Source organism: Arachis hypogaea, chromosome 5 (assembly GCF_003086295.3).
Source record: "Arachis hypogaea cultivar Tifrunner chromosome 5, arahy.Tifrunner.gnm2.J5K5, whole genome shotgun sequence".
In the NCBI taxonomy this organism is placed as follows: domain Eukaryota; kingdom Viridiplantae; phylum Streptophyta; class Magnoliopsida; order Fabales; family Fabaceae; genus Arachis; species Arachis hypogaea.
The window spans coordinates 15,386,287-15,458,375 of record NC_092040.1 but is presented as its reverse complement, the minus strand read 5'-3'; the positions used below and the strand labels follow the sequence as shown (position 1 = coordinate 15,458,375).

At 36.0% G+C, this 72,089-nt stretch overlaps 1 long non-coding RNA gene and 1 other non-coding gene across 3 annotated transcripts; both read right to left on the bottom strand.

Moving 5' to 3' along the window:
- Positions 1-2,979: 2,979 nt before the first annotated feature.
- Positions 2,980-3,088, bottom strand: LOC112804338 (small nucleolar RNA R71). The gene has a single exon (XR_003202948.1). It is a non-coding gene; the product is annotated as a small nucleolar RNA R71 (small nucleolar RNA).
- A 27,819-nt stretch (positions 3,089-30,907) lies between these two features.
- On the bottom strand, positions 30,908-42,281 carry LOC112800900 (uncharacterized). Of its 2 annotated transcripts, none has more exons than XR_011881829.1 (4): positions 41,923-42,281; positions 37,911-37,989; positions 35,958-36,026; positions 30,908-35,389 (listed from the first exon to the last, which is right to left on the bottom strand). It is a non-coding gene; the product is annotated as an uncharacterized lncRNA (long non-coding RNA). The 2 variants fall into 2 exon arrangements; XR_011881828.1 differs by having other exon boundaries at positions 34,174-35,389; positions 35,958-36,029.
- Positions 42,282-72,089: the final 29,808 nt, after the last annotated feature.

Here is a 72,089-nt window from a genome sequence, read left to right as displayed (position 1 = left end):
GGATCTCAATCAACCTCAGCCCAAATACTCACCAAGTGTGCCCAAGAAGTAGATTTTAGCACTAAAAGACTGTTTTACCCTTTTTATGTAATCCCTAGTCATTAGCTTATTATTTATTTGAGAACTTTTACAAAATTTAGAGCTGCTAGACACTTTACACGTTTATCATTGTATTTCCTATCAGTATGAGTTTCTAAATCTCCTAGGTTAAGGGGAGGAGCTCTGCTGAGTTTTATGGATTAATAAAAGTATTATTGTTTCTCTTCAATCCGTGTTTGATTCAATTCTAAGATGTATCTTCGTTCTTCAACCTGATGAATGGGATGACCCATGATAATCATCTTGGTTCTTCAATCTTAGAACCGTGTGCTTGACAACCATCCGTGTTCTACTTGGGTTCAGAGTGCGTCTTTCATCGGACAATGATGAACCACCAGCTTGATTATACATCTCTTAGACAGCTAATCCACAACTTTGTTGGGTACTTCTTGAGACACCAATTCAGCCAAGGTATGTGGAGATTAGGGTCTTTGTGGTAGAGCCTAGAACCCAAAGGTGCAGCATTCTCTGATCTGGAAGATTCGACCTTGTCTGTGGCATTTTGAGTAGGATCACTAAGGAGAATGAACAGCAGGAGCTTCACCCTTAATTAGAATGGAACCACACTAACCCTGTGGTTTAGATCTGGAGGAGCATTGGCGACCTCTCAATCGGCGTTGATCACATACAGCCTGCCATAGAGGAAATCATTCACAGTTGAAGAAGACAGTAAGACCGGATTAAGCCAGAAGAATAAAGCATCTCCAAGCCTTAACCATCTTCTTATCATTGATAACATATCAACCTAGTTAAGTTTCCTTATAATTTTCCTTTATGCGCTTTAAACAATTCTGACAAATCTTCTATTCACGTGACTAAGATCTAAAAGATAACCATAGCTTGCTTCAGACCACAATCCTCGTGGGATCGACCCTGACTCGCTCAGGTATTACTTGGACGACCCAGTGCACTTGCTGGTTCAGTTGTACGAAGTGTGGAAATTCGTGCACGAAGTTTTTGGCGCCGTTGCTGGGGACTGTTCGAGTTTGGACAACTGATGCATTATCTTGTTGCTTAGATTAGGTATTGTTCTTAATTTTGTTTGGGTTTTTTTATTTTCTTCTTCTTTTTCGAAATTTTTTTTCAAAAACCTTTTCTTTTCTTTGTTTAATCTTTGTTTTTGGTTTGAGTCTTTTGTTTGTGTTCTTGGTTGAATTTTCGAATTTTTTGGAGTCTTTTTCAAAAAAAAATTTCAAAAATAGAGTCTTTTGTTTAAGTCTTGTGTCAAATTTAAGTTTGGAATCTTTTGCATGTTCTTATTTTCTTTGAATTCTTTGAGTTTCGTTCTTGGTGTTCTTCTTGATGTTTAAAGTGTTCTTGTTTTCTTTTTGTTTGGATCTTAAAATTTTTAAGTTTGGCGTCCCTATGTGTTTTTCCTTCTAATTTTCGCACACTAGGTGCTATTTGATCTAAAAATTTTAAGTTTGGTGTCTTTTTGTTGTTTTTCTCTTTCCTCATTAAATTCAAAAATAAAAAAATAAAATATCTTTTCTTATCTTTCTTTAATTTTTGAAAATTTTAGTTAAAATTTCAAATTTTAATTTCAAAATCAAAATCTTATCTTATCTTAGTTTTAAATTTCAAAATTCAAATCTTTTCAAAATCAAATCTTTTCAAAAAAATCATATCTTTTCAAAATCTTACCTTATTTCAAATCCAAAATTTAAAATTCAATTTCAAAATTTAAAATTCAAAATTAAAAATTCAAAATTCAAAATTCAAAATTTAAAATTTAAAATTCAAAATTTCAAATTTCAAAATCAAAACTTTTTCAAAAATCAAAATTTCAAATCTTATCTTCTTTAACTTCTTTTCAAATCTCTTCTTTTAAAAATTGATTCTTTCTTATCTTATCTTTCTTTCAAAATTTAAATTTCAAATATTTTTAAATTAGAAACTAACTTTTTGATTTTGATTTCAAATCTTTTTAATTTAAAACTTATCTTTTCTTAACTTCCTTATCTTATCTTTCTTAAACATCTTTTCAAATCTTTATCTTATTTTCTCTTTCTTCTTTTTCAAAACTTCCTAACTAATTCTTCTCTCTTCTAATTTTCGAAAATTCTCTTCTATCTCTCTCTTCTATTTTTGAAAATTCATCATTTAATTTTCAAATATTTTTAATTAATTAATTTCTATTTTCGAATTTCATAAATAAATAAAACAAAAACAAAAATATGTTAATTCTTGATTATATTTTCTACTTCTAATCCCTCTCCTCTCTTTATTCAAACTCTTCTATCTTCATTCTTCTTTCTTTACATCTCACAGGGAGTCCTCTGCTCTTGAACAAAGAGCTCCCATTCTTCTTCTCTCTTGTTTTCTTTTCTTGTTTATGACCAGGAACAGGGATAAAGAACCTCCCTTTAATCTTGATCCTGAACCTGAGAGGACTTTAAGGAGGAGCTTACAATAAGTTAAAGCATAGCACTCCAGAAGAAACCTTTCGGAAAATTTCGAACAAGAAGTCGAAGACATGGCCGAACCTAATCATGAAGGAGAGTCAAGAAAGATTCTTGGTGCTTACACAAGCTTACCTCTGACTTATATGGCAGAAGTATCTCTATACCTGCCATTGGAGTTAACAACTTTGAGCTGAAACCTTAACTGTGACCTTAGTTCAACTGAACTACCAATACCATGGACTTCTAAAGGAAGATCCAAATTAATTCTTATCTGACTTTTTACAGATATTTGACACAGTCTAGAGTCAAGACCAATAGAGTGAGTCCTGAGGTCTATAAGCCCATGCTCTTTCTTTTTGTGGTAAGAGACAAAGCTAGATTGTGGTTAGATTCTCAACCTAAAGAGAGTCTTGACACATGGGAGAAGGTGGTCAATGCATTCTTGACTAAGTTATTTCCACCTCAAAAGTTGAGCAAACTTAGGATGGAAGTTCAAACCTTCAGACAAAAAGAGGGTGAATCCCTCTATGAAGCTTGGGAGAGATACAAGCAACTTATCAGAATATGTCCTCCCAACATGATCTCAGACTGAACCACACTAGACATCTTCTATGATGGCCTTTCTGAGATATCCAAGATGTCACTGGATGACTCTGCTGGTGGATCACTCCACTGGAAGAAAACGCCTGAAGAGGCAAGAGAACTCATTGACATGGTTGCAAATAACTAGATTATGTACACTTCTAAAAGAAACCCTGTAAGTAATGGGGTAGCTCAGAAGAGATGAGTTCCTGAAGTTGACACTCTGAGTGCCATATTGCTTTGAGTGGTCAATTCAGTTTATGCTGGAAGGAGAAAATGGAGCAATGATAGCTGAGGGTTACTACCTAAACTCTGTAGTGGTGCATTGTAGTAGGGAAGAGTGTTAGGGTTATATTCTATTGGCTGCAAATGCGTTAGGTGATAATCAGAACCTTGATCAAATTCTGATAGTTAGAGACTTTTCGGAGGTGTTCCCGAAAGATATTTCTGAGTTTCCACCTCAAAGGGAGATTGAATTTGCGATTGAATTGGTGCCAGGAGCCGGACCAGTATCGATTGCACCGTACCGAATGGCTTCGATAGAGTTGGCAGAATTAAAGACACAGTTGGAAGAGCTTCTGAATAAGAGGTTCATTCGACCGAGTATATCTCCGTGGGGAGCGCCAGTTTTATTGGTAAAGAAGAAGGATGAAGGAATGCAACTTTGCGTGGATTACTGGCAGTTAAACAAAGTATCCGTTGCCTAGAATCGATGACTTAATGGATCAATTGCAAGGAGCTGGGGTGTTTTCCAAGATTGACTAAAGATCCAATTACCATTAGATAAGGGTGAAAGAGGATAACATTCTGAAAACTGCGTTTAGGACGCGCTGTGGACACTACGAGTTTGCGGTGATGTCCTTTGGATTGACGAAGGGACCTGCTGTGTTCATGGACTACATGAACAGAGTATTTCGTTCCTTTTTGAACAAATTTGTGGTGGTTTTCATAGACGACATCTTAGTTTATTTCTAGACGGTGAAGGAGCATGAGGAGCACTTGAGAATTGCGTTGCAAATCTTAAAGGAGCGGAAATTGTATGCTAAGTTGTCCAAATGCGAGTTCTGAAAGGAGGAAGTGAAGTTCCTAGGTCACGTTGTGAGCAAAGGAGGAATAGCGGTGGATCTTTCGAAGGTAGAGGTGGTGATGGAATGGGAAAGTCCAATGACGGTGACAAAGGTCAGAAGTTTCTTGGGCTTGGCTGGATATTACCGGAGATTTATTGAAAGATTTTCCCAGATTACACTACTGATGACTAAGTTGACAAGAAAGGAGGTGTCGTTTGTGTGGATGTCGGAGTGTGAAGAAAGTTTTCAGACCTTGAAACAACGGCTAACTTCAGTGCCTATTTTAATTTTACCAGAACTGTGTGAACCGTTTAAAGTGTAATGTGATGCATCACTAAAGGGTTTGGGTTGCGTGTTGATGCAGCACCAAAACGTGGTGACTTACGCATCGCGTCAGCTGAGACCGCATGAGGTAAATTACCCAACTCATGACTTGGAATTAGCGGCGATTGTGTTTGCATTGAAGATTTGGAGGCACCACTTGTACGGAGTGAGGTTTAGCGTCTTTTCTTACCAAAAGAGCTCAAGTACATCTTTGATCAGAAAGAGCTTAACATGCATCAGAGGAGGTGGATGGAGTTGCTAAAGGATTATGATTTTGAACTAAGTTATCACCCTGGAAAGGCGAATGTTGTGGCGGACGCGTTGAGTTGGAAATCTTTAAGAATAGCTTGGATGAGGATCAAGAAAGAGGAGTTAGTGGATAAGTTTGTGTATCTTAAGCTAGATATTGGTGAAGTTTCCAGGAGAACTTGTTTGAATCAGTTACATATTTCAAGTACGTTTAAATTAGAGATACAGAGGGCTCAGCAAGATGAGCAAAAGCTTCAGCAATTATTTCAACCAGTTGGTAAGAAGAGACATCGAGAATTCACTAAGGATGATGAAGGATTTTGGATATATAAAGGGAGGATTTGTATACTGGATGTCGGGAGTCTGAGGCAAGACTTGTTATTGGAAGCTCACAACAGTGGGTTTTCCATTGACCCAGGAAGTAAAAAGATGTACTATGATTTAAAGAAGATGTTCTGGTGGCCTGGGATGAAGAATGATGTAGCTACAGTTGTATCCAAGTGTTTGATGTGCTAGAAGGTAAAGATAGAGCATCAAAAACCATTGGGAATGCTACAGCCACTTGAGATTCCTCAGTGGAATTGGGAAAGAATTGCGATGGACTTTGTGACTGGTTTACCAAGGACTAGGTCGGGATTTGATGCAGTTTGGGTGATCGTGGATCGCTTAACCAAATCTGCTCATTTTCTGCCTATGCGAGTTAACTATTCTATGGAGGAGTTGGCAAGATTGTACATCAAGGAGATCGTAAGGTTGCATAGTGTGCCATCAATCATAGTGTCAGACCGTGATCCTAGATTTACATCAAGATTTTGGGGAGCTTTTCAATATGCTTTCGGTACGAAGCAATGTCTCAGTATTGCATATCATCCACAAATAGATGGACTGTTGGTACACGAAATTGTGAGTTCACACTTTTCTCATAACTCTGTGTAGCTGACCAGCAAGTGCACTGGGTCGTCCAAGTAATACTTTATGTGAGTAAGGGTCGATCCCATGGAGATTGTCGGCTTGAAGCAAGCTATGGTCACCTTGTAAATCTCAGTCAGGCAGATTCAAATGGTTATGGGGTTTTGATAATTAAAACATGAATAAGACATTAAATAAGATAGAAATACTTATGTAATTCATTAGTGGGAATTTCAGATAAGCATATGGAGATGCTTTATTCCTCCTGAATCTCTGCTTTCCTACTGCCTTCATCCAGTCATGCGTACTCCTTTCCATGGCAAGTTGTATGTTGGGGATCACCGTTGTCAATGGATACCGTCCGTCCTCTCAGTGAAAATGGTCCAGCTACGGGTTACGTAGGGATAATCATCTGTCGGTTCTCGATCGTGTTGGAATAAGATCCATTAATCCTTTTGCGCATTATCACTGCGCCCAGCACTCACAAGTTTAAAGCTCGTCAAAGTCATCCCATCCCAGATCCTACTCGGAATACCACAGACAAGGTTTAGACTTTCCAGATCTCAAGAATGCTGCCAATTGATTCTAGCTTATACCACGAAGACTCTGGTCTCACGGAATGGAAGACTCTGTTTTCAGGTGAGGCAACCATGCGTCGTGGACCAAGAGGCCAAGAGATATGCATTCAACCTTGTTTTCAGGTAGAACGGAAGTGGTTGTCAGGCACACGTTCATAAGTGAGAATGGTGATGAGTGTCACTTGATCATCACATTCATCATGTTGAAGTGCGAATGGATATCTTAGAACAAGAACAAGCTCGAATTGAATAGAAAATAGTAGTAATTGCATTAATTCATGAGGAACAGCTGAGCTCCACACCTTAATCTATGATGTGTAGAAACTCCACCGTTGAAAATACATAAGAACAAGGTCTAGGCATGGTCGAATGGCCATGCCTCCAAAATAACATGAAACAATCGAAAAAGGGTTCAAAGACCTGATACCAAGATCAAAGATGATCAAAAGATGAAAATACAATAGTGAAAGGTCCTCTTTATAATGAACTAGTAACCTAGGGTTTACATAAATAAGTAAATGATGTAGAAATCCACTTTTGGGGCCCACTTGGTGTGTGTTTGGGCTGAGCATTGAAGCTTTCACGTGCATAGACTTTTCTTGGAGTTAAACGCCAGCTCTGGTGCCAGTTTGGGCGTTTAACTCCAGCTTTTATGCCAGTTCTGGCGTTTAACGCCACAAAAGGGTCTCTGACCGATGTTTTGACGCCAATTTAGGCCATCAAATCTCGGGCAAAGTATGAACTATTATACATTGCTGGAAAGCCCAAGATGTCTAATTTTCAACGCAATTAACAGCGCACCAATTGGGTTTCTGTAACTCTAGAAAATCTATTTCGAGTGCAAGGAGGTCAGAATCTAACAGCATCTGCAGTCCTTTTTCAGCCTCTGAATCAGATTTTTACTCAAGTCTCTCAATTTCAGCCAGAAAATACCTGAAATCACAGAAAAATATACAAACTCATAGTAAAGCCCAGAAATATGATTTTTGCATAAAAACTAATAATTATGTACTAAAAACTGACTAAATCATACTAAAAACTACCTAAAAATAATGCCAAAAAGCGTATAAATTATCCGCTCATCACAACACCAAACTTAAATTGTTGCTTATCCCCAAGCAACTGAAAACAAAATAAAATAAAAAGAAGAGAATATACACTGAATCTCACAATATCAATGAAACTTAGTCCCAATTAGATGAACGGGGCTAGTAGCTTTTTGCGTCTGAACAGTTTTGGCATCTCACTTTATCCTTTGAAATTCAGAATGATTGGCATCTATAGGAATTTATAATTTAGATAGTGTTATTGATTCTCCTAGTTCAGTATGTTGATTCTTGAACACAGCTACTTTATGAGTCTTTGCCGTGACCCTAAGCACTTTGTTTTCCAGTATTACCACCAGATACATAAATGCCACAAACACATAACTGGGTGAACCTTTTCAGATTGTGACTCAGCTTTGCTAAAGTCCCCAGTTAGAGGTGTCTAGAGTTCTTAAGCACACTATTTTGCTTTGGATCACGACTTTAACCACTCAGTCTCAAGTTTTTCACTTGGACCTATATGCGACAAGCACATGGTTAGGGACAACTCGATTTAGCCGCTTAGGCCAGGATTTTATTCCTTTAGGCCCTCCTATCCATTAATACTCAAAGCCTTGGATCTTTTTTACCCTTGCCTTTTGGTTTAAAGGGCTATTGGCTTTTTTTGCTTGCTTTTTCTTTCTTCTCTTTTTTTTCGCCTTTTTTTGCAAGCTTTGTTATTCACTGCTTTTTCTTGCTTCAAGAATCAATTTCATGATTTTTCAGATTATCAATAACATTTCTCTTTGTTCATCATTCTTTCAAGAAACAACAATTTTAACATTTATAAACTTCACTATAAAAAATATCACTGTTCAAGCATTCATTCAGAAAACAAATAGTATTGCCACCACATCAAAATAATTAAACTAATTTCAAGATAAAATTTGAAATTCAAGTACTTCTTGTTCTTTTGTAATTAGGCACATTTTTCATTTAAGAAAGGTGAAGGATTCATGGAATTATTCAAAGCTTTAAGACATAGATACTAGACACTAATGATCATGTAATGAAGACAAAAACATAGATAACACATAAAGCATAAAAATCGAAAATCAGAAAGATAAGAACAAGGAAATCAAAGAACGGGTCCACCTTAGTGATGGCGGCTAGTTCTTCCTATTGAAGATCCAATGAAACGCCTGAGCTCCTCTATGTCTCCTCCTTGCCTTTGTTGCTCTTCCCTCATGGCTATTTGATCCTCTCTAATTTCATGGAGAATAATAGAGTGCTCTTGGTGTTCCATCCTTAGTTGCTCCATATTGAAACTCAAATCTCCCAAAGAGGTGTTGAGTTGCTCCCAATAGTTGTGTGGAGGAAACTGCATCCCTTGAGGCATCTCAGGAATTTCTTGATGAGGGACTTTCTCATGCTCTTGTTGAGGTCCATGAGTGGGCTCTCTTGTTTGCTCCATCCTCTTTTTAGTGATGGGCTTGTCCTCTTCAATGAGGATGTCTTCCTCTATGACAATTCCAGCTAAATTGCATAGGTGACAGATGAGATGAGGGAAGGCTAACCTTGCTAAAGTGGAGGTTTTGTCAGCCACTTTGTAGAGTTCTAGAGATATGACCTCATGAACTTCTACTTCCTCTCCAATCATGATGCTATGGATCATGATAGCCCGATCTACAGTCACTTCAGATCGGTTGCTAGTAGGAATGATGGAGCATTGGATGAATTCCAACCATCCTTTAGCCACAGGTTTAAGGTCATGCTTTCTCAATTGAACCGGCTTGCCTTTGGAGTCTCTTTTCCACTGAGCTCCTTCTACACATATGTCCATGAGGACTTGGTTCAACCTTTGATCAAAGTTGACTCTTCTAGTGTCGGGGCGTGCATCTCCTTGCATCATTGGCAAGTTGAATGCTAACCTTACATTTTCCGGACTAAAATCTAAGTTTTTCCCCCGAACCATTGTAAGCCAATTCTTTGGGTTCGGGTTCACACTTTGATCATGGTTTTTGGTGATCCATGCATTAGCATAGAACTCTTGAACCATTAAGATTTTGACTTGTTGAATGGGGTTGGTGAGAACTTCCCAACCTCTTCTTCGAATCTCATGTCGGATCTCCAGATACTCATTCCTTTTAAGCATGAAAGGGACCTCAGGGATCACCTTCTTCTTGGCCACAACTTCATAGAAGTGGTCTTGATGGACCTTTGAGATGAATCTCTCCATCTCCTATGACTCGGTGTGGAAGCTTTTGCCTTCTCTTTCCTCTTTCTAGAGGTTTCTCCGGCCTTAGGTGCCATAAATGGTTATGAAAAAATAAAAAGCAACGCTTTTACCACACCAAACTTAAAAGGTTTGCTTGTCCTCGAGCAAAAGAAGAAAGAATGGAGGAGAAGAAGAAGAAAATGGAGGAGATGGAGAGGTGTGAGTGGTTCGGCAAAAAGGGGAAAGAAGTGTTTATGATGTGTGAAAATGAAGGAGGGATGAGGGGTTTATATAGGAGTGGAGAGAGGGGTAGGGTTCGTGTATTAGGGGTTGGGTTTGGGAGGGAGAGGATGTGAATTTTAATGTTGAGGTAGGCGGGGGTTTTGCGGAAGAGTGGGTGGATGTGAATGGTGAAGAGGTGATGGTGAAGAGAGTTGGAGGTGATTGGTGAAAGGTATTTGGGGAAGGGTGTTATTGGAATGTGTGAAGAAGAGAGAGAGTGAGTTGAGGTAAGTGGGAATCCTGTGGGATCCACAGATCCTGAGGTGTCAAGTATTTCTCATCCCTGCACCATTCTGGCGTGTAAACGCCCTCTGAGTGCTAATCCTGGCGTTAAAAGCCAGGTTGCTGCCCATTTCTGGCGTTAAACGCCAGTTTTTCGTCCTTTTCTAGCGTTTAAACGCCAGTCTGGTGCCCATTTTTGGCGTTAAATGCCCAGAATGGTGCCAGACTGGGCGTTTAATGCCCATTCTTCTACCCTTACTGGCATGTAAGCTCCTCTTCTAGGGGGTGCTATTTTTAATGCTGTTTTTGAATTTGCTTTGATTTTTGCAGTTGTTTTTGTGACTCCACATGATCATCAACCTAAAGAAAACATAAAATAACAATGGAAAATGGAAATTTAACATAGATAAATAAAAATTGGATTGCCTCCCAATAAGCGCTTCTTTTATGTCAATAGTTTAACAGTAAGCTCTCGTGGAGCTTCACAGATATTCAGAGCATAGTTGGGGCCTCCCAGCACCAAACTTAGAGTTTGAATGTGGGGGCTTTGGTTGACTCTGTATTGAGAGAAGCTTTTCATGCTTCCTCCCCATGGTTGCAGAGGGAGATCCTTGAACCTTAAACACAAGGTAGTCCTCATTCACTTGAAGGACCAACTCTCCTCTGTCAACATCAATCACAGCTTTTGCTATGGCTAGGAAGGGTCTGCCAAGGATGATGGATTCATCCTTATTCTTCCCAGTGTCCAGGATTATGAAGTCAGCAGGGATGTAAAGGCCTTCAACCTTTACCAAGACATCCTCTATAAGTCCATAAGCCTGTTTCTTTGATTTGTCTACCATCTCTAGTGAGATTCTTGTAGCTTGTACCTCAAAGATTCCCAGTTTCTCCATCACAGATAGTGGCATGAGGTTTATGCCTGACCCCAGGTCACACAGAGCCTTCTCAAAGGGCATGGTGCCTATGGTACAGGATATTAAGAACCTTTCAGGATCCGGTTTCTTTTGAGGTATCTTCAACTGAGGCAAGGTGTTTTGTTCATTAATGAGTAATGGAGGTTCATCCTCCCAAGTATCATTACCAAATAATTTGGCATTTAGCTTAATGATTGCTCCAAGATACTGAGCAATTTGCTCTTTAGTAGTAACTTCATGTTCTTCAGAAGAAGAATATTCTTCAGAGCTCATGAATGATAATAGGAAGTTCAGTGGAATCTCTATGGTCTCTAGATGAGCCTCATATTCCTTTGGTTCCTCAGGAGGGAACTCCCTAGTGGTCAGTGGACGTCCCATGAGGTCTTCCTCACTGGGAATCACTGCCTTTCCCTCCTCTACAGGTTCGGCCATGTTGGAGGTGTGGATGGCCTTGCACTCTCTTTTTTGATTCTCTTCTGTATTACTTGGGAAAGTGCTAGGAGGAGTTTCAGTAACTCTTTTACTCAGCTAACCTACTTGTGCCTCCAAGTTTCTAGGTGCAGTAAAGTCACCCAGCACCTTCCTTGCATTGTTGGAATTGTTGTTATTTTCGGCTGCCATGTCTTCTTCTTTTTCGAAGATTTCTGTCAGGTCCTCTCTAGAGAGTTGTGCCTTAGCTTCTCTTAACTTCCTCTTCAGAGTCCTTTCAGGTTCAAGATCAGCTTCAACAAGAATGCCTTTATCTTTGTTCCTACTCATATGAGAGAGAAGAAAACTAAGAAAGTATGGAATCCTTTATATCACAGTATAGAGATTCCTTGATGTGTTAGAGGAAAAGGAGAATAGAAGGATGAGGTAGAGAAAAGAATTCGAACATATAGAGAGAGAGGGAGTCCGAATTATCAAAGGAGGGTAAGTGTTAGTGATTAAATAGAAAGAGATGGGAGAGAGAAGAAATTCGAATATCAAAATTAAAATAATTAGTTAATTAAAAAGATTTTTGAAAAAGTGGTTAGTGATTTTGAAAAAGATAAGAAATAGTGATTAGTTGAAAAAGATTTGGAAATAATTTTGAAAAGATAAGAAGTTAGAAAAAAAGAGTTTGGAATCAAATAAAAAGAGATATGACTGAAAAAATTTGATTTTAAAAAGATATGATTAAAAAGATATGATTGAAAAGATATGATTGAAAAAGAATTTTTAAAAAAGATTTAATTTTTAAAATTGATGACTTGACTAACAAGAAATTAAAAGATATGATTCTAAAATTCAAATATTGAACCTTTCTTAACAAGAAAGTAACAAACTTGAAATTTTTGAATCACAACATTAATTGTTAGCAAGGATATTCGAAAATATTAAAAGAAAAAGGAAAAAGATTTGATTTTGAAAAAGATATGATTGATAAGAGAGCATATGAAAAAGATAAGATTTTAAAAAATTAGTTTTAAAACTTGAAAAATTGAAGATTTGAATTGAAAACAAAACTACCTCCTTGGTGCTATCATGGCGTTAAACGCCTGCTTGTCTACCTCCTTGGGTGTTAAACGCGCAGCCAGGTACCCTGGCTGGGGTTTAAATGCTAGAATTCCTTCTGCACTGAGCGTTTTGAACGCCCAGATTTTTCTCTGTGATTCCTCTACTGTATGTTCTGAATCTTTAATTCTCTGTATTATTGACTTGAAAAGACATAATTTTGAAATTTTTTTTTGAATTTTTAATGATGAGAGAGAAAAGCAACAAAATGAAACTAATCATGAAAAACTAAGATCAAATAAACAATGCATGCAAGAACACTTTGACTGTCAAGATGAACATCAAGAATATATATTTTTTTAAAAAAAATTTAAGAAAAGAAAGACATGCAAGACACCAAGTTTAGAAATTTTCATACTAGAAACACTAACAAATTGAGAATGCACATGAGAAACAACAAATGACACAAAACAAGAGAATTTAAAGATCAGACAAAGAAAATCATCAAGAACAACTTGAAGATCATGAAGAACACCATGCATGAGTTTTCAAAAATTTGCAAGAAAAATAAAAGCATGCAATTGACACAAAACTTAAAAATTGACACTAGACTCAAACAATAACCACAAAATATTTATGATTTTATGATTTTATAATTTTTTGTATTTTTTCGAAAATTATTTTGAAAAAGAAAATAAGAAACTCAAAATTTTTAATACGAATTCCAGGAATCATGCAATATTAGTCTAAAGCTTCAGTCTAAAAAGATTAGACTTGGCTAACCAAGCTTCAGCAGGACATTACATACAACAGCCAAATTGATGGGAATCAACTGGCTCTTGTGATGATAAAAGCATCATCTGAAACTCTAGAATTTGTTCTTAAAAATTCTGAAGAACAAAATAAAAAAATTTCCTAATCTAAGCAACAAGATGAACCGTCAGTTGTCCAAACTCGAACAATCTCTGGCAATGGCGCCAAAAACTTGGTACACAAAATCGTGAGTTCACACTTTTCTCACAACTCCGTGCAGCTGACCAACTGTGCACTGGGTCATCCAAGTCATACCTTACGTGAGTAAGGGTCGATCCCACAGAGGTTGTCGGCTTGAAGCAAGCTATGGTCACCTTGTAAATCTCATTCAGGAAAATTCAAATGGTTATGGGGTTTTGATAATTAAAAGATGAATAAGACATAAAATAAGATAGAGATACTTATGTAATTCATTAGTGGGAATTTCAGATAAGCATATGGATATGCTTTATTCCTCCTAAGTCTCTGCTTTCCTATTGCCTTCATCCAGTCATGCGTACTCCTTTCCATGGCAAGTTGTATGTTGGGGGATCACCGTTTTCAATGGCTACCATCCGTCCTCTTAGTGAAAATGGTCTGGCTACAGGTTACGTAGGGCTAAACATCTGTCGATTCTTGATCGTGTCAGAATAAAATCCATTGAGCCTATTACGCACTGTCACTGTGCTCAGCACTCGCGAGTTTGAAGCTCGTCACAGGCATCCCATCCCAGATCCTACTCAAAATACCACAAACAAGGTTTAGACTTTCCAGATCTCAAGAATGCTGCCAATTGATTCTAGCTTATACCACGAAGACTCTGATCTCACGGAATGGAAGGCTCTGTTATCAGGAGAGGCAACCATGTGTCGTGGAACAGGAGGCCAAGAGATATGCATTCAAGATTGTTTTCAGGTAGAACGGAAGTGGTTGTCAGGCACACGTTCATAAGTGAGAATGGTGATGAGTGTCACTTGATCATCACATTCATCATGTAGAAGTGCGAATGGATATCTTAAAACAAGAATAAGCTCGAATTGATTAGAAAATAGTAGTAATTGCATTAATTCATGAGGAACAGCAGAGCTCTACACCTTAATCTATGATGTGTAGAAACTCCACCGTTGAAAATACATAAGAACAAGGTCTAGGCATGAAACAGTCGAAAAAGGGTTCAAAGACCTGATCCCAAGATCAAAGATGATCAAAAGATGAAAATACAATAGTGAAAGGTCCTATTTATAATGAACTAGTAACCTAGAGTTTACAGAAATAAGTAAATGATGTAGAAATCTACTTTCGGGGCCCACTTGATGTGTGCTTGGGCTGAGCATTGAAGCTTTCACGTGCATAGGCTTTTTTTGGAGTTAAACGCCATCTCTGGTGTCAGTTTGGGCATTTAACTCTAGCTTTTATACCAGTTCTGGCATTTAACGCCAGAAAAGGGTCTCTGACCGGCGTTTTGACGCTAATTTGGGCCATCAAATCTCAGGCAAAGTATGGATTATTATACATTGCTCGAAAGCCCAAGATGTATACTTTCCAACGTATTTGAGAGCATGCCAATTGGGCCTCTGTAGCTCCATAAATTTGATTTCGAGTGCAGGGAGGTCAGAATCCAACAGCATCTGCAGTCCTTTTTCAGCCTCTGAATCAGATTTTTGCTCAGGTCCCTTAATTTCAGACAGAAAATACCTAAAATCATAGAAAAATATACAAACTCATAGTGAAGCCCAGAAATGTGATTTTTGCATAAAACTAATAATTATGTACTAAAAACTAACTAAATCATACTAAAAACTACCTAAAAATAATCCCAAAAAGCGTATAAATTATCCGCTCATCAATTGTCGGAGAGGACTATTCAGACGTTGAAAGATATGCTAAGAGCATGTGTTTTGGATCAACCTGGAAGTTGGGACCGTTACATGCCATTGGTGGAGTTTGCTACAACAATAGCTTTCATCCGAGCATTGGGATGGCTTTGTATGAGGCTTTGTGTGGGTGGAAGTGTCAATCTCTACTGTGTTGGTATGATGCCAGTAAAGTAAGTGTTTTGGGTCCTGATTTGGTAGCAGAGACTACTGAGAAGATTAAAAAGATTCGGGAGAGGATTCTAACTGCCCAGAGTCGACAGAAAAGTTATGCAGATCAGATAAGGAAACCGTTGGAATTTGAAGTGGGGGAGCACCTACTTCTGAGGGTTACACTGACTATCGGGATTGGAAGAGTGATTAAAACCAAGAAGTTGAATCCGAGGTTCATTGGACTGTTTGAGATTCTGAGGCGATTCGGGCCGGTGGCATATCAAGTAGCCTTGCCGCCTCACTTGTCTAACTTACATGACGTATTCCACGTGTCACAACTTCGTAAATACACGTCAGATACGGCTCATGTGTTAGAGCCCGAGTCGGTCGAGTTGCGGGAGAACTTGAGTTTTCAAGTAACTCCGGTGCGAATTGACAACACCAGTTTGAAGAAGTTACATGGAAAAGAAGTTCAGTTGGTTAAAGTTGCTTGGAAGAGAGCAGGAGTGGAAGAGCATACTTAGGAATTGGAGTCCGAGATACGGAAGGATTACCTCGAGCTATTCTCAGGTAATCACTAAATTTTGAGGACAAAATTTCTTATTTGGTGGGGAGAATGCAAGAACCGAGTCTAATTAATCGTTTAATTAAAAAATTAATATTGCCAAAAATAGGATCCAAAAATATAGAATGAGAATTTGAGGATTTAAATATGATTTTTGGACTCAGTAGATTTTTCTGAGTCAAAAAATGTATTTCCTGCATAAAACCGAGAAAAATTGCGAATCGATAGATGAACCGGTCGAACCGAGAAAAATTTAAAACAGTTGAAAACCTTAAAAAAATATTAGAAACAGAAAATCCGGCGTTAATTTTAAAGGTTTGACCCAAAGTTGGGCCAAACGGGCTAAAAACTCTAACAGGTTGGACCGGGTCAAGTTGGGCCAAGCCCAACATGTATAATCACTTAAGTGAACCCATTCAGCCACTATAACACTTAGAGAGTGAGAGTTTCAGCTCAGGTGAGAGGAGAGGAAGGGGTTTCAAAAACACTATTCACTCCTCACTTCCGGTGGCCATATCTGAAGCAATGGTGCTCCGATTCGCATGCGTCAGCAGCTACGCGAAGCTCTTGCTGAGCCCGTTACTTTCATCTTACCTTCATGGGTAAAATTTCGTAATTTTCCTTCCTTCCTGCTGCCCCAATAATTTCGAGTTTGGTGAGTGTTGATCTTCAGAAGAATTTGTGTTTTGGTTGTTTAGGTGCTAATCATTAGTGACAAAATATTGGGTTCTATCCCAAATTTCAGTGGATGAGGTAAGGATTCTCAAGAACCCTTGTACATTGATTAATTATGAATATTAGGTTTTGATTTAAATGAAATGTGTGATATTATCTTGAATATTGGAGATTGTTGGTGATTGTTGATACTTGTTGGAGTTGGTTGGTGTCTTGGTTGTGGTTGGAAGCTTGATTTTGCACTCAATTTGAGTTTTGGTACATATTAGGAATCGACCAAGGTATGGTTTTGGTTTCCTCGATGTAATATATAATATTTCTGGACACTTAGGCTAGTGACCCATAGGATAGGATTGAATTAAATTGGCCGTTGGAATTGTTATATGGTGATGTATAATGAATTGATGATTTGGATTGTAATTGATTATGATGATTGTTGGTATTAGTGGAATGATAGATGTTTGATTAATGGGTTGATTGAATATGTGTGTATTATTATGTATTTGATAATGGGAATTGATGATTGCATAAGATGGAGTGGTGAATTGGGGAATGACAAATGGTAAAATCTGATGTGGGATGGAGTTAATGTGGTTTTGGTTTGTTTGGGTTGTGAAAATTGGAAAATTGAGAATCTTATGAATTTTGGTAAAAACTAGTTTTTTGTGAACTTTGTCGGGTCATAACTTGTGCTTCAGTTTTTAAAATTTGTTGAAATTTGTTTGAATTTAAATCTCATTGAAAAATCTTCAAATTGACATAAAGTTTGTAAAATTTGGATTTTTGAAGAGGAAGTTATGATCATCTAAAGTTTGGGGTAAAAATCTGAATTCTGCAATGCTGCAGAATTTTGTGATTTCTGGTTTGTGTGCGCACACACAGCCTTGTGCGCATGCACACCCCGTGAATTTTTAAACCTGTGTGCATGAACACACGGGGACATGGCTACTGATGGAAACGCTAGCACACTCTGTGCGCGCACATAACCAACGAATTTCTGCAAGCTGTGCGCATGCACCGCCTTGTGCGTACGCACATGTTGGATGGTGCATTCTGTTGAGGGCGCTAGCACGCGTTGTGTGAGCAAACAGAATTGTAAAATTTTGCACTTGTGCGTATGCACACGTTTTGAAAATCTCCTTGGGCGTGCGCACGCACACTCCTATGTGTACACACATGCCCTGATTTTCAATTAAAACTTTGTTTTTAACTATTTCACCTTTCCAATAAGCTTGTAAACTTCTGTGACACCTCTTTAAGACTCTTGGGCTTATTTTTGGGTATCAAAACATGGGAAAGGTCCTAGGAGAATTAATTAGGGTATACATTGAAAAGTTAGAGAACGGAGGATAGGTTTCTAGTGTATTGAAGATGGGTTTGGTGGAGTGAGAAGGGAGAAATATTTATGAATTGAGAAACTGATGAACTAATGAGTTCGGAATGGAAATGTTGAATTGACAGTTATTGAGATGAGTAGAGGACTTTGAATGGAATGATGGCTCCATGATATAATGAAAAAAATGTTTTTGAAAACCACTGAATTACTATTTTATGCTGAGAATTATGAGACGCTATGCGCCTAGCAGGGACGGTGGTTAATCCCATCTGTTGAGGTCGCGACGGCGGCGTAAGGACGGTGGTTAATCCCGCTTACGTTGAGATGTGAGGTCTGTGGCAAGAGTATCCTGCTCGCATCCCTTCGGATCACTAAAGTGTGCAGGCACAAAATCCTGGACGATGTTCCGAGCACCATATCTCGGGGGTTCCCAATTATGATTTCGAAGGGCGACATCTCCATGGAAATGTGTCGGGTTGGCAGTTGAACTGACAATGTGATATCATAGCCAATAGGACACACATTCATCATGTGCATCTTCTATCTGTTTGTTTGCTTTGCCAAGTTGTATTGTTTTCCTAATTGTATAACATGCCTAATTGCCTATTTGAATTACTTGATGTATATGCTTATACCTATGTTTTCCTTGCATTGATATTAACTGTGTTTTCTATTGGGATTGAGGAGGTTCCGAAGGTGGTGGCAATGGGATCGCATAAGGAATAGGTTGGTGAAGGCTGTGGGACAGCGGAGAACTATTAGATTAGAAATCTTTTAAGATAGACTATCTGTTTTACTATGTTAAGGTTTTAAGTTATGCTTTACTACTTTTAGTTATGCTTTAAGATGAATCTTGTGATGGATATGAAGTTCTAGGATATGAAGTTACTGCTTTTAGTTATGCTTTACTGCTTTTAGATGCATCAGTGGGCATTGTTACCATACAGAAAACCTTTGGTTCTCATACCATATTTTGTTGTTGTTTTTCAGATGCAGGTCGCAACGCACCTCGGTGGGTTGCTTTGATGGTGACAGAGTGGAGGATCCTGGATATATTTTGGAGTCTTTTTTGCTTATTTTGTATATGTCTCTCATATTTTGTATTTACTTTTTCCTAACGTCTTTTTGTCTGTATATAGCTAGCCCGCTTAAACTCCGCGAGCCGTGGCTAGATCTTCATACTATTATACTCTTATCTTTGTTATATTATATCTATTTCTTGTGCGTTATGTTTGTAGCTTTGTGAGTACATTTTGTGCTTTTCAAATCCTGTTTTTGAGCTTTATCCTTCATCAGGCTTCTAGAATATATTACTTCTTCTATATATAATATGTATAAGCTTTAGAACTGTCGTAACCTTTAATTAACCTTTGCTTTACGACGCGAGGTAAGGCTTAGGATAATTAGGGTGTTACACCAACCTCTCTAAGACTACTCAGTTTCATAACTGAAACAAGGTCCTCCATAAGAAACTTGGAGGTACAAGTTGGTCAGCTGAGCAAGAGGATCCCTAAGACTCCTCCTGACAATCTTCCTAGTAACACTAAGGTGAACCCAAGGGAAGAGTGCAGGGCCATCCCCATAGAGGCTGAGGCTGAATCTGGAGAAACTGGGAAGGCATTAAACGGCAGTGAGGAAGATCTCACTGGGCGTTCAACGCCCAAATTGGCTGATAGCTTAACGCTGAACGCCAGTGAGGAAGCCCTCACTGGGCATTCAACGCCTATCCTGGCAGTAGAGCTTGCGTTGAACACCAGCCAGGGAACACTACCTAGGCGTTCAATGCCTAAACAAGCAGGAACTCTGGCATTGAAGGCCAGTGAGGAAGCCCTCACTAGGCGTTCAACGGCCAAACAAACAGGGAAGCTGGCATTGAACGCTAGCAAGGACACCCCTGCTGGGAATTCAATGCCCAAAAGGATAAAAGAACTGGCGTTTAACGCGAGTGAGGGGATGCATGATGGTCGTTCAACGCCCAAAGAGCCACCAGAGCTGGCGTTGAACACCAGTGATGGCACACCTCCCAAATGTTCCTTACCTACTGAAGTTATCCCTATCCAAGAACTAAAGGAATTTAAGGCTCATGTAGAGACCATAGAGGTTCATTTGCATGCACTCCTGCAGTGCATGAGTTCTGATGACTACTCATCCTCTGATGAGGATGAAAATACTAGGGAAGAGCAAGTTGCTCGGTACCTAGGAGCTCTCATGAAGCTGAATGCCAAGTTATTTGGTACAAAGGCTTTGGAGGAAGAACCTCCATTGCTCACCAAAGAGCTAAATACTTTGGTTCAGCAGAAGTTGCCTCAGAAGCTTCCAGATCCCGGATGCTTCCTGATTCCTTGCACTATAGGCACCATGACCTTTGAGAAGGCTCTGTGTGACCTAGGGTCAAGCATAAACCTCATGTCACTCTTTGTAATGGAGAAGCTGAAAATCTTTAAGGTTCAAGCTACAAACATCTCTCTGGAGATGGAAAACAAGTCAATAAAAAAGCCATATGGCTTAGTACAGGATGTATTGGTAAAGGTTGAAGACCACTACATCCCTGCGAAATTCATAGTCTTGGATACTAGGGAAAATAAGGATGACTCCATCATCCTTGGAAGACCGTTCCTAGCCATTGCCAATGCTATCATTAATGTGGCAAAGGAAGAAATGATTTTCCAACTAGGAGAGGACTACATCTTGTTCAAAATGTCCAACCCTAATTCTCCCTCTGAGAAAAGAGAGATATATGTGCAACACTTAGTGTTCCAACCATCTCTTTCAGTGAAGAGCTTCACAAAGCCCCCAAACATCAATTCTAAGTTTGGTGTTGGGCAGCCAGTAACAAGAACTGAGAAAAAAGGTACTAGGAAGAAAGTACCTAAAGGCTGGATGGACAAGAAAGCCCCCATTGAAAGCCTCTCAACTGGGATGAGAGTTGTCTTCACCAAGAAACCAGCCATACCACATACAATGAGTCGTGTCCTATCTCTAGAGCATGTGGATCTCGTGCATGAAAAAACAGGAAGAAAGTTCAGTGTAAGGGGCAAAATTCTGAGCCCAAACTCACCTCCATAAGGAGCTAAGCGTCCAGCTAATGACGTTAAAGAAGCGCTTCTTGGGAGGCAACCCAACCCTAATTAATTATCTCTAATTCCTTTAATTCCTTAATTTTATTTTTCTGTAAGTTATTTCTTTAGGTTCATGATCATGTGCAGCAGTCAAAACAGAGACAGAAAGTTTCAGCAATGAAAATAGAACACTCTGGATGGAGTGTTACTGGCATTGAACGCCAACCAGGGAGCAAACCCTGGGTGTTCAGATGCCAATGCAAAGGGCAGAGAATCTAAATTTTCTAGCCTCTCAGGACCAGTGGGTCCCAAAGCATCTTTAGCTACCCCACTTACTTTCACACTTCCCCATACACTCTTCCCTATACACCCTAGCCCAATCACATCCATATCACTTTCCCAAAACCATCATAACTTCCACCATCCCCCACCCACTTTAAAATCAAATTTTCCACCCATTTAATCCACTCATGATCGAACCTTAGCCCTAGCCCACTCCTACAAATACCACTCATTCTACCCCTTCATACACACACCTTTCATACACCTATAAGCCCCATTGGCCAAAATCACTCTCTCCTTCTATCTTCATCTCTTTTCTTTATTCTTGCTCGAGGACGAGCAAAGTTCTAAGTTTGGTGTTGGAAAATCCTAGCTTTTTTCTTTCCATTCCCATTCATGGCACCCAAGGTTGGAGAATCCTCTAGAAAGAAGAAAGGAAAGGCCATAGTCGCCACCTCCAAATCTTGGGAGATGGAGAGATTCATCACCAAAACTCACCAAGACCACTTCTATGAAGTAGTGGTAGAGAAGAAGGTGATCCCTGAGGTCCCTTTTAGGCTTAAGAGGAATGAGTACCCAGAGATCTGAAGAGAAATCCGGAGAAGAGGTTGGGAAGACCTAACCAATCCTATCCAAGAGGATGGGATCCTAATGGTCCAAGAGTTCTATGCTAATGCATGGGTGATGATTGGATTTTTGACGGTTTAGAATTTCACAAATGAAATCTCGTTGAAGTATAGTCTCTAAACCAACAATAATCCTCTCATACAAAAATTTGTTTGTCACAAGTACAAACCCCTAAAATCTATAAACCGAAGTATTTAAACCTCGGGTCGTTCTCCCTAAGATTTACAATAAAGTGTCTTGTTATTGGTTGAGTTATATTTGGGGTTTTTAAGATTTTAGACAAGAAATATAAATGGCAAAGAAAATAAACTAACAACTAGCAAAGCTCTTGGCAAAATATGAGAACTAGAAGTCCTATCCTAGTTATCCTCCTCAATTGTGATGGCAAATTGTCCATTGCTCCCACTTAGTCAACCTCTAACCATGGAGGAAAGTCAAGTGGATGAATCAATTTGATTCCCCAAGTCCTAATCAACTCCTAAAGGAATGACTAGCTTTAGAGGCATTCAAATCAGTTAGCAACTTCTAATTATCAATCAACAAAGGAATTAGATAACTCAAGAGTCACTAATTACTCTACCTAGGCCAAGAGGAACAAAACCTACACTAAAATCCAACCAAGCATTTCATCAAACACTTGGAAGGTACAAAAGAAAAGTAAAGCAATTTGACAACAAGAAGAGAATCTAACAACAATTATTGAAAGAAGTTAACAACAACAATCAAAAGAAACACAATTATTATGAATTACCTTGAATTGAATTGAAAGAAAGTAGAAGGAACAATACTAGATCTACAACAAAATATAAGAACAACATAAAAGAAATTACACCAAAAGAGTAGGAGAAGGATGAATGTAACTACAAGGAATTGAGAAGATAGAAGTAGAAGAAGATGAATCTAGATCTAGATCTAAGAACTAAACCTAATCCTAATCCTAATTCTAGAGAGAAGTGAGAGCTTCTCTCTCTAGAAACTAGTTCTAACTACTTCTAAAACTAAACTATGACTAATGGTAACTAACATGTGTTTCCCTCTTCAATCCTTGGCTTAAATAGCATCAGAAATGAGTTGGATTGGGCCCACAAGGCTTCTAAAATCGCTGGCCACGTTTTGCTTTAAGTGAACTAGGTGGCAGCAATGGCATGTGCGCGTACTATGCGCGTGCGCGCCACCATACGTGTAGCAACTATGGCAAATCTTATATCGTTTCGAAGCCCCGGATGTTAGCTTTCTAACCCAACTGGAACCGCATCATTTGAACCTCTGTAGCTCAAGTTATGGTCGTTTAAGTGCGAAGAGGTCGGCTTGACAGCTTTCCGGTTCTTTCATTTCTTCATGAGTTCTCCAACTTTTCATGCTTCTTTCTTCATTCCCTTGATCCAATCTTTGCCTCCTAAACCTTAAATCACTTAACAAACATATCAAGGCATCTAATGGAATCAAGGTGAATTAGATTTAGCTATTTTAAGGCCTAAAAAGCATGTTTTCACTCTTAAGCACAATTAAAGGAGAATATACAAAACCATGCTATTTCATTGAATAAATGTGGGTAAAAGGTTATAAAATCCCCTAAAATTAATACAAGATAAACCGTCAAATTGGGGTTTGTCAATGGGTCAAAAAAAACCATGACATTAGTGTGAACCCAAATTCCAAGAATTGGAGCACCATGGTACAAGGGAGAATCTTGGCCTTTAGTCTGAAAAGTGTGAGGTTGGCGTTCAACTTGTCTTTGATGCAAGGAGATCCACATCCTTTCACTAGAGAAGTCAACTTTGATCAAAGACTGGATCAAGTGCTCTTAGACATCTGTGTGGAAGGAGCACACTGGAAAAGGGATTCTCAAGGCAAGCATATCCAACTGAGGAGGCCTAACCTCAAGCCCATAGCTAAAGGATGGTTGGAGTTTATCCAATGCTCTATCATTCCTACTAGAACCAGTACGAAGTGACCATAGACCGAGCCATCATGATCCATTGCATCATGCTCGAAGAGGAGGTGGAAGTACATGAGGTGATACATCAAGAGCTGTACAAAGTGGCGGACAATCCCTCCACCATGGCAAGGTTAACCTTCCCTCATCTTATATGTGACCTATGCAATTTAGCTGGAATTGTCATAGAAGGTAACATTCCTATTGAGGAGGACAAGCCCATCACTAAAAGTAGGATGGAGCACACTAGAGAGTCGGCACATGAACCACAACATGAGCATGTGGAGCTGCTTCAATAGATGTATTTTCCTCCTCAAAGCTATTGGGATCAATGGCACACTTCTCTTGGAGAACTAAGCACTAACATGGATCAGTTGATGATGGAACATCAGGAACATTCCACCACCTTGCATCAAATAAGATAAGATCAAAGAGCCATGAGGGAAGAACAAAGTGCTACGAGGAAGGAACAATAGAGACAAGGGCGTGACATTGAAGAGATCAAGCACTACATTGGATCCTTAAGGAGGAATACTAGCCACCACCATTAAGGTGGATTCGTTCTCTTAATTCCCTTTTCTTATGTTATTTTTCTATTTTCTGTTATGTTTTACTATCTGTTCTCTTGTTCTTATTTCATGATCATTTTCATTTATGTCTTAAAGTTATAAAATATTCCATATATCTCTCACCTTACTTAAAAGAAAATTTTATTTGAAAATAATTGATAGATACATGAATTTCGAGTTTTATAATAAGAAAAGTCAATTATTTTGGTGTGGTGGCATTGCTTTTGTTTTCTGAATGTATGAATGAATAGTGCATATTTAAAATTGGAATTAAGAATGTTGCCTCTTGAAAGAATGATGATAAAAGTGAAGTATTATTGGTAATTTGAAAAATCTCAAAAATTGATTCTTGAAGCAAGAAAAAGCATCAAAAAGAAAAAAAAAAGCATGTTGCAAAAGAAAAAGAAAATACATGCATGCAAAAAAAAGCAAGCAAAAAAAGCCAATGATGAGTCCATATTTTTCGATATATTTTAGTTTGATTTGGATGGATTTTATTACATAAACTGACACTTAGGCACCGAAATAGCATACTTTTGTGTTTTGCCCCTAAATTGGACTTAAATGTGAAAACATGCGATTTCGTGCTTAAATTGAGCAATTTAATTCCACTTTTTTGCCATTCGATGCTGTGACATGTTTCGTGAATAATTTCAGGTCATTTAGGCAAGATTGGCTAAGCAAAAGTGGAAAAAATCATGTAGAAGGGAGAACACATGAAGAAAACAAGGAAAAGCACACGCAGCGAAGTGTGCGTGCGCACAAGCAAGCGTGCGTGCGCATAAGAAGAGATTTGCATGTGTGCGTACGCACAAGCACCTGTGCATATGCACAGGTCAACATTTAGCTAAGTGTGCGTACACACACATCGATGTGTACGCACAGGACCCTGCACGTGATTTCATTAATGAAACATGTGCTGTGCGAATTTTGAGGGCTTTTGGCCCATTTTGGAAGGCTTGAAGGCTGAAAATGGATGCTATATGAAGGGGATATCAACACATATGAAGGCATGAGGACTTAGACATAATTTTCCCATAGTTTTACATAGTAGGAGTAGGAGTAGTGTAGATTAGGGAGAACTCTCTTAGGGTTTTTAATTAGGGTTAATTGTAGCATTTTATAGCAAGCTTTGATTTTGAAGTTTGCTTTTTTAATTGTAAGTACTCTCAATTTCATCTATAATTATAGCATTTTTTACTTTCATTTCTTTCGGTTCAAGTTACTTGTGCATATTTCTAATTTTATGTTTCTTGAAGTTTTGATTGATGAATTTAATGTTTCATGCTTTCTTTGTGCTTGATTGCTTGCTTATTGTTGGTTTTGTGAATAGTTGGTTATAGTCTTCCATTTTCCCTTGCAATTTCTCATGTTTTGGTTTTATGCACACAAGGTGTTTGTGAAAATGCCAACTCTAGTTTTCGAGTAGATTTTCCCACCTTGACTTGGGGTTTGAGTTCATGGGATACTAGAGTCACAATGTCCGACATTTAGTGATAGTTCTTGGGAAGTTAGTTGACTCTTGTTTCCATTAAAGCTAGCTTTTTATCAACTAATTTGGTAAGTTAGCTAGGACTTATGGATTAAGGTCAATTATGCTTGCTTGACCTATTCCTCGATGGTAGAGGTTAACTAAGCAAGTTTAACTCATGATAGGATTCCTTAGATTCTCAATGTCCCAAGTCAAGGTTCTTTTTATGCATTTATAGCATTTTCACTAGTTTTGATCTTGCTGTCCTTTTACTTGCATTAATTACAATTTTGATTATTCCTTAGTTCTTTTATTTCTTAGTTCTTATAATCTTTCATTTCTTGATTTTAAAACCTCTTTTTTTTGTCTCCACAACCGAAAGCTTAACACTTCAATTGAATTCCTAGGGAGAACAACCCGAGGTTTCATTACTCTCAATTAATTTGAATTGAATTTAACATTTGATTAAGAGAGTTCATTGTTGGGTTAGACTATGCTACCAACGAATTGATTCTTGTCTTAATTGATTATAAACTGGCAATAACTCTATTATCAAATTTTGGCGCCATTGCCGATGTCTTTTGCTTTTATTTCTTGCTTTCTTTGTGAGATATCACCCTTGTTGCTTGGAGTTTGGTTATAAATTGTTCTGTAGGGTATGATGATTTCAAGTTGGGATTGTATCAAGGAGTGGGAGAAGCGATGGAGGGAGGAGCAATCTTTTCCATACTACAACGAGCCAAATCCTTCTCCAAGCCCTCCCCTATGTGAATATCAATCCCAAAGCTATGAAAGATACCCCATATACAACCCTCAACCACCAAACCTTCAAGCACTATACCATACACCTCCATGGAATCAAAATGTATATACATCTTTTTACCAACCATATGAACCATCACCCCTTTATATACCACCTCGATATCCCCACCCACATGAACTACCTCCCACATATACAACCTTTTTCCCAACCTTTGAACCTTTTATTCCACCTCAATGGGAATTTTTCCAACCCTTGCCTCAAGAGGAACAAGACCTTCAAGCATTTTTTCAAGAGCAAGAAGGGTTCCGAAGGAAACAAGGAGAATTCATGGCTACCATAGCCGAAGCGGTGAACCGCCTAGCCTCACTACGCTCAATCAATCAAGACATTCCCCTTGAGGAATATGGAAGAGCAACGAAGGAACGTAGAGAGGAGGATAACGTGGAGCCTCAAGGAAAAGAAGAAGAGTTAGAGCTTAAAGTGTGACAAGAGAGAGATAGGAAAGTATGTGAACTGGAGGAAAGAAAGGGAGAGTTGCTAAAGATTGATCAAGATGAGGATTTCATCATTGGTGATTTTTTGTCCTCCTCGGTCAATCCCCTCAATGATCCTAATGAGCCTCTTCCTATTGAGTTTGATAGAGACATGGGGGTAGACTTCTCACAACCTCCATGTTACGACTTAAATGAGGGGGAAAATGAGGAAGAAGTGGGTGAGGAAGCAATTCCAAACCAAGGATAAATTGAGTGGGTAACAATTTCTTCAATGAGGTTCATAGGCCCACATCAATTTGCTCTCTTGGAAATGGATTACCAACTCAAGGTCCTTCTTGGGTTGATGCATGGTGGAGGATTGGATGTTGGGTGCAAACGGAACTCAAGGTATAAATGGTGCAAGATACAATTAAGAGGATTCCAAGGATTGTTTGGGTGCTTCAAAGGTGATTCAAGAGGTTGTTCATCCAATTACAAGAGCAAAAACCAATAAGAGGATGATAGAGAAACTAGAATATGGGAGCCGGGCATTAATTTCAAAAGTCAACACTCATGGACCCTAGTTGCTAGCTTGAATTCTCTTAAGAGTTTGATGCAATTTATTTGGGACCCCGTAGGTTCAATCAAGAGCAAACTTGGTTGGAGATTCAAAGAAGAGTGGAAACACAAGCTACTCTAACAAGGATCTCCTCAAAGTCCAACTTAAGGACTTTAAACCAAAGTGCTAGGTGGGAGACACCCCACCATGGTAATATCCTTTTAACTTTCTCTCTTTTAGTTTTTAATGCTTGAATAATTGGTTATTTTGCTTGGTTGGTTAGTTGAATTTTATGTTTGTTAGGTAATTTTAGTGGAATAATGTGATTTTTGGAGTTTTATGGTGTTTTGGGACTTGAAAACCTATTTTGTATGTCCTATTTGGTGCCTTAGAGGCATAATTTTTTGTTGCAGGAACAAAGTCCTGTGCGTACGCACAACTGCGTGCGTGCGCACACGTCCCATCTTTTTCTGTCCCTGTGCGTACGCACCCTAATGTGCGCATGCACAAACCTAAACACCCCCTCTGTTCACAGCACATGCACGGCTTGTGCGTGTGTACACAATCCTTCCTTTCTCCCAGTGCATCCGCATACCTTGCGTGCGTATGCACACTCTACCCTTTTTACTTTCAAAAAAAAAAGCCACCTGTGCATGCGCATAGCTTTGAGCGCACGTACAGCTTTGGGCAACCCTACTGGTCGCAGTGCACGCACCTCTTATGCGTGGGAAGCAACCCTTTTCTCCCTTATGTGCGCGCGCACAACCACTTGTGTGTCCGCACAGGTTGCGATGGCCCTTCCATCCACAGCACTCGCATGCTGCTGTGCGCGCGCATACTCCTCATTTTCCTTAAGTGTGCATCCGCAATCGACCTTGTGTGGACGCACAGGTCACTTTTTTTTAATGTTAATTCGAAAAGGGGACTGTCGTGCTTCATAAACCCTACCCCAACCTTTTCTTTATTCTTCTTCTTTTCCCAGAGCACAGCATCACCATCACCCCAACCCTACGCCACCCTCATGTCCAGACTACCCAACCACCTCCATCCGACCGCCACACCACCGCCATTGACCACACCACCGCCAGCAACCACGCCACCGTTGCCATCTCTCTCTTTCTTTCTTCTCTCTTTTCTCCATTCCATTCCCCTCCCCCATTATCTTCTATCTGCGCGAAGCCTCTGTGCGCGAGAGAAACCAGGCACGTGCCCAGTCTCCGTTCGCGCCACCCAGTCCGGCGAGTAGCCACTAGCAGCGGCGAACCTCTGTGCCGCTGCGACCTTCTCTATCTTGCCCGCATTCTTCTTCGTCTCTCATCAACGTAGGTTCCTACCCTGTGCCCTCCCCTATTCCTATTTCTGCATTTCTTTGTTTTCACTACTTTTAAATTTATGCTTTAGTAACTAGGAGGCATTAGGTTAGTTGACTTCTGTGTTCTGGACTGAATGTTGATTGATGAATGAAAAACTATATTTCCACATAAACTCACCGACAAGTATACCAGGTCGCATCAAGTAGTAAAACTCACGTGAGTGAGGTCGATCCCACGAGGATTGATGGATCAAGCAACTTTAGTGAGTGATGAATTTAGTTAAGCAGACAGTGGTAAATTGAGTGAAATTGATTTACAAAATAAAAATTGCAAAAAATCTAAATTACAGAATATAAATGACAGAATGTTAAATGAAGCTTAAAGCAATTATAATGAGAAATACTAGAGAACAAGATCCATTAGGGATTGGATATATCACAATCCACAAGAAATCAAATGGGTCTCAACTTCCTTCTCAATCATATGAATAGATCTATGGCAGATTAAAATTGATTGGATCCCAATTTCTTGGCAATCCAATCTCTCTAATCACAATCAATGTTTCCAATTCCTTGATCTAATTTTCATGAGAAGAGGTTAACCATGTTCTCTCATCCATAAGCCACACAAATTCTTAGGATCTCAATTCCTCCCGAATAGTGTTGATCAAGAGATTTATGAGAAACAGAGCTTCAGTTCTAATTTCCATGATTCCCCTTCCGAAGATCACATGGAAATTCACAGATTCAAACCCCTTTTCGAAGTGAATGGATGTCAACCAAAGTAGAAGTTATTTCTTAGCTATCCATATGAATTGAGAAGAAGAATTTCGGTTAATTCATGTGAATCATAACTGAGCTCCTCCCCCTAATGAGTTGGGATTTAATGGATCATAGCTCAAAAAATAAATGCAAAAAATGGAAATTGCAGGAAATTAAATCAAGTTCAATGGGAATAGAAATGTAAAATTGGCAGAAATGAAAAGTGCAGAAGAGAATTACATAATTGAATTTCCATAAAGCTGAATTGAATTCAATACTAAAATGTAAAAAGTGCAGAAATGTAAAAGTGTTTGCAAGAGCCTTCTATTCTACTCCTACTTCTACTCCTACTCCTACTACTACTACTACTACTACTACTATTCCTACTGTATTCTAGTGCCAGTACCTCCTAATGAAATGAAACTGATGCCTTTATATAGACTTTTCTAAATGACAAATGAAATTGAAATTGAAAACAAATTACAAATAAATGAAATTCCTATTCTAACTGTTTCTTGTTCCTTTGAGTGGTGTCAATGGGCTCTACTTTCTTTGAAGTTTCAATGGGCTTGGGATCTGATTAATTTGATAGAAATATGCTTCCAGGAGAGCGTAGCGTTCAGTGGGAGAACGGAGCATTTTTACACCCATGCATATGCATGCTAAACGCTTGTGCGTCCCTGGTGCTTTGGCTCATCGACGCGTGTGCGTCACTGACGAACGAATTCCTTGCGTGGTCTAGAATTTAACAAATAAATTCTCGTTGCAAGTATAGTTTCTAAACCAACAAAGAATCCTTCCGTGCAAAAATTTGGTTGTCACTTAAACAAACCCAATAAAAATAATAACCAAAGTATTCAAATCTCAGGTCGTCTCTCAAGGAATTGTAAGGAAGTGTTCTTGTTATTGGTTATGAGTTTTCTGGGAAATTTGGAGTTTGGGCAATGGGCGCATAAATGATTATAAATTAAAGCAAGGAAAATTAACAAGAGACTTATGCAATTGAAATAAAAGCCTTGGTTAGGAGAAGATTATTCGGAAGTTCTATCCTTATTGGATTTCTCAAGATCAATAATAATAGGTTGTTGTTTCTACTTAGTTAACCCTCAACAAATGAAGAAAAGTCAAGTAAGTTGGGAGCCAACTTCTATTCACAAGTCCTAATCTTCTCCCTTGGGAAGGATTAGCGTTAGTGACTAGAGAGGCAGCCACCAATAAATCCAATTACAATTTAACTCTCGAGTCTTCCAACTTAAGGGTCTCCAAATATTAATCAACTCGAAAGCCAAGTTGGAGCCTACTCCATTGACATGGATGCCATTTACATGATAAAAGAAATTGAATTGAGATAATCAAGCAATTAAAGAAATTAAATAGAAAAATACTCTTTGCATTAATAATTAAACAAAAGAAGAAAATAAATTGAAGTAATAGAATAAAAGTAGAAGAACACTAAATTAAAGAAACATTGAACCTGGAATTAGAATTGGGAAAAAATAAACCTAGAAGTCCTAAATCCTAAAACCTCGAGAGAGGAGAGAGCCTCTCTCTAGAAAACTACATCTAAAACCTAAAATTATGTGAATGAAAAGTGTCTCTTGATTCCTCCACTCTGTAGCCTCTAATATGTATTTTCTGGGCCGAAAACTGGGTCAAAAATAGCCTAGAAATCACTGGGGGAGATTTCTCATACGTACAGGTCGCTGGATTTTCTGCAGAACGATGTGTGCGCGTGATGCACGTGGGTGCATCATTTTGTTGTATGGCCACTATGGCAAATTATGTATCATTTTCAAGCCCCAGATGTTAGCTTTCCAACGCAACTAGAACCGCCTCATTTGGATCTCTGTAGCTCAAGTTATGATCGATTGAATGCGAAGAGGTCAGGGTTAACAACATTAGCAGTTCCTTCAATTTCTTGTATTCCTTCCACTTTTGCATACTTCCTTTCCATCCTCTAAGTCATTCCTGTCCTATAAATCCTGAAATTACTTAACACACATATCAAGGCATCGAATGGTAATAAGAGAGGATTAAAATTAGCAAATCTAAGGCCAAAGAAGCGTGTTTTCAATCATAGCACAAAATCAGGAAGGAAAATGTAAAACATGCGATTTATATGAATAAGTGTGAGATTAGTGGATAAAATCCACTTAATTAAGCACAAGATGTACCACGAATTAGTGGTGCATCAAATCTCCCCACACTTAAACATTAGCATGTCCTCATTTTAAGCTCAAGAGAGGTTATAAGAGTGAAGAAGAATGGTAGAAAGAATGAGATGCAACCTATTTGTATGAATGCAACTACATGCAAAATGTTCCTACCCACTTGGTTAGAAATAGATAAACTTTTCAAGAACAAATATGAACTGGATTTCACTAATTCAAATCATAAAAATAAAGTCAAATAGACTTGCAAAAGAAAATAGCTCATGAAAGTCGGGAACAAGGAATCGAGCATCGAACCCTCACCAGAAGTGTATACACTCTAATATCTCAAGTGTTTAAGGGTCAAGTCTCTTGGTTATCCTTTACCATCCATCTTTACTTGTTAAAATGCTTGCATGAATGGATAATGCGTTGTTCACTTCTCTCTTGGAATTATTGAAAAAAGGAACGCATATTTGAATATTCCTACTTCTTTTGTTAAAAGCAAGAATATGGTGAAGAATTTGGGTATTGACTACCAAAATATCGATGCATGTCGCAATGACTGCATATTGTATCGAAACGGGCATGATAATGACGCATCTTGCCATGTCTGTGGAACATCCTGTTATATTGAGCATCTTGTTATAGAAGAGAATGATGCTACCTCATCTTGAAAGCCTTGTAAAGTTGCTACAAAAACTCCAAGGCATTTTCCTTTTATTCCCAAACTTCAAAGGATTTTCATGTGCACAAAGACAGTTAAAGCTATGTCTTGACATCATAATGAGCGTGTTAAAGATGGGTCGTTAAGGCATCCTGCCAATGGTGAATCATGGAAATCATTTGACAGTCAACATGAATATTTTGCAAAGGAGCCTCAAATGTAAGACTTGGCTTAGCAAGCAACAGATTCAATCCATTTCGAACTTTGAACAGTACACACAATACATGTCCTGTTGTTCTGATTGTGTATAATCCATCCCCTTGGATGAGCATAAATCCTAATTATTTTATTCTTTTTTTACTCATTCCTGGACCACAATCACCGAAAAATGACATTCATGTCTTTATTTAACTGCTGATTGAAAAATTAAAAGAATTATGGGAGTCAGGTGTAGAAACATATGATTATTCAGAAAACAAAATATTCAACATGAGAACACGTCTTTTATGAACAATTATAGGGTTTTGATTACAAGAAGCTCTCTTAAAAAGGACGAGGAGATTTGCCAAGCCAACATTAAATACAATGATAAGGTCTTATCATTAGAAAAGAAGATGGATGGTGTATATGGTCTATTAAAGTGATGCTGCACCAAATCATCCTTAGAATGAGTGATGAAGAGGTAGCAGCCTTAGTGCAACTATCTTTTTCATATTATTGTCATATTCTAGTGAACGATGATGTAAGTAGTTATATTTTTCATATTACTGTCATAGAGAGATACTGGTGAAAAAAATGAGAAAAAGAGGTAGTCATTGCCTTGTTACTCTGGATTATAGAATTTCATTTTTTATCGGTTGAATTTTCTGTTTGTAGTTCATACTATTGTTGCTGGCTGAATATGCACTATTGATTGTTGAATTTTCTAATTGTGTACTGTTGATTGTTTTTTGTTTTTCTTACAAATAATAAATTTGATTGAACCTATGTGTTAAGGCATTAAAAATTCAAGAAAGTGGAGAAAAGTGTTCAATTATTTTTGTTACCTTATTTTATTAGGAATCAGTTAGTTGTTAGTTCATGATATCTATGAATTGTCTGGTATAATCTGTGTTAATAGTTGGTGTATAAATAGGGCTTCAGCTTGTAGTTTTAGTTTGCTAGTTAGTTTTACAAAGTATATGATTCTATTAGTTAAGTTCAAAGTATCATTTTAACTCTTTTCTGCATTAACTTTGTTTCAATAATCACACAAGAATAGTTTTCTTGCAATTCAAGCAATCACAGCTTTTCACTTTCCCTTTACTATGACTTTGATGATTTTACTGTTGTATTTTTCAAATAATAAAGTTATTTTGGTTGCATTAAAAATAGTCATAAAATATAAGATGTACTAATACAACAATATTTAAAATTATGCAGGGCAGTGGTGAAAATAATGGAGCTCACAATGGCTAAAACACTAATCATGAAGTTTGATATTTTGTAATAAAGTATGTAAAGGAAGTAGCCATGTGATAGTTGTTAAAATTGTAATCATGAATAGTTGTCATCATGACTTTGATTTTTGGTACTTTGTTAGAATGCTGCCATGTAAAGAATGTCTATTTTTTTTGTGACAAGTTTATGTAGGTTGGATTGATTGATTTAAAATTATATATGTAATTTTTTGTCATTGTTTGAATTACTCCCTCAAACTATGATTTAAAATTATATATGAATTTTGTAAGCTTTTATCAGGAAGATTCATAAAAAGGTGTAGCCATAGATTTCTTGAGCTAACTTATAGTCAGGCTTAAAAAAGGTGCCCATATTATATACTAGTCATCAATGACCACGCTTAAAAAACGTGGCCATAACCAACAAAATTAGCATGGTTCAAAAACATAGTCAGGCACACTTTCGAATCCTTATCATAACCAACACTGTACGTTTAAGAATGCATGGTTATATGTCCACCAGACAGCACACTTAGAAATTGTAGCTAGGATTATACACACAACTTTTAAAGCAGGCAATAGGTAATAGCGTGGCAACAAAGTAAGCGTGACCATAAATCAATGAAAGCATGCCAATAGAGCAACAACCACGGTCGCACATGTGACCCTTGTAAAAGTGTGGCAAAATCCAGATTTTCTTGTAGTGTGTTGCTCCGAATTAGGCGATGCCTGTATCGGGGCGGTGTTTGGATATGTGGCTCTGGCAGTGGTTGAGGCTGTGGCTGAGGTTGTATCTAAGGCAAACAACTATGGAGGTGTCTAGTGTGTAGGGCCATCAAAATGGGTCAAACCTATCGGGCTAACTCGTTTACCCATTTAAATAGGCAGGCTTTACCTCGAAAATTAATCCCGTTTAAATTTCAGGTTAAACGGGCTTAGCTCGAGTAATAAAAAAAATGACAGGTTAAATGGGCTAGCCTGTGAGCTAAATAGGTGGCCCATTTAAATTCTTTTTGCATTTTTCGAAAAAAAAATTAGCACTTTTGGCTAATATTTTTTTAATCCGACTTGAAAATTTTACCTATCAACTAAACTGTTTTCTGTTTTTGACCTAAAAGTGATATTTTTTACCAAAATATTTTTTAATAATAAAATAAAAAGGTAAACAGACCATCCTATTTAACCCATTGAGCTGACCATAAATGGTCTGGGCTAAAAAATTATGGTCCGTGAATAAAACATGCTTTAATAGGCCAAGCCATTTGCCCTAGACATATATGGGCTGGGCCTAAATGGGTTGGATTGCCCCATTTGACAGCACTACTGGTGTGTGCCACCTGCCTCTAAGGATAGACCTAGGGGACAGTATCATCCTGATAGAGTCTAACCTCTATGACAATTGTGCTTGGGCGTCAACCACATTATCAGTAGTAATCGCGGTGGTCGTAGGCTGGGTGCGTGACGATGACGCACCCAAGGTAAGCAAGATCCTCGTATTTTTCATGGGCCACCCCCTACTACAACCACCCTCGTTACCATCAACTCATCCCCTATCCCTGTCACTTGCCATATCACCTAAAACAAGTAAAAGTAATCAAAGTTAGACCATTAGCATTTAATTCTTCCTACATTGTCTATAAAAGAGTTCATTTTTTTTAAGTTTTATTAATTAAGTGTTTTAAATTTTTTAATAAAATTTGACAAACTCTCCCCTACAATTAGGACGCTCCAAAATTTTCAATTACCAACCACAATCAACATAAAAATCTTAACCGTTCTATTCACCTTATATCCTTGCACAGAATCATTTCACCTCTCTAATACTACAAATCTATCATAGGGTTCAAGTATCTACCCTATAGTGCATAATTGGCAATAAACATTTTTAGTTATAATTTTAATTATATTTTTATAATATTGAAATTAATAAATTTTGATAACAAACCTAAAGGCAATTATAATCTATTGACTACTTCAAATTTTAACGGTAGCAATAATAACAAAAATACTAGTAGCAACAATACCTACATTTTGATCAACATTGTTCCAAATTAACCCAAAACTCAAAAAATAGGAAGGTTAAAATGTGTGAAAAACTGCAAAAAATAGAAAAAATAGATCGATTAATTGAATCTTTCTTTACCACATTATGACAGGGGTTCCAGAACGGTAAACAAAGCTCCAACCGATGTGCAAACCACCCTTCAAGGTTCTACTACAGAGAGAGAGAGAGAGGAAAGATTAGAATGGAAGGAGGAAAAGGAGGGTGACACGTTTTAATCCGGTTATTCATCTTACCAAAGATCAGGGCATCAGTAAATTATATTATCGACACCTTAAAATGATGCATTTTATTTAATTGAATTTTTACCGATGTTTACTAACGACTTGGCCATCAATAAATTTAGTGAACGAGCCGAATCAAAAATTCCAAAACGTTAACTTTATCGAGAGTTGCGATTATCGATAAAATTAACAATGTCAATCTTTTAATTGTAAAAAAAATATTACATTAATTTATTAATGGTGAGGCCGTTGGTACCATTTACTTTGTAATTTTATATTTTTTTGAAAAATTTTATTAATTTATCGATGGCTAAACATTGATAAAATGCACGAAAAAAAGACAAAATGTGTGCTTTTATTAGCGACGATTTTTTTATTATCGACGATCAGGCTATAGGCTAACCCCCTTATCAGGGGCCGTCGAAAAAGCCATCGGTAACCTGCATGAGTGTAGTAGTTAACATAAGAACAACATCTCAATGACAACAACAACACATTTGAGCATCAATTTCGTTAAGTGTAACACTTACTAACACTACAATAGAAATTACTTTTGGCAACAAATTTTTAGTGGCAATAACATAATAGCCATTATATGTCTTATTTAACTTATGTTTTTATGAAAATTATATATTTATCATTATTAGTATATGTTATAATGACAATTATATACTTTTGGGGCTATTAAAATGGTCTTTACTAGCAATTGTAGTTTAAGATGACCAATGTCTAATTTCTGGTAAATATATTAATGGCTATTTTTATTGCCACTATAATGGGCGCTAAAAATAATTTTTTTTAGTTGTTAAAATTTTGACATAGACATATATGTACGATAATAAAATGTCCATTAATTTTGACTATAAATATCAAATAACACTATTTTACAATGTAAACAAAGATCCTTGAATTTCTTATCACAAAAAGTGGTGAGCGCCAGGAAAAAGGATATTAAAAATAGAAAAGGATAAGTACTATTTTTGTCTTTATAATATGGGATGAAAAATCAAAATCCTTCTTAACTTATTTTTTTTTTCAAAATAGTCCTTAATATTAAATTTGGTATTAAAATCATCATTTTCTATTGTTTAGACAAAATTATTTTCATTCTTTTTCGTCTTTGCATAGTTTCACTTGTTGTATAGCCTCAGCTGTAGCATGAGCAAGTGAATCCAATAACAAAGATGATCAAGATTTTGGTGTTTGTTTCAGGGTGGGAGCTTTAACTATGTATAAATAGTAGAGATTTGTTAATAATTATGTTGAAAAATTTTATAAATTACTCCAAATAAAATATATCAGTACAAGAAAAACAGGCTTTTGCCATGCTTTTAAAGCATGCCAACAAGTGAGAAAAAGTGTAGACACAGCTTGTGGTCACACTTTTGCAAGGGTCACATCTGCGAGGATGCCAGTTGCTCTATTGGCATGCTTTTATTGTACTATGGCCACCTTTACTTTGTTGACACAATCTTAGCTATTGCCATGTGGCTGTATGTATAACCCTATAACCATGCTCTCAAGCGTGCTCTCTGGTGGACATACAGTGACACTTGGAAAGCGTGCCAATAGTTAAAGATTTGGCCATATTTATTGAGCGTGGCTATTGATGACTCTATAAAATATGGCCATGCTTTTTAAGCGTGGCTATAAGCTAAGTTATCTTAGAAAACTTATTGTTCTCTTTTTTTCACTAATCTTCCTAATAATAGGTTATCCAATCGCTACAGAAAACTTAAAATATTAAGAAATGAAAGTGTATTAAATTAAAACCAAAAAATAAAACCAACAGCAGAAAATAAATTCGTACCACAATAGTAGCTGCACTGCAACGCAATCAAAACAAAAGAGGTAGTAACAGCAGCATCAAAAAGACAACTACCAAAAGCCTGAAATAAAGTAAACTTAGACTTAAGTAAATACTATAATAACTAATATGTAACTTCCAATCTTTTTCAGCAACCTCCCTCACTCATTGATTTGTCACTTCAACATAGAAATATAAACTATATTTGTATTTAGTCTAAAATACCAAATATAAAATCCATTTATATATAACAAGTGAAGCAAAACATAATTACTTTATAGTTCTTAGAACAAGAAAATGCTAAATACCCTCGATTTGGTTTAGCGGCGGGTTTACCAACAGATTTGGCAATAAATTTGTCGGGTAAAAATGTTATCGCCAGATTTGGTTTTCTGACAGTAAATTCGATATAATATTTAGAGGGAAAAAAAAGAAAATTAGCACGATTATTACCGTTGGATTAATGGAAACCTTCATTTTGGTCACGCGCAATATTTTACCGTCGGATTTATCCGCCAATAAATTTGCTGTAAATTGGAATTGCGTGCCCTCTCCCTCATTTTGGAACACTCACACTCTCTCTCCGTCTACCTCTCTCTCTCTCTCTCTCTCTCTCTCTCTCTCTCTCTCAACCTCCTCTTCCATTCTCTGCCTCTCTCTCCCCCAAACCACCTCCGGCAGCCCCTCTGCTAGCCAACACCACCAACGGCCTTCAAAGACTGCATGGACTCCTTATGTCGCGTTGGTCTCTCTATCGTCACCATTTCTGTCACTCCCACCACTGCTATTGCCACCACTGCTCTCTGTGTCACTGGAGCTCCCCCTTTCCTCCGTCCATGTAGGTTGTCGTACTCCATATCCCTATTATTTTATTGGAATTTATTAGAAAAAACCCTAATGCGGCCTGCCGGTTGGTCGCTGCCGCCGCCACTACACCGTCTGTGTTGCCACGATACCAAAAAAGTCCTCTGCGCCACTACTATCTTCGAGTAACTCACTCACTAGTTTGTTTAGTGTAGTTAAACTCTAAACCCTAATTTATGGTGTATGCTTATGTTTTGTTTTATTTTGATTTTGTTCTATTTTTGTTGGATTTTAGGGTTTGTTATGATTTGGTTCTTTTTTTTGTTTGTTCTAATTTCGATTTTAGGATTTATTCTAGGTTCATTATTTTATTTTAATTTTGAAATTTCTGATTTCTGAATTCATTATTTTCTTTATGATTTTTGTTTTGATTTGTTCTTAATTTTTTATGTTCCTGATTTTTGTTATGATTTTTAATTTGTTCTTGATTCTTGGTTGAGATTTTTTGTTATGTTTTTGTTTTGCAAGTTTGAGTTCAGAGAATAGTACAAGAAAATGCACCCAAATAACTAATTTGTTGCCGTTATGAGTGTTTATTTATGCCGAATATTGTTCAGTATTTGTTTTAAAAAATTTTGAATTAGTTTTCAAATTATTTTTAACTTGTTTGAATTTTAACTTCTTTCATCGTTGCAGCTTCAAATCAATTTGGTTAGCAAGGCTGGTTGTGGCAGGTAAAAATTAATTACTTGTTTAACTTGTTTTATAATTAATGATTGGTTTCGTTGTTATTTTCATAATTATTTTTTTATTGGTCTATTGAAACTTAAAATTCAATCACACATTAGTTATCTCTGTTTTTACTTTCTCTCTAGTTTTGTGCTTATTCTTTATTCATTTTCTCGATTGATTATGCCTATAAAGTTAATGTTCAATTGTTCATATCTTTTTTGTTCATAAAAATTGAAGTTACATACAAAACAAAAACTCAAAAAGTATGATGATACCAGACATTGATAGAGTAAACATTCTCTAAAAGTTTTATATGTTGATTTGGCTGGTAGTAAGTATAAGTTTAATTTGAATTAGGATTACTAAGTCAACTTCATAGGCCATTAAGAGTAATAAGATATGATATATAGATTATCTTTTATTGAACATAAAAAGTTCTTAATTGACTTTAGTTTTTTTTATAAGTATGCAAATAATACTAGGACAAGTTTCTAGTCACAATGTGCATATATTCTTTTTCTTTCTATTTGCAAAATATTGGGGTTAGTGTTCTATAGTATAGTTAGTTATTATACTATTTTCTTTTTGTACTTTAATTTTATCTTTATACTTGTTTGATTGGTTGGTATTAGTTATATGTGATGTTGTTCTCTTTTGCTATAGGAGGATGATGATAATCAAATTTATAAAAAAAAAATAAAATTTAAGTTTACAAGTAAATTTATCGTTGGATAAATTCGCTGATATTTATTAATTTAGTTATTAATAAATAACATATTACCGTTGTATTTACTGGGGGATAAATCCAACGATAAAAGCTATTGGCAAAAAATTTTCAACAGTAATTAGCGGCGGATAAGAAAATCCGCCGGTAAACACTTACTGACGAGGTTTATACCATTGGATTTATTCTTACAGTAAATCCGATGGTAAACAGATTCGGATTTGTTTGCTAAATCCGTCGGTAAATTCGACAATATTCAAGGATTTTTTTGTGGTGTCTCAGGTTATCCAATAGAAATGGAAAACTTAAAATGTCAAGAAATTAAAGTGCATTCAACTAAAAATAGAAAATAAAACCACCAGTAGCAAAGCAGCACCACAGAAAATAAATTCAGCAATAGAAAATATAGTCGTACCATAGCAACAGCTGTAGCACTGCAGCGAAAGCAAAAGAAAAAAAAAAGAGGTGGCAGTGGCAGCAACAGCAAAAGGACAACTACCAAAAGTCTAAAATAAAATTAACTTAATTAGACTTAAGTAAATACTAATAACCAATATGTAACTTCATTTCGTTCTTGATGAAGCTTGGATACAAGTGAGTGAGGGAAATAATGTTGAAAACACTAAACACAATACATAGATACATACAACCAAATAAATAAATAGCCATGTTTAACACAAATTCAGATATTAAAAAATAAATTAAAACTTTATTGTCCCAAATTGGTTGAAACTTCAATGCAAAATACTAAAAGAAATTTAAAGTTTATTTCATCAATATAGTGGTATAATCCAACAATAAAGGTAACAAATATGTTTGAAAATCTTTTTCCATTTCTACATTTGATTCTCAAGACAACCCACAATCAAATTAAATCAACATATAAATTAGTACTTTACATTTGTGCTCTTCCTCACCCACACATATATTCATGTAATCAAATGTAAAGAAAAGAATATCACTTTATGTCTAAATAATATAAATAATCAATTAGCCGCTAATAATTTAGATTGTTACACTACTTTTAAATGTTTTACTTCATAAACATTCAAATTTAAATGTTTAACATTTGCTATATAAAGATTTGTAATACCACCAACATGGAACATATAGAAATGAATCATCAACTGATATCCAAAACCAAAAGGTTAAGGATAAATGATTAGTGATATTCTATTAGTGACATTTTCCTAGAATATAGACACAAGTCAAATGCTCAAAGTGCATTGGTGTAAAATAAACAATCCAAGACTACTTTATTGCTGAAAAATGATTTCTAAACATCAGAGCCCTGTTGTCATAGTTTTGAACATGAAAACCATATACTTTCCTATGCATACACAGAGCTCTAAGCACCTAAACTGAACTCTTCTTAGAACTTTAAACACTTTAATGTTGAAAATGGAAACCTAATTATGAACTAATGAAACTCATCTCACATCATACCAGATCAGTTGAGGTCAGTGAGGCAAGAAAAAGTATCGATACATTAAATAGTCAAATTTCCTGGCAAGCACTTACAATGAGCATTAGCCAATGCAAATAAAACTCATCTTCTGGTTTAACAGTCTGATTTCTCATGCCTTCAGCAATAGTTAAACCTAAAGCTAGAGCAAAAAAATCCCATGTAACTGTTACCTAAAGATCTAGCACTCTAAATGCAAAATAAGAAAGGGGAATCTCAGAAGGTGACGGAGTTGTCCAAAACAAACAAATTTGCATACAGAAACAGAGAAATAAAGAATAAATCCGTACCTTCTTATGTTATGGTGAGGGTCAAGCGCCGATTGAGGGAGGAGCCTTGGAAGGAGGAGCGATGATTGAGGCAGAGGCAGCGACGAGTTATGGGTTGTTAAGGGAGTAGCGAGAGAGAGTGAACATCGATGGAGGTAGGTTTTGTGAGAGAGAGAGAGTGAACACCGAGCGATGCCTTGTGAACGAGAGTGAGCATCGACAGAGGGCGCGTTGATAGAGGGTGCACCGACGGAGGCAGCACTGATGGATGGTTGCAGGCGAAGGTTGCAAGAGAAGGCTATGAAAGAGGGCTACAAGAGAGGTTTCTTCTCTTCTCAGTGATGAAGAGGGCTACGAGGGTTGAATGAATGATGCGCTCCTTAGTAAGGTTCTCCTTGGTGAAAAAAAAAATTAAAATTGTATTGGAGATAAAATTGGTGGAAAATCTAAATTTTTCATGGAAAACTCTATTTCTACACTTTTTTATGGTGCCCAAATAATTAGAGAATATGGGCACGCTTCGAAAATGTGACCGTAGAAAAACAAATTAGTTACGCTTTAAAAGAATGCCTGGTTGTTTCTATAGCCACACTTTTAAACCTGACATCTGAAACGTGGACAATTTACTAATTAATTACCACCCTTATAAAAGTGTGGCCATTTATCCCTTTTGTCTACGCTTTTAAAACGTGATGATAGAACTTTTTTCTTATAGTGTATACTCAATCTGAAAATCCTATGATTATTAGGGTAATAGTGCATTGCATTATGGTCTGGATAATTTAGAAAAGCTCAGCTTAATTACTTCTTAATCACGGCACAATAATATTTTCCTAGCGTTTATTTTCTTCTGGACCTTATATAGCTTGCTACAAAACCAGCAACGACTTTGTGTATTTTATGACATTACATGTGATTTGGATAATCATAATTATCATATATATTTTGATAAATGGATTTATCTTTCATAGTACACATGCTCATATAAAATTAAAATTATTAGTTATCAATTTATTTTTAACTATGCTTTATTACATAAAATATACCCCCACACATTATGTGAATAATGTGCAGGCTACAGAGTCACGAGGTGTAAGAAAGTCATAGTAGCGGCATATGAAGAAGTTGAAGATATTTTGGCTACGAAACACGGGTCATGGTCACACATTCCTTCTTTCTAGTTAATCCTGCCTATCATCATCTCAAGTGTAATTATTAATAAATACTTTATTTAATTAGTGGTTGAAATAAATATTGGGGCAACAAACAGAACTTTTTTTTTTGGATTTCATTTAATTTTTTTGTCAAAAGAATTGAAGATTAAAAAGACAGAACATTCATGCACTAAAATTCAAATTTTACACTGTTTTTTGTTTTTATATATATTGTTTCACCCATTTGTATTTCAAAAAGAATACCCAAATAGTAAGTGTTAGTTTCTGTGTGTTCTATTATCTCTATTTCTCAATACACCACTTGGTCCTTTTTCTTTTCTCTCTTAAATATTCATGTTTGACCTCTTTCTCGAGCTTCACGTTTTCAATGACAAGAAATTAAATTGAAGTTTCGTTCGCATTTCAAAGTTAATTTACTGTTGAAATGTTTTCAAAACATTGTAATAATGTGAATATTACTATTCTGAGTGAGGGATGTTATTTCAACACATTTCAAGACATTAGTGTGTATGGTGTTATTGAAACATTAAACAGAAAACAGCAAATATTATTGAAAATTTACTTAATTAACATTTAGTCATCATCTTCTCATTATCCCACGTTATGCATGTGTTATGTATTTGATCCCTCACACAACCTTTTTGGTTTTTTTTTTTTTTTCTTTGGGGGAGGGGGTGGTTTCGAAAGTGAATTACATACAGGTTTTTGTTTTTTCTTATGTTAACATTTTATCTTTTTTATAATATAGTAAAAAGTAAATTATAAACCTTTTGGTAAAATTTTAATATTATATTATAAAATTATATCAATTTTAAAGAGAGATAATTTCATGACCTAATTATTCAACTAAAAGTTAAACTAATCCTATGATGTGCATATAATATTTTTGGGTGTACTATACGTATCTTTCACCGTTGCTATGAGTTAAACATGAAGTTAGTTTTTTTTTAATTAATATTAGGCAATATTTTAAAATTATTTTTTATTTAAATTATAAATTTTAAAATCTCAATCTCTTAAACTTAAATTTTAAATACTAAATTCACAAAAAAATAAAAAACTTTAACAAATAAAAAAATTACTTAATATTAATTAATTAAAAAATGAGTTCTTTTTTACCTACTCTGTTGAAAAATAGAAAAACACAAATAAAAAGGTAGAATCAGGAGAAAAAAAAACAAAAATAAAAAGAAATAGAATATGAATTCTTATAGAAAAAGTACAGGAAACTAAATGTCTAACTAGCTAAAAATTGAACAATTTAATTAAATAATTATTAATTTTAAATTATTTTTTAAATTAAAAATTTGATTAATTAACATTAATGGTATTTTTAAATCAAAACTTACTCTAATTTATTTTCACTTCTACTCACCATTCAGCACACAAAATCACAAATTCAAATCCCTCTCCCTAATTGAACAATTTAATTAAATAATTATTAATTTTAAATTATTTTTTAAATTAAAAATTTGATTAATTAACATTAATGGTATTTTTAAATCAAAACTTACTCTAATTTATTTTCACTTCTACTCACCATTCAGCACACAAAATCACAAATTCAAATCCCTCTCCCTAATGACCCACGTGCCGCGATTTTTTGGTAGCGTCGCTACTGCACCGTCCTCGCGCGCCATCGTCGGTTGTCCTTACATCCTTCTCCTCCACTTCATTTGCCATTCGCGCAGAAAAGACAGCCACCATCACGCTTCTGCGTCACTCTCCTCGCGTCCAACGCGAATCGTCCGTGTAGCACTCTCGCATCATCGCCACTCTCAAGTCGCACCGCCATCTAATTCGCGCCACTCGCACCCACTCCGCTCGTCCGACGCACCCTCATCGCTCCCGACTCCCCATCGCTCACCACTCGCGCCCCACGACTCTCCATCCGTTGCGACGCAACCACCACGAGGTCTCCATTCGCGACACGCGATCAACTGCTCTAATCCATGGTGACTCCTCCACTCATTGCAATGCGCTACCGCGAGTCCCCCTACTATCCATGCAACACTGTCTAAGACGTCGTCACCGGCCACCCTGTGGCTCTTCTTCTCCTCGTCCTATTTGGTTTTGAAAGATGTTTTAAACTAGTTTTTCATGTTTTTTTTCCCTAAATTTTGGATGATTCTTTTTATTAGTTTTGCCTGATTATTTTCCCTACGTTTTGTATATTTTTTTCTTAGGATTTGGATAATTTTTTTATTAGTTTTGGATGATTTTTTTCTATGTTTTGTATGTTTTTTTTTAGAATTTGGATGATTCTTTATCTTATATTTTGATATTTTTGTTTTTTAGAATTTTGAAATTTTTTTTAGAAAGAAGAATTAGGATTTGTGTAATAAATGGTAAAAGATGAATTAGAATATGAAGAGATAATTAATAATTATTAATTTTGTATCTTTAAAAAAAATTTAAATAATCACTAATTAATAAAAATTAATTAATATAAAAATATAGTTTAAAAATATTTGTTAATTTATTGTTGACTAAACCCTCTTAATTTTCTAGCGGAATCGACTCTTATAAATAGATGAGACAATACTATGTGTATACTCACGTAGGACGCCTAATGTTTATACTCATTATAAAAGAATTGATAACGCTTAAGAAAATGTAGCCACTTTAGAAAAATAAATGTGATAACTTCAAAATAAATACGTAAACTTCTAAAATATACATATAAAGAGGGGGAGGGGATATTGTTAAAAAAAAGGTTAAAATAAAAGAAAAAAAAGTAAGGAAAAAAAAAAGAAAGAAAATGATGAGTGGAATTTGCATAATTGAATGTAATAAGATTTGAGTTTATTTTTGATGTACTTATAGTGTAAAGTATTTTATATTATGGTGTAATTATATCTTTTTTTTTTAAATGATCATTTAGGTAGTTTAATGTAAAAAATAGTTATTTTTACTGATATGACGTTACTTAATTAGATGCACATATAAAACTATTTTATACTCATAATTATCAAAATTAAATTCATACAATTTTGATGGTAAAAAATAATGTTTTAAAAAGTGTGACGGGAACTAAAAAAAGTGGCAAGCCTCAACGGTCACGTTTTTTTTTTTTCCAGTTTTTGGACACATTTTACGACAAAAAGAAAAAATTATTGTAGGTTGTCTTTTCTTAGTAGATAACCAAATTAACAAACAAGGTGAGAAATAATTGAGCATGCATGCACTTGATCCGTCGAAAACTACTGTTTCCAGATAACTAATTTTTCATGTTAGAATCGATCTAATGACACAATCAATTATCTGTTTTAATTTCTTCGTCAATTTCAAACAGCATTTGTCGTTTGAGGCTAAGTAGTGTAGAAAGAAAACACGTCAAAATGTATCAAATAATAATAATAACTCAAGCTGTCAAACAGCTATATATAAAAAAATCTGGCAATAACATTCCTTAATTTGATTACTGGTCAAAATAAAGTAACGTGGTATATATGAGGTGTCAATCTTTGACCCTTATTATTAGTTGGAAATATGTTGGACATTACTAATTTATATAAATACATTTTGAATAAAAAATATAGTAGATGATATGTTTCCCATTTCTAATTGCTGGAGGCCTATATATGTAGCAACTAGCAAGCAAACTTAGGGTTTTTTTTTTCTTTTAATCTATCTGTCACATTTTTTTAGAAAAAATTATTAAAATATCAAACAATAATTATTATCTCAATGACATTATCTTAATATGCTTGTCATTTTTATTTTTTTTATATCATCTAATTAAAGGCACCTACAAATTAAAGCTAGTGTTTTCGAGGTAGAAGTTTTTACCTTAAAGTTAGTTTCTCCCTAACATACATAACCATATTATAACAGATCGCAATTCAAATATATATGGGGTAAAGTATTAAATTGGTACTTACGTTTGGATCTAATTCTATTTTAATTCTTAAAGTTTAAAATTTTTTATTTAAATTCAAAAAAATTTATTTATATAGTTTTAATATAATCCTTCTGTTAAGTCAATGTTAAATAATTAACGAAACTCAGTTTTCTGATATAAAAAATTTATATAACTAAACTTTTTGTACAGAGGAAGATTTTCTGCGGTAGAAGTGACGATAACTTTGTTCTCGTCGTTATCGGCAAACTTTCTTGCAAAAAACGAGTTCTCGAAGATGTTCTACATGTACTTGAATTAAGACCAGTGACTCATGGTGATGCATCTGCTGCTAATCCTGTGTCTCTTAAATTTGTACCTCTTTTTCAGGAAAGGACATTAAAGTTTAATATACAGGAATAGTCATATTAATTATTTAAAATTGACTTTACAATAGGACTACATTAAAATTAAATAATTTTTTTTTAGATTTAAATAAGACACTTTAAACCGTAGAGATCAAAACAAGATTAGATCCAAAGATAAAAGACTAATTAAATACTTTAAACTACCATCAGCATCTGTAATTTAAAAAATATATAATTATATTATTATATATAATAATATTAGGTACACAAGTAATTATCAATCAAAATATATAATTATATAATTATATATAATAATTAAAACTTAAAACAGTTATTCATGTAACTTTTTCCATACGAATTCAACTAAATATTCAACCTTTTTTAATTATTTTTTATTTTAAATTTAAATTCTAAATCTTTAAAAAAATTGAGAATTTTTACAATTAAAAGAATTAATTATTAGCTAATTGATTTCCTATTTTTGTTCTGCTATATGTATGTGTGTGTATCCTTCATGGATTTCGATAGTACGCGATGACCTAATACGAATCCTTCAAATCGGTGACCGAAAACAGTATTGGATATTTTACACGTTCCGCTGGGATTTTCATGGCGTGATTCTTGGTACAGATTATTATATGCTATATATATTGTTATGCCGGGTGGATGTCTACATCTTTATCCTTCAAATGGAAATTAAAGGAAACCCATTTTTATTTGAGCTTTGTGGCTCTTTATGAGTTATGAGTAGGGCAGTGGCTATAAACTCCCTTTGTCTTGGGTCAATCTGCGGCAGCTACTATATAAAAACTTGATTGAGAACGTTTTATCCATTTTGAACTATGACGCAGACACGGCAAAGATATGAATATAGTACATAATACGATACATAATACACAGATATATAAATTTAAATTTTTTATAAGACACCAGAACATGATATGTATATAAAATATAAAATATTATTTAAAAAAATTATAATTATATTTTAGTATTTTATTGATATTAAAATATAAATTAATTTTTTAGTTATTTTTAATATCTTATTTTAATTATATAAAATATTTAATATATTTTTGTTTTAATAATTAAAAATATATATTATTTTTAAATTTACTTTAAAAATATATGTTAAAAATAAGGTTGGACACGTTGACACGTAATAGTATTTAGGTGTATCTAAATGTATTTAGAAAAAAATTTTTTATTTTTCATTAATACACGATTGGATACAAAAGACACGTATATCGAAAAGTGTCGTATCTAAAATATATCCGACACATGAATATGGCAAATCAGAAAAGTATATATACTTACTACTTGGTAACCTGTGAATTTTGTTTTACTTTTTAAGATATATGCATTTAAACTTTTAGAAAGAGAAACCAAACCTAAACAAAATTAGAACTAGGTTTATAATGCATTTGGATGTTGATTTATGCGCATGTCATTAGGTAAAAATTATTAGAAACTTTAAAATGGAAACTCAGGCCGTTTATTTATTTAAATAAACAAATTTTCACTTTTAAAAAGAGACTTGTTTAAAATTTTAAATTTTAAATTAAATGAGTTGAGTCTCATTAATAAAAAAAATGCGGATTAACAAGTTAACTTATCAATACATTTTTTAAGTTTTTACTGATTTGACCTGAAAATCGATTCGACCCAATAAAAAATTTATTTCTTTTAATATTTTTGATGAATTTTTTTTAAAAAATAGTTTAAAATTGAATTTTTTTATTGAATTATTTAAAAGAATAAAAATTTAAAATTAAATCGGTCAGCCCGTTGAACCCGACAAGCTAGCTATAAATGATTCGGCTTGAAAATTAAAACCCATGATGAATAAACAAAAAATCAACGAGCCAGCCGGTATAATCCACAAACATAGCCCGTATAAATAAAATTATATTTTTATCATTGATATTATAGTTGTAGATAAAAGTATAATTTATATATAACTATTATTTTATAAACCCAACATCTTAAATTTTTTGGATCCATATTATAACATAATATCAATGATAAAAATATAATTTTATTTATATCTTTTTATTAGTTTATACTTTTGTAACAAGTGAATTATATTAGGATTTCTATGACTATAGAACTAGAGTTCAATCTTTATTATTCTCAACAAAAAAATTTTAGTATAAAACAAATAAAAATAGAAACAAAAATATACAAAATTCATTCGGATTCAAAAAAAGAAATTTTTGCATAAAATAATATAATGAAAACATTATCATTGTACCTTTTTCAATTAACTTAAACTTTTAGGATAAATTATTTTAGAATTATCAAGAGGTTCTAAAATAAAACAAAAAAGAGATAATTATCAGACAGAACAAAAAAAAAATATAATCTATCCTCTGTAAAGGATAAATGAAAATAGTTAGTCAGGATTTGAAAGAAAGTTAGAAATTGTTATTATTATAGGAAGGTTCTGTTATTCAGTTGTACTAGCTGTCAAATTGTGTTTGTAATAACTTGTATATATAAGATGTAAACCTCTCTGATTCAATGTAGTGCAATGATCATTTGTTCAATAATATGCAAATTTGCTAAGCTTTTTCTTCCTCCATGTTCTCTAAACTCTCTTGCTTTGGAAAAAAAAAAAAACTATATTAACCATGCACAATCCTTTCATGGTATCAAGAGCGACGATTTTTTAATCCATGGTTATTTCAATCAACAATACTCTCATTATCTCATCCATCCTTATACCATAAGCTTTTCAAAACCCAATTGATAATCATCCTAGTGAAAATAATCATCAAACATGACAATAATAAGCCTTATTCACTATTAGAGATCAAGATCTTGAAGACCATCTTAATAAAGATTTCATTTAGCCTTAATTTGCATATGAAGCTGACAAGATTGTTAGTATATAATTGAAGACCTACAAACAATGGAATAAATTTATTATCCAAAATCGGGATAAATTGAGCAGCTTCGATGCTTACTCCAATAATTTCATCCTTGCATCTACATAAACAACTTTAGAAGAGTTCGATGATCCATCTTTGTATCGATATGTCGTTAGTGCTCTACAATATGTCACAAGGCTAAAACTTTCCTTTGCAGTGTGCAGAGTTAGCTAGTTCATGCATTACCCTTTATTATCTCTTTGGAAGGCAACACAGAGGATTATAATGTAAAACCTAGTTAAATAATAAATAATTAACTAATAAATTAATTATGAGTTACAGAGGTTAAGGAATTAAAATTTTAAAGTTGGAAAAAATAAAATACTTAGAATACAAACTAAAACACTAATTTTAAAGGTTTTTGGCTCAAAATTGAGCCAACAGACTAAAATAAGTGAACCGGACCTAAGTCCACATACATGTCACCCTTAACTTAGTAAAAGTTCAGCCACACCCCATTCATTAAACACAATAAGCACAAGAAGGGAGAAGAGAAGGGGAAGAATATGCCTTAAGTGCACTATTCACCCACATACAAAAATTCAGATAACTTTTGATTCGAAGTTCAGATTGACAAGCCGTTTGCGATCACACGTTTGTCTTAAAATCTCCTTCAATTTTATATAAACAAAGTGGTAAAAAAAAAGTTTGAATTTCTTGTCCAATTCTTCATTTCCTTCAATTTTGCATTTTTGTTTTGGATATTGAGAGAAATTCGAGTTTTCAATATTTAGGGAAGATTCAATCATGATTTCTTTGGTTTTGCACAAATTTGAGTTATCAACTTAGTGTGAATGTGGTGAAAATTGAACGTGGTTAGATGAAATTGGTTTGGGTTAGCTTGCATTGATACGGAATGGATTAGTTTGGTGCAAATTCTGTGCGAGAGTGATTGCAAGCTCGAAGTGGTGAGGATTCCGGTTGAGGCTTGAGTTCCGACGTGAAGAATTTGATTTGAGGATTTGGAACCGCCATCTAAGACATATGAGTTTTATTTTCGAGTAGGCGTTATGTACGATTATGTGACTACCTAGGTTAATTGCCTCTAGGATAGGATTGAATGGAATTACTTGTGTTTGTGATTAGTTAGTTGAATATCGATTGTTGGTTGTTGTTGTTGTGAATTATGAATTAAATTGTTGTTGAGCTTGGATATGAGATATGTTGAATATGTTATATGTTGAATGAAATTTGATGTATAATGATACCATTGATGATTGGTAAAACAATTTGGGCTGGATGTCATGATGGGGTGAAGAATCCCCCAAGTGGTAAGTGAAGGCAAGTGTGTGAATTATGATTGAAGCAATGCGTGTTATAATTGATTATATTGAATATTGATGGAAATTATTGAAAATGAATGATTGATGGGATAATTGGGTTAATTAGGCTTGGATTGATTGAAAATTGATGATTGGGAGTAGAGGAGGTTTGGTTTGTAAGTGGTTTTGGAATTGAATTGAAAAATGGCATAAGTGATCATTTGGGTAAAAATCAGATTTTAACCAACTTCCATAGGCCATAACTTAGCGCTCAGAGTTCGGAATTGAATGAAAGTTTCTTAAATTAAAGCTAGTCAAAAGACCTTTAAAACCATCTAAAGATGATGGAAAACAGAATTTTGTAGAGAAGGTTATGAAAGATTGATACTGGAGTTTGAAAACTGAAATTTCTAAGTATTGCAGAAAAACCAAAAATTCTGGTATGTGTACCAACACACACAATGATGCAAACTCACAGGTCGGAACGAGTGTCAAGGATCGTGCGTACGCACAAGGGTAATGCGTACGCACGAGTGGGATTTTACAAGTTGTGCGTACGCACGACTGCTCATGCGTACGCACAAGCTGGGAAGTGCCTCTGACTCGTGCGTATGCATAAGATGATGCGTATGGACAAGTCCTGTTTTCACACAGAAACTCTATTTTTAACTGTTTAGCCTTCCCGACAAGCTTGTAAACTTCCATAACCCCTAATTAAGGTCCAACAACTTGTTTTTAGGCTTGGAAAAGAGTATGAACATATGGATTGGATTAAATTGATAGTTGTAGGAGGTTGTGGATTAAAGTTGATGAATATTGAGGAAAGCCTGTGAATAGTAAGTTTACTGAATACTAAATTGACATAAGACATGAATAATGAGATTGGCGATGACTGGATATGGCCTGATTGGCTGAGATGGCAAGGTATGGGTGATATCCTACTTGTATATTAATTGAATATCTGTTTATAGCGAGGTCTGGGTGTTATCCTACTTGTAATAAATTAAATATTGATTGATATGATACCTCCTTGGGTAGATACAAGGGTGTAGTTTGCTCCACTTGCTCTAGATTGAGGATTGAGACTCCTTGGGTAGATGCAGTGGTTTGCCCCACTTGTTCTGGGTTGAGACTTGAGACTTTGTTGACCCTATGTCACAAGATATGGCCGGACACTTATACTTTTCCGGATGATTCCTCCAAGAGATGTGAATTTCTCTTGGGGATGTGCACACCAAGAGACTGTCTAGGGTTAGCTATTGGATATGTCAGGTTTGACTGTATAACCGACAAATGAGCTCATTGGCCATAGGGCAGATATGCATCATTTTCATTTGTGCATACTTTTTTGGCATGCATCTTGTATTTGGTTTGCCTTCTTGATTAAATGTATCTATATGCTACTTGATTTAAATGCTTTATCTGTTCTCTCTATTTGTGTATTTTTTGTATCATTTTGTCTGTACTTGCATAACTGAGAGATCCCTCATGCTGGTGGTGGTGATGCTGAGGGCTATTCCTGATAGAATGTGACAAGCGGAGGCTTGTGGTTAAATGAGTTTTGACGCTGAAATTATTGAGTTAGAATTATTGTGATAATGAGAAGACTTATGACTTGTATTGAGAGGAATTGAGAATCTGAGATCATTTATTCTTGAAGATTTAGTTTCTGATTATCCTATTTGGTTTAGAAAGGACTTTAGTCTTGAACTTTAGGTTGATTGGAGTATAGGATTGCCTAGCGGGTTCGTAACGTTTTACATCGTCTCTATTTAGAAATGTTATCCTACTGAAAACTCGAAAAGAATCTCGTTGCAAGTATAGTTTCAAACCAACAAATGACTTGTATCAGAGTTTAATTTGATTCTCATGAATTCAAATCAATAAAAACTGGGAGTTTTAAATCCCAGATCGTCTCTCAAAGGAATTACAGTGAAGTGTGTGCATAATTAGTTATGAGGGGAAAGGGTTATAATAGCAAAAGACAAGAAATTAAATTACAAGAAAGTAAAGAGCAAACAAGAAAATTCAAATGCTAAAAAGGCATCTTCGTAAGGATTGAGAATTAAGGGTTCCTATCTAAGTCATTGACCACAAACATAGCAATTAAGAAGAGTTAATCCTGCTTTGTCATCTCCTAAAATCGGGAGAAAGTCAAATAAGCATAATTGATCTTAATCCACAAGTCCTAGCAAACTCACTAATTAGCTTAGTGAAAGACTAGCATCAGTAGAATCAAAACCAACTAATAACCCTAAATTACTAATCAATATTAGATATCAATGACTCAAGGTCACCTAAATCCTCAATTCCAAGCCAAAACAAAATTATAATCTAAAACTAAGAAACTCATCTTAACAAACAATTGAAATACATAAAAAGAAAACATGGTAAATTGCAAGAATTATAAAATCTATAACTACCAAAACAAGAAAACAATAATCACCACTTAAACAAGTAACAATAAACATGGAAAGACATCAATTGCATTAAAAGAAAATAAAAATTAACAACTGTTCAATAAATAAAAGTGACAAAATAAAGAAATTAACAAGTAAGACTAAGTGAATTCAGATAATTAAACTAGAAAATAAAAAGAAAACTACACTAGAGCAAGATCAAAACCTAAATCTAAGGAGAAAATAAACTAAAAACGCTAAATTCCTAGAGAAAAGTTGGAGTTTCTTTCTCTAGAAATCTACCTAAAACATTTCTGGATTTTACTATGAGTTTGTATGTTTTTCTGTGATTTCAGGTAATTTCTGGCTGAAATTGAAGGACTTGAGCAAAATTCTGAAAAAGGCTGACAAAAGGACTGCTGATGCTGTTGGAATCTGACCTCCCTGCACTTGAAATGAATTTTCTGGAGCTACAAAACTCAAAATGGCGCGCTCTCAACGGCGTTGGAAAGTAGACATCCAGAGCTTTCCAGCAATATATAATAGTCCATACTTTATTCGGAAATGGACGACGTAACATGGCATTGAACGCCAAGTACATGCTGCTGTCTGGAGTTAAACGCCAGAAACACGTCATGATCCGGAGTTGAACGCCCAAAACACGTTATAACTTGAAGTTCAACTCCAATAAACGCCTCAGCTCGTGGATAGATCAAGCTCAGCCCAAACATACACCAAGTGGGCCCTGAAAGTGGATTTATACATCAATTACTTACTCATGTAAACCCTAGTAGCTAGTTTAGTATAAATAAGACTTTTTACTAGTGTATTAGACGTCTTTTGACCATGTTTCATCTTTGGTCTCAGTTTTGTTTTATTCTTCATCTTAGGAGACTATTGATCACGTTTTGGGGGCTGGCCATTCGGCCATGCCTGAACCTTTCACTTATGTATTTTCAATGGTGGAGTTTCTACACACCATAGATTAAGGGTGTGGAGCTCTGCTGTACCTCAAGTTTTAATGCAATTACTACTATTTCTTATTCAATTCTCTTTATTCCTATTCTAAGATATTCGTTGCACTTCAACTTGATGGATGTGATGATCCGTGACACTCATCATCATTCTCACCTATGAACGCGCGTGATTGACAACCACTTCCGTTCTACCTTAGACCGGGCGCGTATCTCTTGGATTCTTAATCAGAATCTTCGTGGTATAAGCTAGAATTGATGGTGGCATTCATGGGAATCCAGAAAGTCTAACCTTGTCTGTGGTATTCTGAGTAGGATTCCGGTATTGAATGACTGTGACGAGCTTCAAACTCCTGAAGGCTGGGCGTTAGTGACAGACGCAAAAGAATCAAGGGATTCTATTCCAACCTGATTGAGAACCGACAGATGATTAGCTGTGCAGTGACAGCGCATAGGACCATTTTTCCGAGAGGATTAAAAGTAGCCATTGATGATGGTGATTCCCTACATACAGCTTGCCATGGAAAGGAGTAAGAAGGATTGGAAGAATGTAATAAAAAAGTAGAGATACGAGAGGAGCACAGCATCTCCATACGCCTATCTGAAATTTCCACTATTGATTTACATAAGTATTTCTATCCCTTTATTTTATTTATCTTTTAAATATCTAATCCAATTACAGTTGACCCTACCTGACTGAGATTTACAAGGTGACCATAGCTTGCTTCATACCAACAATCTCTGTGGGATCGACCCTTACTCACGTAAGGTATTACTTGGATGACCCAGTACACTTGCTGGTTAAGTTGAACGGAGTTGTGTCCACACATAGCCAAGAGCCACAATAATGATTCCGTACAACAACAAAGAATACTACATTGATGTGATCACAATTTCGTCCACCATGTTTTTGGCGCCGTTGCCGGGGATTGTTCGAGTTTGGACAACGGTTCATCTTGTTGCTCAGATTAGGTAATTTTCTTTTCAAAAAACTTTTTCAAAATTTTTCTTTTCTTTTTCGTTTTTCCAAAAATATTTTCGAAAAAAATCAATAAAAATAAAAAAAATCATAAAATCAAAAAAACCAAAAATATTTTGTGTTCTTGTTTGAGTCTTGAGTCAATTTTTAAGTTTGGTGTCAATTGCATTATTTAAAATTTTTTTCTTGCATTTTTCGAAAATTCATGCATTCATAGTGTTCTTCATGATCTTCAAGTTGTTCTTGGTAAGTCCTCTTGTTTGATCTTGATGTTTTCTTGTTTTGTGTTGTTTGTTGTTTTTCATATGCATTTTTTGTTTGTTAGAGTCCATGCATTATAGATTTCTAAGTTTGGTGTCTTTCATGTTTTCTTTGCATCAAAAATTTTTCAAAAATGTGTTCTTGATGTTTATCATGATCTTCAAAGTGTTCTTGGTGTTTATCTTGACATTCATAGTGTTCTTGCATGCATCTTGTGTTTTGATCCAAAATTTTCTTGTTTTGGGTCATTTTTGTGTTTTTCTCTCTCATCATTAAAAATTCAAAAAAATCAAAAAATATCTTTTCCTTATTTTTCTCATAATTTTCGAAAATTTGAGTTGACTTAGTCAAAAATTTTCAAAATTAGTTGTTTCTTACAAGTCAAGTCAAATTTTCAATTTAAAAAATCTTATCTTTTTAAAATCTTTTTCAAAAATTATATCTTTTTCATTTTTTTTCTATTTTTCGAAAATTTCAAAAATTTTTCAAAATCTTTTTCTTATCTTTATATCATATTTTCAAAATTACACTAACAATTAATGTGATTGATTCAAAAATTTGAAGTTTGTTACCTTCTTGTTAAGAAAGGTTCAATCTTTAAGTTCTAGAATCTTATCTTGAAGTTTCTTGTTAGTGAAGTAAGTAATCTTAAATTTAAAAAATTAAATCTTTTTATCTTTTATCTTATCTTTTTCAAAAATTTTATCTTTTTCAAAATTTGATTTCAAAATATCTTATCTAACCTCTTATCTTCTTATCTTTTAAAATTTGATTTTAAAATTTTTTTCAACTAACTAATTAACTTTTTGTTTGTTTCTTATCTTTTTCAAAACCACCTAACTACTCTTTCCTCTCTAATTTTCGAAAATATCTCACCCCTTTTTCAAAAATTCTTTTTAATTAACTAATTGTTTCATGTTTTAATTTTAATTACATCTTATCTTTAATTTTCAAAAATTACTAACCCCTTTTTCAAAATTATTTTTCGAAATTCCCCTCTCTTTTCTTATTCTATTTAATTATTTATTTACTAACACTTCTCTTCACCTCCCCTATCCTTACTCTTTATACAGACTATTCATTCTTCTTCATTCTTCTCCCTTCTCTTTTTCTACTAACACAAAGGAATCTCTATACTGTGACATAGAGGATTCCTCTTTCTTTTCTTGTTTTCTTCTCTTTCATATGAGTAGGAACAAGGATAAAGGCACTTTTGTTGAAATTGATCCAGAATCTGAAAGGACTCTGAAGAGAAAATTAAGAGAAGCTAAGTTACAACAATCTAAAGGTAACCTTTCAGAAATATTAAAACAAGAGAAGGAGATGGCAGCCAAAAATAATAATAATGCAAGGAGAATGCTTGGTGACTTCACAAAGCCAACATCCAAATTTGATGAAAGAAGCATCTCCATTCCTGCCATTGGAGCCAACAACTTTGAGCTGAAACCTCAGCTAGTTGCCTTAATGTAACAAAACTGCAAGTTTTATGGACTTCCATCTGAAGATCCTTATCAGTTTTTAACTGATTTCTTGCACATCTGTGAGACTGTAAAGACGAATGGAGTTGATCCTGAAGTCTACAGACTCATGCTTTTCCCTTTTGCTGTAAGAGACAGAGCTAGAATATGGTTGAATTCACAACCTAAAGATAGCCTGGACTCCTGGGGTAAGCTGGTCACTGCCTTCTTGAATAAATTCTTTCCTCCTCAAAAGCTGAGCAAGCTGAGAGTGGATGTTCAAACCTTCAAATAAAAAGATGGTGAATCCCTCTATGAAGCTTGGGAAAGATACAAGCAGCTGACCAAAAGGTGTCCATCTGACATATTTTCAGAATGGACCATATTGGATATATTTTATTATGGTCTGTTTGAATTTTCGAAAATGTCATTGGACCATTCTGCAGGTGGATCTATTCACCTAAAGAAAACGCCTGAAGAGGCTCAAGAACTCATTGACATGGTGGCAAATAACCAATTCATGTACACTTCTGAGAGAAATTCCGTGAATAATGGGACGCCTCAGAGGAAGGGAGTTCTTGAAATTGATGCTCTGAATGCCATATTGGCTCAGAACAGTGTTGACTCAGCAAGTCAACATGATCTCTCAAAGTTGAATGGATGGCAACATGCATCCAACAGTACTAAAGAGGCAGCTTCTGAAGAAGCTTATGATCCTGAGAACCCTGCCATGGTAGAGGTTAATTACATGGGTGAACCTTATGGAAACACCTATAACTCATCATGGAGAAATCATCCAAATTTCTCATGGAAAGATCAACAAAAGCCTCAACAAGGCTTTAACAATGGTGGACGTAATAGGCTGAGCAATAGCAAGCCTTTTCCATCATCTTCTCAGCAACAGACAGAGAATTTTGAACAAAACACTTCTAATTTAGCCAATTTAGTCTCTGATCTGTCAAAGGCCACTTTCAGTTTTATGAGTGAAACAAGATCCTCCATCAGAAATCTGGAGGCACAAGTGGGCCAGCTGAGTAAGAAAGTCATTGAAACTCCTCTCAGTATTCTCCCAAGCAATACAGAACAGAATCCAAAAGGAGAGTGCAAGGCCATTGATTTAATCAATATGGCCGAATGCACAAGGGAGGAGGAGGACGAAAATCCTAGTGAGGAGGACCTCTTGGGACGTCTCTCAAGTAAGAGGGAGTTTCCTATTAAGGATCCAAAGGAATCTGAGGCTCAAATAGAGACCATAAAGATTCCATTAAATTTCCTTCTGCCATTCATGAGCTCTGAAGACTATTCTTCCTCTGAAGAGGATGAAGATGTGACTGGAGAGCAAGTTGCTCAATATTTAGGAGCTATCATGAAGCTGAATGCCAAGTTATTTGGTAATGAGACTTGGGAAAGTGAACCTCCCTTGCTCATCAGTGAACTAGATACTTGGATTCAGAAAATTTTACCTCAAAAGAGACAAGATCCTGGAAAGTTCTTAATACCTTGTACCATAGGCACCATGACCTTTGAAAAAGCTCTATGTGATCTGGGGTCAGGGATAAATCTTATGCCACTCTCTGTAATGGAGAAGCTGGGGATCATTGAGGTACAACCTGCCTTGTTCTCATTACAATTGGCAGACAAGTCATTGAGACAAGCTTATGGAATAGTAGAGGACGTGTTAGTAAAGGTTGAAGGCCTTTACATCCCTACTGATTTCATAATCTTAGATACTAGGAAGGAAGAGGATGAATGCATCATCCTTGGAAGACCTTTCCTAGCCACAGCAGGAGCTGTGATAGATGTCAACAGAGGTGAAATAGTCCTTCAATTGAATGGGGACTACCTTGTGTTTAAGGCACATGGCCATCCCTCTGTGACAAAAGAGAGTAAGCATGAAGAGCTTCTCTCAGTTCAGAGTCAAGAAGAGCCCCCACAGTCAAACTCTAAGTTTGGTGTTGGGAGGCCACAACCAAACTCTAAGTTTGGTGTTAAGACCCCATATCCAAACTCTAAGTTTGGTGTTGGGACTATACAACATTGACCTGATCACCTTTGTGGCTCCATGAGAGCCCACTGTCAAGCTATTGACATTAAAGAAGCGCTTGTTGGGAGGCAACCCAATTTTATTTATCTAATTTTTATTTTATTTTATTGTTATTTTGTGTTTTATTAGGTACATGATCATGAGGAGTCACGAAAAAACAATAAAAATTAAAAACAGAATCAAAAACAGCAGAAGAAAAATCACACCCTGGAGGAAGCACAGGCTAGCGTTCAACGCCAGTAAGGAGCATCTGGCTGGCATTCAACGCCAGAACAGAGCATGAATCTGGTGTTGAACGCCAGAAACAAGCAACATTCTGGCGCTGAACGCCAGGAATGTGCCTAGAAGAAAAGCTGGCGCTGAACGCCAGTAACAAGCATGAAACTGGCGTTCAACACCAGAAACATGCTTTACATGGGCGTTGAACACCCAGAACTTGCACCACTCGGCGTTTAAATGCCAGAATGGTATGCAAAGACATTTTACATGCCTATTTGGTACAGGGATGGAATTCCTTGACACCTCAGGATCTGTGGATCCCACAGGATCATCTCAGGATCTGTGAACCCCACAGGATCCCCACCTACCTCACCCTCTCTCTCCATTCATGGTCATCCCTTCTGTTTTTCATTTACCACCTACATCTATCCACTCTTCCCCATACACCACCTACCTTTAAAATTCAAATTCTCTTTCCCACCCAATCCCACCCATATAGCCGAATACACACATCCCTCAATCTCCTCCATATCTTCTTCTTATTCTTCATCTTTTCTTTCTTCTCTTGCTCGAGGGCGAGCAATTTTCTAAGTTTGGTGTGGTAAAAGCATAGCTTTTTGCTTTTCCATAACCATTAATGGCACCTAAGGCCAGAGACATCCAAAAAAAAAGAAAAAAGAAAAAGAAGAAGAGAAAAAAAAAGGAAGACAAAAGCTTCCACCTCTGAGTCATGGGTGATGGAAAGACTCATGTAAAGGGTTTATAGCTCAGTGGTAGAACATTTGACTGCAAATCAAGAGATCCATGAGATACCTCAGGGGATAAATTGTCCTCCACACAATTATTGGGAGCAACTAAGGATAGGAGCACCAAAATTACTAGGAATCATTCAACAGAAGCAAGGAAGAGACATAGAGGAGCTCAAAGAGCACCATTGGTTCTTCAAGAAGGCGCCACCCTCACTAAGGTGGACTCATTCCTTGTTCTTATTTCTCTATTTTTTTTATGCTTCATGTTTATTTATGTTTTGTGTCTCTACTTCATGATCATTAGTAGTTAGTAACTATGCCTTAAAGCTATGAATAAATTCCATTAATCCTTCACCTCTCTTAAAAGAAAAATGTTTTTAATTCAAAAGAACAAGAAGTACATGAATTTCGAATTTATCCTTGAATTTAATTTAATTATATTGATGTGGTGACAATACTTTTTGTTTTCTAAATGAGTGCTTGAACAGTGCATATTTTTTGATCTTGTTGTTTATGAATGTTAAAACTGTTGGCTCTTGAAAGAATGATGAACAAAGAGAAATGTTATTGATGATCTGAAAAATCATGAAATTGATTCTTGAAGCAAGAAAAAGCAGTGAAAAGTAAAAAGCTTGTGAAAAAAAAAGAAAGAAAATGGCGAAAAAAATATATAGAAAGAAAAAGAAAAAGCAAGCAGAAAAAGCCAATAGCCCTTAAAACCAAAAGGCAAGGGTAAAAAGGATCCAAGGCTTTGAGCATCAATGGATAGGAGGGCCCAAGGAAATAAAATCCAGGCCTAAGCGGCTAAATCAAGCTGTCCCTAACCATGTGCTTGTGTCATGAAGGCCCAAGTGAAAAGCTTGAGACTGAGTGGTTAAGGTCGTGATCCAAAGCAAAAAGAGTGTGCTTAAGAGCTCTGGACACCTCTAACTGGGGACTCTAGCAAAGCTGAGTCACAATCTGAAAAGGTTCACCCAGTCATGTGTCTGTGGCATTTATGTATCCGGTGGTAATACTGGAAAACAAAATGCTTAGGGCCACGGCCAAGACTCATAAGTAGCTGTGTTCAAGAATCAACATGCTTAACTAGGAAAGTCAATAACACTATCTGAAATTCTAAGTTCCTAGAGAAGCCAATCATTCTAAATTTCAAAGGAAAAAGTGAGATGCCAAAACTGTTCAGAAGCAAAAAGCTACAAGTCCCGCTCATCTACTTAGAATTAATATTCATTGATATTTTGAAATTTATAGTATATTCTCTTCTTTTAATCTCAATTGATTTTCAGTTGCTTGGGGACAAGCAACAATTTAAGTTTGGAGTTGTGATGAGCGGATAATTTATACGCTTTTTGGCATTGTTTTTAGGTAGTTTTTAGTAAGGTCAAGCTACTTTTAGGGATGTTTTCATTAGTTTTTATGTTAAATTTACATTTCTGGACTTTACAATGAGTTTGTGTATTTTTTTGTGATTTCAGGTAATTTCTGGCTGAAATTGAGGGATTTGAGCAAAATTCTGAAAAAGGCTGACAAAAGGACTGCTGATGCTGTTGGAATCTGACCTCCATACACTCGAAATAGATTTTCTGGAGCTACAGAACTCCAAATGGCGCGCTCTCAGCGGCGTTAAAAAGTAGACATCCATAGCTTTCCAGCAATATATAATAGTCCATACTTTATTCGGAAATTGACGACGTAACTTGGCGTTGAACGCCAAGTACATGCTGTTGTCTAGAGTTAAACGCCAGAAACACGTCATGATCCGGAGTTGAACGCCCAAAACACGTTATAACTTGGAGTTCAACTCCAATAAATGCCTTAGCTCGTGGATAGATCAAGCTCAGCCCAAACATACACCAAGTGGGCCCCGGAAGTGGATTTATGCATCAATTACTTACTCATGTAAACCTTAGTAGCTAGTTTAGTATAAATAAGACGTTTTACTAGTGTATTAGACGTCTTTTGACCACGTTTCATCTTTGGTCTCAGTTTTGTTTTATTCTTCGTCTTAGGAGACTATTGATCACATTTTGGGGGCTGGCCATTCGGCCATGCCTGAACCTTTTACTTATGTATTTTCAATGGTGGAGTTTCTACACACCATAGATTAAGGGTGTGGAGCTCTGCTGTACCTCAAGTTTTAATGCAATTACTACTATTTCTTATTCAATTATCTTTATTCCTATTCTAAGATATTCGTTGCACTTCAACTTGATGGATGTGATGATCCGTGACACTCATCATCATTCTCACCTATGAACGCGCATGATTGACAACCACTTCCGTTCTACCTTAGACCGGGCGCGTATCTCTTGAATTCCTTAATCAGAATCTTCGTGGTATAAGCTAGAATTGATGGCGGCATTCATGGGAATCCGGAAAGTCTAACCTTGTCTGTGGTATTCCGAGTAGGATTCCGGTATTGAATGACTGTGATGAGCTTCAAACTCCTGAAGGCTGTGCGTTAGTGACAGACGCAAAAGAATCAAGGGATTCTATTCCAACCTGATTGAGAATCGACAGATGATTAGCCGTGCAGTAACAGCGCATAGGACCATTTTCCCGAGAGGATTAAAAGTAGCCATTGATGATGGTGATGCCCTACATACAGCTTGCCATGGAAAGGAGTAAGAAGGATTGGAAGAATGTAATAAAAAAGTAGAGATACGAGAGGAGCACAGCATCTCCATACGCCCATCTGAAATTCCCACTATTGATTTACATAAGTATTTCTATCCCTTTATTTTATTTATCTTTTAAATATCTAATCCAAATACAGTTGACCCTACCTGACTGAGATTTACAAGGTGACCACAGCTTGCTTCATACCAACAATCTCTGTGGGATCGACCCTTACTCACGTAAGGTTTTACTTGGATGACCCAGTACACTTGCTGGTTAAGTTGAACGGAGTTGTGTCCACACATAGCCAAGAGCCACAATAATGATTCCATACAACAACAAAGAATACTACATTGATGTGATCACAATTTCGTCCACCACCATTCTTGCCTTCTAAACCTTAAATCACTTAAACAAACATATCAAGGAATCGAATGGGATAAAAGTGAATTAAATTTAGCCATTTTAAAGCGTAAAAGCATGTTTTTCACAATTAAGAACAATTAGGAAAAATTCACAAAAACATGCAATTTCAATGAATAAATGCAAGATAAGTTAATAAATTTCACTCTTTTAAATCCAAAATTCATCATAAAATATGGATTTATCAACCTCCCCACACTTAAACAATAGGATGTCCTCATGTTAAGAATTAAGAAAGACAAGATCAAGGGATATTCAACATTTATTAAAAGTAAACTATCTATATCTTTTCTATCTTTTTCTATTTATCTATCTACTATTTATTTATATCTACTTGGTCAAATCAAATCAATTTGCAAGAAAACATATATACATAGAGGGCTAACTCAATATAGCAATAAATGCAATTTCATGAATCAATTTGAGTTTCAAAAGATATAATAACTTGCAAGATAATAGATAATAAAAGGTGAAAACATAGAATTGTGCAATCGAAGCCCTCACTGGATGTGTAGAATCTCTAATTGCTCAAGTGTTTAGGGTTGATTCACTTAATTCCCTTCTAATAATTAACAATTATTCAATGCATGTATACGAGTATCATGAGAACTTTTTCAAGGATTGTAATAGGGCTAGGGTCAAAGTAAGATTGTATTTGGCTAAGTGGACTAGAATTTGAATCTTTGATTAACTTAAACTCCCACCTAACATATGATAACCTATTCAACTCTAATTCAAAACTTAATTACCCATTATTCACTTTTTACATACTCATGCATTCTTCCAATTCATATAAGATATTCATTTATTTCTCAAACTTTTCTTTTTGGGGTAACATTTATCCCCTTTTTATTGTTTTCTCATTTTCTTTTTCGTTTTCTTTTTTCTTTTCCTCTTTTTTTTTCAAATTTTTTATTTTCAATAACATAATATATGCACAAAGATTAATGCATATAGTTCAATATTCAATGCATGAGTATGCACCCAATTCCCAAGATTTTCAACAAAAAAAGTAAAATACCTATTTTTCTCAACCAATATTTTAAAATTTCCCACACTTAGATGATGCAAACTCTCACTAGCCTGAGCTAATCAAAGATCCAAATTAAGGACACTTATTTTTTTACCTAGAAGTAGTGTTGTGCTAAAATTAAGAACAAAAAAGGGATTAAATAGGCTCAATATTTTCTAACAATGGTAGATAAAATGGTAAGGCCATTTGGATAAATAAGCTAAATAAAATAAAGGCCTCAATCATGTAAATGCATTCATACACAAAATATTGGACATAAAGAATTAAACAAGTCAAAGATTGCAATCATAGAAAGAGAATAACACACAAGAATAAAACTAGTGGTTAATATAATACAACCACACATTAAAGGTCACATCTCACTTGGTTGTGTGTTCTAGATCTCATCTATGTTCCATAATGTTTTTCAAGCAAGTTTAATAAAAAGCTTCAACTCAAATAAATGGGATGCCCTATAGAGAAATGTCTTAAAAATTAATTATTTTGATTAAACTTATTATATGTATATGTATAATGTGATCGGATGAAAAGTAAAAATTCTAAGTTCTTTTCCTATTCTTTATCAATCTAAATCATCTTATGCATATATAGGAAAGTAAACTAGGTCCAATTATCACATTATCCAATCAAAACTAAAAGGTAAAGATACATATGTACAAACCATATGACAGAAGTAAAATATGCTAAAACTCGGAAAGATTTTTAAAATATATACAAATCTAAATAAAGAAAATGCAAGGACTAAAAGAAAAACTATCATAGATAACTAAAATATATGTAAACCAAAATAATAAAGTGCAATAAAAAGGTAAATCAAAATATTTACGTACTAGTAACGTCCAAAAATCATAATAAAATAAATCGAAATGCAAGTGTTCGGAAGGAAAATGTTTCACCTAACAGTCGATCTAGTCGCTCGACCTGCCTACACTTAAAACTATGTATAGTCCTTGGTAGCACGATTCCCCACACTTTTGTACTGTTGTACCAGCAAGTGCACTGGGTCATCCAAGTAATACCTGAGTGAGTCAGGGTCGATCCCATGAGGATTGTGGTTTGAAGCAAGCTATGGTTATCTTGCAGGTCTTAGTCAGGCAGAATCAGAAGGTTTATATGTTTTCATTCATAAAGAGAAACTATTTATAAGAGGAATAAAGAAAAAGAGGTAGAAAATACTAATAGGAATATGGTTAAGGATTGGAGTTGTGTTGTCTTTCTGAATTAACTCCGGTATTACTGCTCTCTTTGCTTGTGAGTGATTTCTTCAATGGCAGGCTATATGTGATTGATACTGGTTTGAGCAGCTACCAATACTCCTCCAGATTTGAATCCCAGATTTAGTGTGGATCCATTTTGATTGAGGATGAAGCTCATACAGTCCATTCTCCTTAATGATCCTACTCAAAACGCCACAGACAAGGTCGGATCTTCCACCTCAGAGAATGCTGCATCTTTGGATTCTAGCCTCTACCACAGAGACCCTAATCTTCTCAAAAATCGGCTGAACTGATGTCTCGAGAAGTCCCCAACAAAGCCATGGATTAGCCGTCTGAGAGACGTATATTCAAGCTTTTGGTTCGTCGTTGTCTGGTGAAAGACGCATTTTGAACCCATGTAGACGCAGTTGTTTGTCAGGCACGTTTATCTTAATGTGATAAATAGAGCTGATTTGTCAGATCATCCTTTTCACCACGATGAAGTATGAATATACATCTTAGAATTAATCAAACACGGATCGAAGAGAAATAGTAGTACTTTTATTAATTCATAGGACTCAGCAGGGCTCCTCCCCTCAACCTAGGAGATTTAAAAACTCCTACTGAAGTAAAAATACTTGTAAAACTCGAAAATAGCATAAAGTCCTCCGTGATGTCCTTGATTATGTAAAAATACACTTTAAATACTAAACATATGACTAGTAAGGGTAAAATAGTCTTTTTAGCACTAAAATCCACTTCTGGGGCCCACTTAGTGAGTGTTTGGGCTAGGCTTTGATGAGATCCACGTGCTATGAGGTCTCTTGGGCATGGAATGCCAGCTAGGGGTCCTCATTGGGGGGTTTGGACACTGGTCTCTGCTTTTGGGCGCGGGACGCCTGGAAAGGGGCAGGTAGCTGGAGTTGGACACCAGTTTTGGGCCTTCTAATCCGAAGCAAAGTATGGACTATTATATATTGCTGGAAAGCTCTAGAAGTCAGCTTTCCACAGCTTCAGAAAATCTCTTCTAAATGTAGGTATGTCAGATCCGAACAGCATCTGCAGTGCGTTCTCTCTCTGAATCAGACTTCTGCTCCAACACCTCAATTTCAGCCAGAAAATACCTAAAATTGTACAAAAACACAAAAACTTATAGTAGAATCCAAAAATATGAATCTAACACTAAAACCTATAAAAACTTAATAAAAACTAAACAAAAACTACTAAAAACTATATGAAAATGATGTCAAAGAGCGTATAAAATATCCGCTAATCACAACACCAAACTTAAACTGTTGCTTGTCCCCAAGCAACTAAAAACACAGTAGGATAAAAAAGAAAATTAAGATACATTAAATTTCTAAGTTTCAAAAGAAGCGTAGTTAAAATCAGATAAGCAGGACTTAGTAGCTTTTTGCTTCTGAATAGTTTTGGCATCTCACTATCCATTGAAACTCAGAATGGTTGGCATCTTTAGGAACTTAGAATCCAGATCATATCATTGACTCTCCTAGTTAAGGTTATTTTGATTCTTGAACACAACTTTTTGAGTTTTGGCCGTGACCCTAAGCACTCTGTTTTCTAGTATTACCATTGGATACATTCATGCCACAGACACTTTATCTGGGTGAACCTTTTCAGATTGTGACTCAGCTTTGCTAGAGTCCCCAAATAGAGGTGTCCAGAGTTCTTAAGCATACTCTTTTTGCTTTGGACCACGACTTTAACTGCTCAGGCCCAGATTTTATTCCTTTGGGCCCTCCTATCTATTAATGCTCAATGCCTTGGGTCCTTTTACCCTTGCCTTTTGGTTTAAAGGGTTACTAGCTTTTTCAAACTGCCCTCCTTTTCTTGCATTTTTGGGTAGTAATGGATTTTTCTGCTTTTTTTTTGTTTTTTTTTTGCCATTTTTTCTTTCTTTTTTGCATGCATATAATTTTTTTTCTTTTGCAACATGCTTTTTCTTTTTCTTTTTACTACTTTTTCTTGCTTTAAGAATCAATTTTTAGGGTTTTCGGATTATCAATAATACTTTTCTTTTTTTCTTATTCTTTCAAGATCCAACATTCTAAAATTTCAACTTCAAATAGGCACTGTTTATTTCATTCATTCAGATGACAAAAGCAAATGACACCACATCAACATAATTAAACTAATCTTATTTTAAACTTGAAATTCATGCATTGCTCAGTTCTTTTCAATAAAAATTTTCTTTCAAGCAAGGTGACAGATATATGGAATATTTTACATCTTTAAGACATCAATGCAAATGATCATGCAACTAGAACAAGAGAACAGAAAGTAAAACAGACAGAAAATAGGAAAATAAATAATAGGAAAGGGGTGTAAAAGAGAACGAATCCACCATTAATGGTAGCATCTAGTGTTCCTCCTTGATGATCCAATGTGCTGCTTGATCTCTTCTATGTCATCCTTTTACCTTTGTTGCTCTTTCCTCGTAGCCCTTTGGTCTTCCCTTATGTCTCTTTGATCTTTTCTGATTTCATTGAGGGTGGTAGCATGCTCTTGATGTTCCATCCTCAATTCCTTCATGTTAGTGCTCAATTCTCCAAGAGAAGTTTGCCATTGATCCCAATAGCTTTGGGGAGGAAAATACATCCATTGAGACATCTCAGGGATCTCGTACTGAGGCAAGTGCACAGGCTCCTGTGCATGCTCTCTAGTTTGCCCCATCCGCTTCTTAGTGATGGGCTTATCCTCTCTAATGGAAACATCTCCATTTATGACAATTCCAGCTGAATTGCATAGATGACATATGAGGTGTGAAAATGCCAACTTGGCATTTGTGTGAGGCTTCTCAGCTACCTTGTACAGTTCTTGAGGAATTACCTCATGAACTTCCACCTCAGTTACAATTATGATGCAATGTATCATGATGGCTCTGTCAATGGTCACTTCTGACTGATTTCTAGTGGGGATGATGGGTCTTTGGATGAATTCCAACCACCCTCTAGCTATGGGCTTAAGGTCAACCCTTCTTAGTTGAATGGGCTTCCATCTCTGATCATGGTTGACTCTCCTAGTGTAAGGATGAGGATCTCCTTGCATTAGAGGCATGTTGAATGCCAACCTCACACTTTCCAGGCCGAAATCTAAGGTTCTTCCTTAAACCATTGTGATCTAATTCCTTGGATTTGGGTTCACACTAGTGTCATGATTTTTAGTAACCCATTCATTAGCATAGAACTCTTGAACCATGAGAATTCCAACCTCTTGAATGGGATTGGTTAGGACGTCCCAACCTCTTTTCCAGATCTCTCTTCGGATTTTTGGATACTCATTCTTCTTGAGCATGAAAGGGACCTTAGGGATCTATTTCTTCTCAGCCACTACTTCATAGAAGTGGTCTTGGTGAACTTTGGTGATGAATCTTTCCATTTCCCAAGATTCAGAGGGATTGGCTACTACCTTTTCTTTCCTTTTCTTAGAGGATTCTCCAACCTTGGTTGCCATGAATGGTAATAGAAAGAAAAAAAGCTATGCTTTCCCAACATCAAACTTAAAACTTTGCTCATCCTCGAGCAAAATAGAAGAATGGAGAAGAAGAAGAAGAAAATAGAAGGAGATAGAGGGAGAGAGAGGGCTCGGCCTTGTGGGGTGTGTAAGGGTATGAGAGGTGTGTGTATGAAGGATTATAGAGAGGGGCATTTATAGGAAAGTGTGTATGGGGTAGTGTGAAAGTAAGTAGGGGTAGGTAGGTAGGTGAAGATGCTGTGGTACCTACAAGTCCTGAGAGGCTAGGGAATCCAGATTCCCTGCTTCTCTGCATGGCATTTGAATGCCCAGGGGCTGCTCCCTGGCTAGCGTTCAACGCCAGCAATGCTCCCCTCTTGGGGCTTTGAACGCCCAGCAAGGATACCCTAGCTGGCGTTCAACTTTAACACTCTTTCTGGAGTGTTCTATTTTCACTGCTGTGAATTCTATCTCTTGACTGGTGCACATGATCATGACTCTAATAACTGAAAGAAAAACAAAACAAAACAAAATAAAAATAAATATAGTTGAGTAAAGTTGGGTTGCCTCCCAACAAGCGCTCTTTTATCGTCATTAGCTTGACAGTTAGCTCGTTACGGAGGTGAGTATGGGCTCAGATTTTTGCCCCTGACAGTAAAATTTCTTCATGTCCCCTCATGAATGAGCTCTACATACTCTAGAGATAGGACACAACTCACTGTGTATGATAAGACTGGCTTCTTAGTGAAGACAACTCTCATTCCAGGTAAGAGGCCTTCAGTAGGAACTTTCTTGTCCCTCCAACCTTTAGGTACTTTCTTTTTAGTACCTTTGTGCTTAGAGCTTGTTGAAGGCTACCCAACACCAAACTTAGACTTGATGTCTGGGGCTCAGCAGAGCTCTGCACAAAAAAGAGGGTTGGCACACTAAGTGTTGCACAGTTATCTCTTTTTTAGAGGGAGAATTGGGATGGGGCATCTTGAATAAGATGTGGTCCTCCCCTAACTTTAGGGTTAGTTCTCCCTTAGCCACATTAATGATAACATTACCTGTGGCTAGGAAAGGTATGCCAAGGATGACACAGTCATCTTCATCCTCTCCTATGTCCAAGATAATGAAGTTTGCAGGGATGCAGTGGTTTTCAAATTTAACCAATCTCCACTAAGCCATACGACTTCTTCATGGTCTTGTCTACCATCTCTAATGAGATGTGTGTAGCTTGTACCTCAAGGATTCCCAACTTCTCCATTACAGAGAGTGGGATGAGGTTAAAGCTTGATCCTAGGTTACACAGAGCCTTATCAAAGGTCATGGTGCTTATGGTGCTAGGAATCAGAAAGCGTCCAGGATCTAGAAGCTTCTGAGGTAGCTTGATGAGCGGATAATTTATATGCTTTTTGGCATTGTTTTTAGGTAGTTTTTAATATGATTTAGTTAGTTTTTAGCATATAATTATTAGTTTTTATTCTAACATCACATTTCTGGACTTTACTATGAGTTTGTGTATTTTTTGTGATTTCAGATATTTTCTGGCTGAAATTGAGGGACTTGAGCAAAAATCTGATTCAGAGGTTGAAAAAGGACTGAAGATGCTGTTGGATTCTGACCTCCCTGCACTCGAAGTGGATTTTCTGGAGCTACAGAAGCCCAATTGGCACGCTCTGAATTGCGTTTCAAAGTAGACATCTTGGGATTTCCAGCAATGTTTAATAGTCCATACTTTGCCCGAGATTTGATGGCCCAAATTGGCATCAAAACGCTAGTCAGAGACCCTTTTCTGGCGTTAAACGCCAGAACTGGCATAAAAGCTGGAGTTAAACGCCCAAACTAGCACCAGAGCTGGCGTTTAACTCCAAGAAAAGCTTATGCACGTGAAAGCTTCAATCCTCAGCCCAAGCACACACGAAGTGGGCCCCAGAAGCAGATTTCTGCATCATTTACTTATTTCTGTAAACCCTAGGTTACTAGTTCACTATAAATTGGACCTTTTACAATTGTATTTTCATCTTTTGATCATCTTTGATCTTGGGATCAGGTCTTTGAACCCTTTTTCGAATGTTTCAAGTTATTTGGGAAGCATGGCCATTCGGCCATGTCTAGACCTTGTTCTTATATATTTTCAACGGTGGAGTTTCTACACATCATAGATTAAGGTATGGAGCTCTGCTATTCCTCATAAATTAATGCAATTACTACTGTTTTCTATTCAATTTGAGCTTATTCTTGTTCCAAGATATCCATACGCACTTCAACAAGATGAATGTGATGATCAAGTGACATTCATCACCATTCTCACTTATGAACGTGTGCCTGACAACCACTTCCGTTCTACCTGAAAACAAGCTTGAATGCACATCTCCTGGCCTCCTGGTTCATGATGCATGGTTGTCTCTCCTGACAACAGAGCTTTCCATTTCGTGAGATCAGAGTCTTCATGGTATAAGCTAGAATTAATTGGCAGCATTCTTGAGATCCGGAAAGTTTAAACCTTGTTTGTGGTATTCCGAGTAGGATCTGAGATGGGATGACTGTGACGAGCTTCAAACTCGTGAGTGCTGGGCGCAGTGATAGTGCGCAAAAGGATCAATGGATCTTATTCCGACACGATCAAGAATCGACAGATGATTAGCCCTGCGTAACCCGTAGCTGGACCATTTTCACTGAGAGGACGGACGGTAGCCATTGACAACGGTGATCCCCAAACATACAGTTTGCCATGGAAGGGAGTACGCAAGATTGGATGAGGACAATAGGAAAGCAGAGGTTCAGAGGGAACAAAGCA